The following is a 71,611-nucleotide window of genomic DNA, read 5'->3' on the forward strand; positions in this document are numbered from 1 at the left end:
AGGTGGATCAATGGGACCCAAAAATCAATCCCCCACTTCTCAAACAACTTTAGGGGGAGAATGGGTTGCAGTGGCATGGCACTTGTTTTGGTGGGTTCCCATTCATCACATCTCTTGCAGTAATCATAGGCATCCTTGTGGAGGGTCGGCCACCAGTATCCTGCTAACAGAGCCTTCCTGGCTATCGCTTCTCCTGTGAAGTGTCCACCACATGGTTCGTCATGGCATGCTTTTAGTACTATGCTGATTTCATCCCCTGCAACACATCTTTGCAGCACTTCATCTTTGCCTTTCTTGTACAGGGCTCCGCCTAGCAAGGTGTAGGGGGCCGATTCTAAGAGAAGTTTCTTCCTCTCACGACTTGAGATGCCAGGAGAATACTGTTGAGTTGCCAAGAGGTTGGCTATGTCTACATATCAGGGAGTAACTGTTTCAACTAGAAACAAGGAAGCATCAGGAAGGTCTAGATCATCCTGTTCCTCTTCTTCTATTTGAGGAATCCGCGACAGATGATTGACTAGGACATGGGAGCGGCCAGGTTTAGTGACTACTTCAAAGTCGAACTCCTGGAATAGGAGCAACCATCTCATCAATCATCCTTTAACATCTACTTTGTTCATCAAGAAGGACAGGGCTTCATGATCCACATAGAACTTGAAATGTGTGGACAATAGATAGTGTCGAAACTTCTCTAGTGCAAACACCATTGCCAAGCACTCAAGCTCTGTCACTGTATAGTTCCGTTCCCTATCAGTGACCTTTCGGCTTGCATAATATATTGGTTGATCTAATTTTGAGGGGCCCTTTTGACATAGGACAGCACCTAGCCCTTCAACAGATGCATCTGTGTGCACATGAAACTCCTTCGTCCAATCAGGAGGCTGCAAAATAGGTACTTGGATCAGGCATTGTTTTAGGGTATTAAAGGCCTCTTCACAGTCATCAGTCCAAAGGAAATCAGCTTCTTTCCTTAGGAGCTTGTGCAGAGGGGCTGATTTAGTTGCAAAATGTGCAATAAATCTTCTGTAATAGCCCACATGGCCAAGAAATCCTCTCAATTGCTTGAGTTTCGTCAGTGCTGTTAAGGCGGCAATCTTTTCAATCTTTGCCGGGTCTGTTGCAATTCCTTGTGCAAAGACAATATGGCCCAAAAGCACTCCTGAGGAGATGCCAAAGACACACTTTTCGGGCTTGAGAGAAATCCCATACTCTCGCCATCTGTCAAAACATTGCTCTAGGTGTCCCCAGTGCTCACAGATCAAACTATAGACACAGAAGTCATCAAGATACACCTCAATGAAATCATGCAGATGGTTCTGGAAGGCAGCCATCATTACTTGTTGGAAGGTGGCAGGAGCATTACAGAGTCTGAATGGCATCACTCTGTAGGCATAGGTCCCCCATTCTGTGGTGAAGGTTGTTTTGGATTGGTCCTCTTCTGCGATTTGGACTTGGTTATATCCACTGAATCCATCCAAGAGGGAATACAGCTCATGGCCTGCCACTGTGTCCAACAGTTGGTCTGTAAAAGGGATAGGGAAATGATCCTTCTTCATCTTCGAATTGAGCTTTCGAAAGTCGATACATATTCGAAGTTTCATGTTCTTCTTGGATACTACCACAATGGGCGAAACCCATTAACTGTTAGCCACGGGATAGATGAACTCTGCTTCAAGAAGTTTCAATAATTCGGCCTTCACCAGAGTAGAGTAATTAGGATTCATCCGTCTTTGTCTTTGCCTTACAAGTTTGGCATCGGGCTCTAGGTTAATGTGATGTTGGCATACTGCGGGATCAATCCCCTTTAGGTCTTTATAGGACCAAGCAAACACGTCTAAGTTCTCCTTTAATAGGTCTCGCAAGACCACCAGTTCTTCTTCTAGAAGATTGAGACCTACTTTCAGGTGACATTCAATACCCTCAGTATCCAGGAACGTTACTTGTCTTTCACCTTCCACTTCGCGGATAAATGTCCCACGGATTACTTCTGGGTAGAGGTTTGACTCTTTCAAGAGAGTCGTATCCTCGTCTGATGTTCCACTAGAACCAATGTCCTCCTTCTGAACAGATGACTCATTTGTCTGTCTAAGTTGCTGGAAGGGTATCAGAGCTTTGTTTGCTTTTGTTTGAGTGGTGACCTCTTCAGGACTCAAGGATTTATCTTCAAAGGATGCATCCAGGAATGTCACATAGCACAGATCTGCTAGAGGCCGTGGCTTTGAGGGCTTGGGCTTCTGTTGGCAGGGGGCATCATCATCATCTTCTCTTTGGACTGAACAATCAGGGTGACAGGACCCACTGGTGAACTTAATTTTTATGCTTTTAATCCATTGCTTATACAGATTCTGCATACTTTGTGGTCAATTGATCAACCCAAACGGAACCATGGTCATTCCATCCAGTACCCTGAGATATTCGGCCTCTGAGGTCTCTGTAGGAACACCAACCAGATCATCCTCTATCAGAGGGAATTCTTCATCTGCACTTTCATAGCTACTTCATTTTCTTCCTCATCATTTTCATCCTCATCCTCTGGAGGCTCTGTCTCTGCTTCTGTAGAGGCTTTGTAGAAGAAGAATAGATCTTTTGCCTCTACATGCGCTTCTGATTCTGTCACTAGTTCTGACTCTGCTTCTGCCTCTGGCTCTGGCTCTGTATCTGTTACTGTCTCTGTATCCGCTCTGTCTCTGTTCTGTAGATGCTTTGTATCTGCTCTGTCTCTGTACTAACTTTGCTCTATCTCTGCGACTGTCATGTAACAGGGAGAACAGTACATCCATGCTTCTATTTCACTGCTGTCAGATGTGATTTTAGAAGTTAATTCTAATTGAGGTAGGTGATATTCTCCCATGGACAAATATTTTACTTCCCTTGGCAGTTGGCTTACAGTGCCCACTGTTAGGGACTGTGCCTATGTTTTCTTAGGAAAGATTTTCTTAACAGCTACTTCATCTCCTGATGTACCATCTGTTGCCTTGTTAGAGGAGTCAGTTATAACTTCAATGGATGTGGATCCATTGCCTTTTTGCGATCCATACAACTTTAACACCGCTTTATTGGGTCCTCTGCCTAGGGTTAGGGTTCCTTTGAACCAGTCCATCCTGGCCCCAAGAGGAACACCAAGGAAAAGAAAATTATCTTGCAAGAAAATCTATCTTGTAACATCAACAAGCTTTTATTTCATTCTTTTGATCATCAAAACAAAAAAAACATCAAATCTTCACGCAGCATCATAGTAGATATCTCCCACGGATTTGATAGAATCAACCATATCCTTCAACATCTTCATAAAATTCTTCAATAGAAAAAAGAACACAAAGGAATACACCATCTTTGAATGGAAATCAATCACATATTATTCATCTTCAATGTCTTCATAGTTCTCTCTCTCAATCTCTCATATACAATTACACTGTTTTGATAGATTTTACTATCTCTGACTCTCTCTCTCTCTCTCTCTCTCTCTCTATCAATAGTACATCATATCCTCACTACAATGCTCTCATAATAACCCTCAATAATCCTTGTTAGGTCGTGGATGCACCTCCCAAGAGGTATGTCTGATATGAAGAGTCACCAGAGCCACTACAATGTCTTTTCACAGCTCACTACTATCACTGTCACTTAGTCTTCTCTTCAGTCTTCAACCTGTTTCTTCCACTTGTTTTAGCTCTTTTGAACTTAGATTCATCCTTTCCAAAGGTTAGAAAACTTTCCCAAAGTCACACATACATTCTACATAACACTTACAGAAGGTCTACAGAACAGTCATAGTACAGCACCAGCACAGCTACAGTACAGTTACAGTACAGAGACAGAGCAGAGATAGAGGCTCTACAAAGGGTCATCAAAAAGTCATCAGAACCTCATAACTCATACTCAAACCATTCCAAACTATCAAAAACTATTCAATAAGATTTCAAAAGATCTCAATCTTCATCAATCATCAATCCATGCTTCATACAAAAGACAATCAAAACAAAACAAAAGCTATACAGAAGGTATACAGAACCAATCAGAACCTATCAGAACATCACAGAACCTCATATCTCCACTGAGAATTATCATGAACTTCTAAAACATAATCAATATCATCCAAAACGCTCTCAAATACTTCCATTAACAATCATATATCACTCTAAATCCATAAAAAATCAATCATTCAATCCTCAAAAACAACAAAAATCAGTCAAAATTTCAGTATTTTTCCACTCTCAACAGTCCATCATCAATGTCTACACGTGTTGAGCTTGCGACCTCAACACTCCCCCTCAAGCTCAACTCTATCTCTGCAACTCCAAGTAAGCTTTGAAGCTTTCGAAGCTTTTCTGCACCCTATGCCTTTGTGAAAATGTCAGCTATCTGATCCTGTGTGCTGACATATACCAAGTCAATCTCTCCTGCAAGTACCTTCTCTCTCACAAAGTGGTAGTGCACCTCAATGTGTTTTGTCCTAGCATGGAACATTGGATTCCTAGCTAGCTGTATGCTGCTCATGTTGTCACAATGAATGATAACTAGACCATCTCCCTGCATATCCAAATCACCTAATAACTTTTGTAGCCATACCACCTCACATGTTATGATAGCAACACCTCTATACTCAACCTCCGTACTCGATAAACCAACTACAGGTTGCTTTTTGCTACTCCATGTAACTCATGCACTACCAAGGAAAAACATGAATCCACTAGTAGATCTTGTGTCTGACATGCTACCAGCCCAATCTGCATCTGTGTATCCAAAGACTTGTACATCCTAACCTCCCTCATAAAAAAATCCATAATGTAAAGTGGACTTCACATATTTCAATATACGTCTAATTGCATCCAAATGAGGCTTTCTAGGCATCTGCATAAACTGGCTGACAAGACCAACAACATAGCTCAAGTCTGCCCTTTTGATAGTCATATAAATCAAACTCCCTACTATCCTCCTAAACATAGTAGAGTCTTCTATCTCATCCCTTTTAGATATGATCAATGCCCCACCCTCATTAGGTGCTACCAATGATCCATGGTGCTCAAAGTTGTAAGGCCCCCATTATGAGGAGAAGCCAAATGTGAGCCCGGACATTGGTTAAGTCCTGACTTGTATATCAGATGAGGTCTATGTGACCGGATGGCAAAAAGGTGACTGTTGTGGGTCTAATCTTTGGGTTAGACGGAGTGGTTAAGCTCGTAGCAACTCGAGGCGCATTACATCGAGTTGGGGTGTAAGGGAGTTAAAAGGGGCCCCTATTGTGGGGTCCGGGGGCCGCGGAAGCGGCCCCTGGCTGGGGGGGTCCAAGGGGGCCAGCGGCCCCCCTGGTGGGGGTTCGGGGGCAGCGCCCCCGGCCCGATGATAAAGGGAATATTCCCTGGCCGACTAGTGGAGGCTCATATGGTAGGTCGGTCCGACCTAACGACCTTCGCGGCCTATGAAAGCTAAGCCCCTTCGCAGCCATCTTTCACTCATCTTTCACCCAGTCAGAGTTGTTATTCTAGCTAGCCTTAAGCTCTTCACCTATCTTCTATCTAGATCGCCATCTAAGCTTCACACAGTGGAAGCGCACGGGTGGACAGAGCCATCTTTGTATCAGTTGTTTGGAGTTAAAGAATTTACTTATTCTCCTCTTATCTGTTGTGTACTCTCTATCTCTTTCTCAGATTCTGTTCGCTGCGCTGTGTAATATTTTACATGGTATCAGAGCCCAGGGGGCTCTAGAGATCGGAGAGCGTGCAAGAGGCAAAGGCTTCAACAGCAAAGAGAAACTATGTCGACTCTGGGAAGCGGTTCTAGCGCATCAGGAAGCGGTGTAGGAGGTGGTGCTGCTGTACTGGCTATTCAAACACTTAGGATTCGTCCACCAACCTTCAGCGAAGGCAAGTTAGATGGTACAAACTACACCTTGTGGAAGTTCAAAATTACAACTATCCTTGATTCTTATGAGCTTCTGGAGACTGTGCTGGGGACTGACGCAGAACCACAGCCTACCCCCGACCCATCAAATCCTAGTGTGATGATTTCTCCGAATGCAGATCTTCTACGAGCTTGGAAATGAAGGAATGCAGATGCATTGTGTGCCTTAGTTACAAGCTGTTCTGATAGTGTTTTGACTCTGATTCAGCATACAACCAAAGCGTCAGATGCTTGGAATGTACTAAGGAGTCAGTATGAAACACGAAACCAAACAAGGATTCAAAACTTGGAGAATCAACTAGCAGCGGAGAAGTTTGTTGAAGGAGAGACGGTTGAAGCATTCATCACTCGGATTAAGAATCTGCGCGACCAGATGGCTAGCGCTGGGATACAAAAGACTAGTGAAGAGCTAGCTCGGAGGTGTCTTTGGATTTGTCCACAAAAGTTTGATGGACTAGTAACTGCCCTTAATACTCAGGTGAGACCTCAAGCTTTGACTTTTGAGGAGTTTTGTGCATTATTAATGGAGGAGGAGTTGAGGCTGAAAGCCCGAGAAGGAAGCAACAATGGAGATGCTGCATTCTCTGCCAATGCAAAATGCAAAGGTGTTTCCTCCACCAAAAATGATGGTGACAAAAAGAAGAAGGGCGGCAAGAAGAAGTTTCAAGGAGAGTGCTCTACTGTAAGAAGAAAGGACATGCAATTGCAGATTGTTGTGTCAAGAAGGCAGATGAAAAAAATGGTACCCTTAAAAGTAAAGGGAAAGAGACAGCCAATACGGCTGAAGCAGAGTTGGAATTATTCATGGTGACCATTGAGGAAGTGTGCTCCTCAGCGCAAGAAGAATTTACCACTGACTCATGGGTGTTGGATAGTGGGGCCTCTCGTCACATGACCAAGAAGAAAGGTCTATACAGTTCTATGCAACCTCTACAAGAATCCATCACTGTGACGGTTGGAAATGATGCTAAATGCCCTGCTGCGGGCACAGGTACTATTTCTTTTGTTGCTACAAATGGTGAAGTCAAAAAGCTTTCAAATGTGTTGTATGTTCCCGAAATCAGGAGAAATCTCTTATCAGTGCTGCCATAACTGATCTTGGTCATGAAGTGAGGTTCAAGAAGACAGGTGTAGAAATTATTGATAGTGCTGGCACAATTGTTGGCAAAGGAGAAAGAAGGAACAACCTGTATGAGCTAAGTGCTCTTACAGCCACCGCTGGAGTGGGCACAAGTAAGCTTTGGCATGAAAGGTTTGGACACATCGGATTTGCAGTATTGAAGGAGATGCAAAAGCAAGGTATGGTTGCTCACCTACCTACAATAACTGAATTGAAGGAACCATGTGAAGCTTGTACGATGGGCAAGCAACAGAGAAATGCATTTTCACAAGAAAGCAAGAATAGAGCACAGGCTCCTCTAGAGTTGGTGCATGCTGACTTGTGTGGTAAGATGCCTACACAGGCCTTGGGGGGATCTTCTTATTTTATGTTGATTGTGGACGACTACAGTAGGAAGATGTGGGTGTACTTCCTTCGTGATAAGGCTCAAGCTTTTGGTAAGTTTAAAGAATGGCTAATACTTGTTGAGAATGAAACATGGAAAAGTGTGAAGAAATTTAGAACAGATGGTGGTGGTGAGTTCAACTCAAAGGAGTTTGAAGGCTTTTGCAAGAGCAAAGGGATCAAGCGTCAATTGATGACGCCTCACACACCTCAGCAGAACAGTGTTGTAAAACACAGGAATCGCACCATTGTGGAGATGGCAAGATGCATGCTAAAGGGCAAGGGATTGCCTAACCATTTTTGGGCTGAAGCTGTTAATACTGCAGTCTACATTCTAAATTGGAGCTATACAAAGGCTCTGAAGGGAAACACACCTCATGAGGCTTACACTGGTAAGAAACCATCTGTCTCACATTTCAGAATTTTTGGATGTGAATGTTATGCACATGTTCCAGATGAGAAGAGAAACAAGTTACAACCAAAAAGCAGAAAATGTATCTTCTTGGGTTATAGTGATGAGCAAAAGGCTTATAAATTATATGACCAAGAGGCAAAGAAGATCGTCGCGAGCCGTGATGTGGTGTTCAAGGAGGAGTCGCATACAGTGGAGGAGGAGAAGGCAAGTTCTTCCACTTTATCATCAAGCGAAGAAGTAGTCCACTATGAACCTGTCCCGAGAGCTATCCCTATCCTTAAGGAGGAGGAAGCATCATCTTCAGATGATGAGGAAAAAGTTCACCAACCTGACATCACCCCACCGGAAAAGCCATTGCCGCTCTGGGTGAAGTAGCTCTATGACCACAATAATCCTATGCTTGCATCTGTTGAGGAGAAGGCAGATGAACCAAGGAGGTCTCAGAGAATAGAGGAGCAAAGGAGGGCTTCTGCTCACATAGTCAATATGGCCTTGATGGTTGAGATTATGAGAGAAGTAAAGGAGCCAACTGACTTAGAAGAAGCACTTGCAGATCCATCATGGAAGGTTGCTATGCAGGCGGAGTATGACAGCATAATGAAGAATGACACTTGGGAGCTAGTGGATCGACCAGCAAAGCGGAAGGTTATTGGCACCAAGTGGATCTGGAATGTAAAGTACAAGGCTGATGGTACCTTAGAAAAGTACAAAGCTAGACTGGTTGCCCAAGGATTTTCACAAGTTGAAGGGTTTGATTTTCAAGAGTCATTTGCCCCAACTGCCAGAATGACCACTATTCGCACGGTACTTGCAGTGGCTGCCCACAAGAAGTGGCCAGTGTACCAAATGGATGTTAAGTCAGCGTTCTTAAATGGTGACCTCAAGAAGGAGGTGTACGTGGCTCAGCCACCAGGGTTTGAGGTCCCCCCATTCTGAGAACAAAGTGTGTAAACTGAAGAAGGCATTGTATGGGCTGAAACAAGCCCCCAGAGAATGGTACCAGCGGATAGATAGGTTCTTTTTAAACCTAAACTTCAAAAGATGTGCCTCAGATGCTAACTTGTATGTTTACAGGGATGGTAAAAAGTCTGTAGTGATTGTCCTATATGTGGACGACCTTCTTATTACAGGTGACTATGAAGATATGATCAACCAAACTCGAAAGGCTTTGAGTTCTGAGTTTGAAATGATAGACTTGGGCTTGCTGCACTATTGTTTGGGGATTGAAGTCTGGCAAGAGCTAGGAAAGATCTTCATCTCTCAGAAGAAGTATGCATGGGATATCTTGAAGGCATTTGGCATGACCGAGTGCAAGGAGATAGCTACACCTATGGAGGTGAATGCAAAGTTATCCGTTGAGGATACATCAGCACTAGCAGACATTGGGAGGTATAGGAGGTTGGTCAGCAATCTGATCTACTTGTGTAACACCAGACCATATATCAGTTTTGTTGTTGGTGTTTTGAGCAGGTTCTCAAACAAACCTCATGAGTGTCATTAGAAGGCTGGGATGCGGGTGCTCAGATACTTGAAGAAAACTCTTGACTATGGTATCACATACAGTTTCGGAACCTCTCTTGTGGGGAACTATGACTCAGATTGGGCAGGAGACATTGATTCCAGGAAGTCAGTTTCTGGTTATTGTTTCTGTTTGGGTTCAGGAATTTTCTCTTGGATTAGTAAGAAGCAACCGACAGTGGCATTGTCTTCTACCGAAGCAAAGTACAAGGCAGCTTGTTTTGCTGCATGTGAGGCCGTATGGCTGAGAAGGATTCTATGGCATATGGGAGTGCAGGATGAAGAACCAACTATGTTGAGATGTGACAATTAGAGTTGCATTGCCATTGCCAAAAATCCAATGTTTCATGCACGCACCAAACATATAGAGATCCAGTATCACTATGTGCGTGATTTGATGGAGGATGGGATAGTGGAATTGGTCTACTGTCCAACAGAGGAGAATGGAGCAGATATCTTCACCAAAGCACTTACGAAGGATCTGCTTCAAGGTCATCTTCAGAGACTTGGCATTGGGACGAGGAGATAGTTCACCTATGGGTGGACATTGAGGGGGGGTGTTAGATATGATCAATGCCCCACCCTCATTAGGTGCTACCAATGATCCATGGTGCTCAAAGTTGTAAGGCCCCCATTATGAGGAGAAGCCAAATGTGAGCCCAGACATTGGTTAAGTCCTGACTTGTATATCAGATGAGGTCTATGTGACCGGATGGCAAAAAGGTGACTGTTGTGGGTCTAATCTTTGGGTTAGACGGAGTGGTTAAGTTGGTAGCAACTCGAGGCGCATTGCATCCCCGATGGTAAAGGGAATATTCCCTGAAATATTCCCTGGCCGACTAGTGGAGGCTCATATGGTAGGTCGGTCCGACCTAACAACCTTCGTGGGCTATAAAAGCTAAACCCCTTCGCAGCCATCTTTCACTCATATTTCACCCAGTCAGAGTTGTTATTCCAGCTAGCCTTAAGCTCTTTACCTATCTTCTATCTAGATCGCCATCTAAGCTTCACACAGTGGAAGCGCACGGGTGGACAGAGCCATCTTTGTATCAGTTGTTTGGAGTTAAAGAAATTACTGATTCTCCTCTTATCTATTGTGTACTCTCTATCTCTTTCTCAGATTCTGTTCGCTGCGCCATGTAATATTTTACAATCCCCAACGTTGACACTTAACTTCACATTTTGCTCCAATTTGCTCCAATGGTACTAAAAGAGGTTTACATGTCGTATCATACTTGGATAACATATCCAAGCCATACTGTCTTTGGAATAGCCATATACCATCATCACATCTGATCACCTCAATACCAAGAAAGTATCTCAGCTCACCCAAATCCTTCATCTAAAACTTCTGCTTCAAGAAGTCCTTAACTTCAACAATCCCATTGTCACTATCACCTATAATAATCAAGTCATCCACATAAATGACTAATGATGACCAAAATTGCATCTCCCCTTCTCACATAAAGTGAGTGATTAACATCAAAAATACAAAATCCAATATTGACAATATACTCTCCAATCTTGTCAGACCATGCTCTAGGTGCTTACTTCAGCCCATAGAGCGCCTTCTTTAACCTACACACATATGTGGGATCCTCTAAATCCTCATAACCTGTTGGCTGCTCCATATACACTTCTTCTTGCAATTCACCATGGAAGGAGGCATTCTTAACATCCACTTGCTACAAACTCCAACCTTTGGCTGCTGGCAAGGCAATCACACATCTAACAGTTGCAATCCTAGCAACTATATTGAATATCTATTCATAATCTATGCCACATGTTTGAGCATAGCCTTTTGCAACCAGCCTAGCCTTATACATGCTAACTAAACCATCTACATTATGCTTGACTTTGTAAACCTACTTACAGCCAATAGCTTTCTTACCCTTAGGCAAGGGTACAAAATCCCAAGTCTTATTGGCTTCTAATGCATCCATCTCCTCATCCATTGCTGCATCCCAATGAGCATGACCAACAACATCCTCAAAACAAGTGGGCTCAACATCCTCAACCAGTTTCACCATATAAGCATAATGGTGAGCTACATAACCTTCAAAGCCAAATCTTTTAATAGGTATCTGACCCTGCTAGACCTGCGTACCACTGGATCGCTCAATGGAGCCTTTACATTACTATGAGCTCTCTTTACACCTAGTGTCCTGACTGAAGGAATACCAAGCTCATCATCCAAACTCTCTAAACCTCTAGAATCTCCATCAAATCCCAAATGACTAGTAGATGCATCATTACCATCTAGCACTTTCTTCTTTTCTTTGTCTTTGCTACCTGCAACACTTATAGATACACCTGAAGATGTGGGGCTACTCCTTAGTCTCCCAAACCAAGGGCTCACTGTAGGTGTAGTACCAGATGATGCTTCTGGTCCACTAAGACTCTGTGAGTCTTGCTTTTCTTTCTACACATAGCTATCACGATCATTATCATAATCTAATACATCACCAGCAGGTACATACCAACTGCTCATCTCATAAAAAATAACGTCCGTGGTCACTTTGAACTCACCTGTGAGACAGAGTTATAACAATGATACCCTTTCTACTCTAAAGAGTATCCAATAAAAATACATTTTTAGCCGTTGGATCAAGCTTCTTCCATAGCTCATCTGGCACATGAACATATGCAACGCATTCAAATACCTTCAAGTGTGATACATCGAGCTTCTTGCCACTAAAATATTCTTCGGGAGTCATCCCATGAACTGCAGCTATGGGGGTTCTGTTCATAATATAGATGTAATTATGTACAACTTCAGACCAAAAATGTTTTGGCATATTCTTTTTAGCCATTAATGCTCGTGCAACTTCGGTAATATGCCTATTTTTTCTTTCTGCAACCCCATTTTGATGTGGAATATACTTTGAAGTAAATTGCCTCTTTATCCCATGAGTCCTCAAAAAGCCACTAAACTCATTAGAGAGGTACTCTCCCCCTCCATCTGATCTCAAGCACTTCACTTTCAAGCATGTTTCTGTTTCAACAACTACCTTGAAAGATTTGAAGTGCTCAAATGCATCACTCTTTTCCTTCATGAAATATACCCATAGCTTCCTTGAATAGTCATCAATAAATGTGACAAAGTATTTGCTACCACCAAGAGATACATTCTGTGTCGGCCCCCAAATATCTATATGCACTACATCAAGTATATTTCTGCTCACTTCTCTGTCATGCGAGAAGGGTTGTCTCGCCTACTTATCAAACTTACATGCTTCACAGACTTTATGAAATTCTACAACTCTAAAAGAAAGCAACCCTATAACCAATCCTTTGGACTGAATTAATTTCAACCTTTGCATATTTGCATGTCCAATACGTTTATGCCATATTTCAATGTCTGCAACCACTCCTTTTCCTTTAGCATACATAGCAACATCCATTGCAGAAATTCCAACATCTAAAGTGAACATGTGGCCAACTCTACTTCCTTTTGTGACCAACTTGCACTTATCATTAAATTATTTTACAAAAAAATATTTTACATTGAATCAAACCTGCAACCCTTGCTCTACCATTTGACTAACATACACTAGATTCTTTGTGATTGATGGCACATGTAATATATCTATCATACTCTTTGTCTGGCCATCATACAAGGACAAGGGAACCTTTTCAATGTGTGAAATCGGGTGGCATGAATCACACATAACCTAGATTTTGTAAGTCCTGCATCTCTCCAAACCATTCAAGATGACTAGTCATATGATTAGATGCACCTGAATCAACATACCATACATCATCATATGTCCCCTTTCCTGTAACTGCATTCATCATATACTGCATAACAAATAGATACTCATTTTTGTCTTCATCCTGTCATGAAGACGATGCATAGTTTCCTTGCTACAATTTACCACTACGAATATCATCCTTCTTAGAATAACAATGGGCTACAATATGATCTCTTTTGCCACAATAATGGAAAACAATAGTAGAATTTCCAAAACCTTTGTTTTGCCATCCATCTTTCCTCTAGAGCTCCCCCTGCCTCTAAAGTTTCCTCGGCCTTCTAAAACCTACATTTCACCAAATTGTTGATTGAACCTATTTTGCTGGTTATCACCAGCACGTCCCATACCACGGCCTCTCGAAGAGGATCTACCACATCCCCTTCCTAAACTTGAGTAAAATCCTTGGACATATTCACCATTTCTTTCAGATGATTCACCCTGCATATTGATCTCTTTGGTAATCATGAGAGAGATCAGCTCATCAAAATCTAGAAATGGCTTCCGTACGTATACTAAAGTAATAAATGATTTCCATGCCTTGTCATTATTAAGGCCACTCAAAGTGGGTGAAACCAAATCATCAACATTAGGCATTGCATCAATTGCTGCTAAAGCATCTACAATGTGTCTCACCTTCAAAGCATACTCATTGATAGACATTTTCCCTTTCTTCAAGGTATTGAACTCTTGCTTGAGTTGAATCTTCCATGCCTTTGTATTCACTAAAAACATGTTCTCAAAAATTATCCAAGCTGCATGTGAAGTTTGCATTGTTGATATATCCCAACATCGTATTATCAATGACTACAAATAGCCAATACATCACCTTTTTTGTCTTTTGCATTCTATTATTTCCATGCTTTTAATTCATTTGCAGTCGGAGGGATACCCAGCTCTGGCTCCTTTTCTTCACCTGAAAAAAACTCATAAAGACCCTTTCCAATGAGGAAGTTCATCACACAGAACTTTCATGAAGGGTAGTTGTTCTTGTCGAGCTTCTCAATGATGGGATTTCCATTGTTCTCTACCATTATCACAAAAAAGGATACAACACAACAAGCTAGTCTTCTGCAACCTTTCACAACAAGTGCACAGCAATACACCAAGTAAGTTTTCACTAATTGCTCAATAGTACATGTAATCTACAACCTATTTGCAAAAAAACCTTATGTTTTCTTCTTGGCAAACACCTCAAAAATTACAGATTCGAAATCTGTAACTTGTGCATCCACTTTCGGTCAATACAGTCGAAATCACAGTGTACCCTGAAACTGCTGTCCACAACCTCTTGCGGCTCTAAAACGGAGCCTAAAATGGCCTCAAATGCCCAAAAAAAACTGTAGAAAGGCCATAAAGGGCTTATTGGCAGAATAAACAATGCTCTGCTCACACACCAAATCTCACAACAATCTCAGATTTTCACTCTACCCTGCTTCTAGTGCCTCCACATGCACTATCCAAGAGAAAGAGTGGAAGAATGAGAGAGCTTCTTACCCATTGCTTGCTTGCTCGAACCATGCTTCTTTTCTTTCACTTTAGCCTTGAAAAACAACCTCTCTCAGTGGCATGGCTCTGATACCATGTCAAGAATCGTGTGGTGGGGGGACTTGCTTGAGCTGCTACGCCAAACACACACTGTATACACAAGAGAAAGCTCACTCAAGAACACAAGAAGAGAGATGGAGGCCAAAACGTTTTCTTGCTGATTTCTTCTTCTTCTTCCACACACTATAAAATGTACACAAAGTATAGATGAGATACAACATAAAGGAAAGTGGCCTACTAAGTCAAATAGTGCATAATAGACTACACTAATCGACTGGCACTATATCTTTGCCAGCTATAGGTAGGTGCAACAAACTAAATATAATAAGTGATAAGTCAGTGGCCATGTGAGTATCATAGTGACCGCCAATGTGCTAAGTGTAGATGTGCGGACCCATCTAGCCAAGCGGTTCATCATCAATGTTCGCATGTATTGAGCTTACCATCTCAACATGTCCTACTCAGTTATGGTCTATGTATTGATTGGCAAGGTCAATCAGTTGTGTTTTCTTCTTTTGAGATATAGTCTTGGACAATTCTCAGTTGTCCAATTCTCAAAATAATTGGATGAGCCAATTATCAGCCCGATTATCAGCTTTTCGACCGATTTTAGGTTCATCTGATTCTAGGTTTCTCCTTCCGATTCTCAGAATTGGACCGACCAAATTGGAGAAGCCGATTCTCTTGGGCCGATGGTTGATTTTTGGTGGGCCAATTTTTCCAATTGAATGGTCCAATTTCCTCGTCCGATTTTCAATCGTCCATATTGGACACACCGATTTGTCCCCAAGGAAATCGGTTAGGCCAATTGTCCAATTTTGGGAATCGGACTGGCCGATTTCGCGTGACGAGTTCCCAGGGATGACCAAAATCAACTCGATTCTAACAATTTTGGTTTTATGAGGAGTCACATAAACTTCCATAATGTAAAAATAAACCCTAATGAAGGATTGTATACACCTCGAATAGCAAATAAACTCCAAAATACAAATTGGTAAACAAATCAAACCCTCTTGCCCTATTATGACAGTAGAAACCCTAATGCTTGTTTTCCTTTTTTTTTCTTTGTTTTTCCTACCCTAATGAAACAAATCACAAAGCAAACACCTGCACTACTTCAACCTACTTTTCCAAATGCAAAAAACCAAAAACTTACTTGCTAAGGAGATCCAATACCTCTTCAAACGCCCTTTCTTCCTATCTATCTACCTCAAGTATCTGTTCACGGAAAACCCTACTGCAATACTCGATTCGGACCACACAAGTACTCAAGACTTAAATTTGCTAGTCTTGGCAATGGAACCAAAATGTAGAGGCAAGCTCAATTGCCAAGACCCACATACCACTTATTCTTTTAAGAATTTCATGACGAGCACTAATGGCTACCTTTCACATAGCCAACGTGCTATCTCTCTCTACAAGTGTATGAACTTGTCTCCATGCACCCGATCGAGTTGCCTCCTCTCTCGAGCACTCCGGTAGCTCCAAAATCCAAGTGCGAGCTTCAAGCGAGCTTGATCCTCAAGCTCCATGCTCCAAGCTCCATTGATGTGAGCAAGAGAAGAGAAAAGAAGAGAAGAGAAGAAGAGAGGAGAAGATGGAAAGCTTCTCCACCATGGTCCCTCACCCTCACACACTCATTCCCTCACACTCTCACACTCCCTCTCTCAAGCACAAGCTCAAGGAAGCAAGAACAAGAAGAAGAAAAAAAATAAGAGGAGAGCTACTTTTGGCCACACACAAGAATGAGCTTCTTCATTCACTTTTTGCCTTTTATACAAAACCCTAACCCTAATTTCCTTTGGGTGGTCATCCCCTTATGCCCTTTTTTACATGCCCGATGGGGCTCCCATTGTCCTCCTATCTTCCTAGCTTCCTTACTACCGCCCAACTACCTTTACGATTTGCACAGGAGGGAGCTTGGAGCTCTTTTACAAATAGTTTTAGGGGTGCCTTGCATTTAAAAATGTGTTTTTTTGTTTGACTTAGCTTTTGAGGCCGCCCTTACGCTTTTCGCCATTTCCCTTCATACTTCTTTCGTTGTGTCCGATTTCCTTATGGGCCACCTCTTTTAGGTCCCGACTTGCGCTTTTCCACTTTTTCTGCTTTCTTCTTGTGCTAAGGTTAACATCTCCATTTCAATAGCCAAGCAAGACCATAGAGTGGAATCTGTGGTTATAGGCTAGGCTCCGCATGGATACTCGCGATGTGAGAGATTTTAGGTCCAATAAGTCCAATAGGTGTAGTCAAAATCATCCATCTTGGATCCATTTCCAGGACCCCACGGAATCTTGACTAATGGACTATCCTTGTCATCTACAAGCGGAATAGCATTGTGCATTAATGAGCATGAGACATATGTGCTAACGAAAACCTTACATGATATAGAGTAGGAAAGCAGATTGGAAAGAAATTAATATGTGCTTCATTGTTAATTAGATTATATTAGGTGGATAGCTTGAATTCTAAATCAAATTAATAATTTTTTCTTCTTATATGAAAATACAAAAAACCCCTAAAAATAACATTCTCGCTTTGTTGTGTGTTGATTGGATATGCACCTAGATAGGCTAGAAAGAGATATTATACTCTTGTTTCTAATCATAGAGTTGAAACATCAGTAAATAGACTAGTTGTTTTTTATATCTGTTGATTTTGTCGTTATATATGCATGGGAAAGTGAGAGTAAAATATTGACCCACAACTAACTACTAGTGACCATCATGACAAGGTAGTTGAAGACCATTGTGGTTGTATGCAAAAAAAAAGGTCCCTCTAATGATAAAATTGGGCTTGAAAATTATTGAAGATACTTAATTATATGCACAAATTGATGAGGTATGTGTGAGCACGTGTAAGATTGAAAAGCTCTACTTGAGTAGCTAGTTGAGGATTGCAATGATTTATTATATTTATAAAGAGCTTATATGATTTGATTGACATCAACAAATTATTGAGAATTTTTTGATTATTTTTCTACATGCCTTGAACTATCTAATTGAAGCTATATTCATGTGATCATAATTGTTGGATAGGGTTTAGCCTACTAAACTATCTAGTCAGATTGTGTTGTAATTAGGTGTAGCAAGAAAATTTTGTGATTCAATTGTTGCTTTACTCATAGTAGGTGTTACACCTTTGGAAGTCCAAGACGAAATTGAAAATCCCCAAAAAGGTGGAAATGGAAGGTAGTCCAAGGCAAGAAAAAAATGGAAGAGAAAGACAAGCTCAAAAAAATGCAAGAAAATCCTCAATGTAAAAGGAAGCACACAATAACAAGTGCACCAAATATTCTAGCAAGGAAAGCACTGGGCACATTGTAATTCATTTTGTAAAAAGGCAGCAGGCTCCCTCCTTTGCAATTTGTAAATGTAGACGAGTATGGGTAAAGGAACCACAAAAATAGAAAGGAATAAGAAAGAGGGCTTGGGCCAAAATGGCCAGTCATGTAAGAGGGATGGGAATCCAAAGAGGAGGAGGGCATATATAAAAGGGAAAAAGTGAATGAAGAGGATCATTCTTGTATGTGACCAAAACTAGCTTGCTTCTTCTCTTCTTCTTCTTGTTTTTGCTTGCTTGAGCTTGTGCAGAGGGAATGTGAGGAACTAAGGGAATGAGTGTGTGAGGGTAAGGGATTGTGGTGGAGAAGCTCCCCATCTTCTCCTCTCTTCTTCTCTCTTCTCTTGTCTCACATGCGTGACAATGGAGAATGGAGCTTAGAGCATGAGGATTGAGCTTGCATCTTGGATCATGGAGCTACCGAAGATCTTGGGGGAGGAGGCAACTTGATTGAATATGAAGGTAAGCTCACTACACTCATAGGTGTGAGAGCACATATTGTTATGTGACATGCATCCATTATGGTTGTTGATTATTGTATTGATCTAGACGCGTAGATTAATTGAATAATAACATTAAATCATTGAATGGAATGATTATGCCATTTGGGAGGTTTTCAAGCGTTGCTTGGATAGTGACCACGAGCCTTGTATGGCTGAGTTGTAACATTGGCTCAGATGTCCAAGCCACTTGAGTGACCCTCTCGAATGTCAAAACCACTTGGTCTCAAACGGCTAGGCCTCCGACAGCGGCCAACCTCAGACATTCAGCCTTCGATGGCCACTTGGACACTCAAATGGGCACCCCTCATCTGATTCCGAGCTTGACCGCTCGGACTCCGAGCTTGGGACTTGGACCAATTATCCAGAACCCTGTTTATTAGGTTTTTAACCCTTTAAAGGCTTGCTAGGGCATGCTCCCAACTCTAACCAATGACTAGGGGAACCCATAAACAAAACCATAGGATTGTTTGTACCCAAAGAAAGAAGGAACCTCAACCTAGTAGTTCTTTGTGGGGGACTAAAAGATCCAACCTTTGGCCACTAACTAGCTAGAGACCCAAGTGAACTCATTAGGCTGGATGGACACTCGATATACCACCTATTACAACCCATAAGAGAACCTACTTTAAACTATTCGGGAGTAATTAAAACCCCTTCTAAAAGAATCAAGATCAAGAACTGATTGAAGTAGTTGACTCCATCAAAGGTCACACTCGACAACATAGGCATTTAAGCATGTGTGGAAACTGGAAAGCTTGATTTTGCATAGTGCAAATTAAGATGCACTACTGGTATATAAGTGTTGCACATTTGTGAACTGTTGGATTAACAAGGAACACACTAAGGGGAGTTAACCAAAAAATGAACTCACCAACAGGAGTACAACCCCAAGAATTTGAAGGGGACCCATTAAAAAAGGAACAAAGACATAGAGGGGAACAAACCATCACATTGCCAAGTGAAGGAAAGGCTCACCAATATTAGGGATATGTCTCTACCCAAATTAATTGACCTCATAGATACACGAGTGGGTCAGGAGACAACTATTATGGCAAGCACCAGCTCGAATGAGAATAGTCTAGACCTCAACCTTTACCTTAGCATGGCTAAGCACCTTGACGACATCTAGTGACTTATCACATAATATGACTAGCATACAAGGATAGCGCACCATGGAAGATCAGTGGGTAGATGTCATAGCCGACCTTCAAGAAGAGAGGAGATTGGCAAGGATGGCAGTGCAACACATGGTGAGTTATAGTCATGAGCAAAGGGCTCAAAGGCTACATCATGAGAGAGAGCTCAATGAAGTTCATAGGATCCTAGCCATATCGAATAGGAATACAATGGGAGGCAATGCTGATAAGGAGTGAGTTCTAGAAGCCGATCTCACACTAAGGAAGCTACTCACCAAAATATTGCTAGATAATACTAGCACTGAGTAGAGTGGGGCAGTCTTGGTGGCATCATTGCTAGCCGCCTAGGAGTTACTCCAAATGCCAGGGGCCAAATGAAAATACCCATAGTTGCAAAGCAACTAGATAAATACTAGGCAAGCAATGATCCCTATAGCTTCATTGAGCAGTTTGAGTAGGTATATGAGGCGAACCCCACTCAATGAGCATAGGCATTTGGTCTTTACTTGGGAGACAAGGTGTTAACCGTTAGAGAACAAGGTGAAAAATCTGAAAAAGCTAAAGCAGAAGACAAAGGCCAAGGCAAAAGTGAAACGGAAGACGAAGGCGCGCCAAGAAAAATATGGAAGCACAAGAAATGCAAAAAAGTCCTAAATAAAGGAAAAGGGCGCACAAGAAAAAGCATGAATCAATACTTTTGTGAAAGAGCACAAGCGCATCATGGTTTAATTTAAAGAGCGACGGGCTCTCACCCGTGCAATTTGTAAAGGTAGATGGGAGGTAGGAAGGAAGTTAGGAAGATAGAAGGGCAATGGGAAAAAGGGCCTAGGCCACGGTCGGCCATTTAAAAAAGGGGATAAGGGAATGACCACCCAAAAGGGATTTAGGGTTTTGTATATAAAGTTGAAAAGTGAATGAGAAGCTCATTCTTGTGTGTGGCCAAAAGTGGCTCTCCTCTTCTTCTTCTTCTTCTTCTTGCTTGCTTGAGCTTGTGCTTGAGAGAGGGAGTGTGAGAGTGTGAGGGAGTGTGTGTGTGAGGGTGAGGGACCGAGGAGGAGAAGCTCTCCATCTTCTCCTCTCTTCTTCTCTTCTCTTCTCTTCTCTCGTCTTGCTTGCGGCAATGGAGCTTGGAGCGTGGAGCTTGAGGATGGAGCTTGCTTGAATCTTGCACTTGGATCGTGGAGCTACAGGAGTGCGCGGGAGAGGAAGTAACTCGATCGGCATGGAGGTAAGCTCACTACACCCGTAGATATGGATGGCACGTCAGCTATGTGAGAGGTAGCCATTAGTGCTCGGCTTGGAACGCTTGAAGCAATAAGCGGTCCGTGGGTCTTGGCGGTTGAGCGAAAGCTCCCACATTTTGGTTCTGTTGCCGGGACCAACGGATTCAAGCCTTGAGCGCTTGCATGCTTCGAATCGAGTATCGAAGTAAGGGTTTTTCCCCCGAACCGATGCTTGAAGTAGATAGGTAGGGAACGAGGGAGTTTGAAGAGGTATTGGATCTCCTTAGCAAGTAGGTTTTTGGTTTTTTGGATTTGGAAAAGCATGTTGGAGTAGGGTAGTTATTTGCTTTGTGATTTGAGTACATTAGGGTAGGAAAAAACAAAGAAAAAGAAGAAAAACAAGCATCAGGGTTTATGCTGTCATAACAGGGCATGAGGGTTTAATTCGTTTACCGATTTGCTTTTTGGAGTTTATTGGCTATTCCAGGTATATACAACTCTTCCTCTCCATCCATAGCTTTGATCTGGAGGTGTGTATGACAGGTTGTGACCTAAACCGTGTGATTAGGGCGATTTATCATTACGCCGGTAAAAAACGTGCTGTGCTTGGCGTGTTCGAGTGACGGCGATTCTGGGCCGAGTCCCAGAATCGGCCCTCAGCCCACTACCACTCGGACCACTTGACTTGGCCCACCTGACTCGGCCCTTGGCCCACTCGGCCCACTCGACTCGGCCCTCGAACAACGAGACTCGGATTGGCCGAATTTGACATTTAGACTAGTCACATTCGGTCCTTCCTACTCGGCCCTCGGATGGGCTGAATCGGGAACTTGGCCCTTGCAATTAAGACCTGTTGGGCCGAATTTAGATTTTTTCAAATTTTAGCTTGAAGGCAGTGAAACTGACCGAGAGACCATATAGAGCCGAAACCATATTGTAGATTGATCACACTAGGCTGAAACTTAGAGTAAATAGTCTAAAATTTGGCTATAAACAGTCTTTCAAATCACGTATGGCATTTATCATAACGGCCCTATGGGCCAGGGGGACTGCCCCCCCCCCCCTCGGACCCCCGCAGAGGGGGCTCTGTCCCCTCCACACCTCCCCCGAGTAGGTTGGGGAGAAAACCTGCACCATGACAGGTGCTCCAAAACAGACCCTAGTGTAGCAATGGCTCTATAGGAGCATGGATTCTCACTTGCAAAATAGCAACCAAAAGCCCATACCCGAATAGAGACAAACAGAGACCCTAGAACCTCAATGGGCCCATCTAGCCAACAAGGGCAAAAAGGCCACACTGCAAAAACACATACATGTTGCATTCGAACTGCATCTAGTCAAAGCGGAAAGCAACAACATCAAGCTATAATAACGAGAATGACTAGATATGACAGTCCTGACGATAGATGCTCCTTGAATAGCACTACACTAATGATCCAAGGCACCAGTGGAGAATCCACATTTGGTCGTGCAGTTGGGGACTCAAGGGCATTTGTCAGAAGGCTTAAATTTACAAGCCAAGACCCGGAAGATAAAGACATTGTACCACCTGCTTATCTTAGGGTCAAACTCACCGTGAAAAGAGAGAATACTATCAATGCTCTGATTGATAAAGGAGCAGATTTTAATATCTTGACCTATGAATCATGGACCCTACTAGGCCAACCAGAGCTCACACCGACTAATGCAACTCTTAGCCCTTACGGGGGACACCCACAAGCACTCATAGGGAAGTGCAAAATCCTTGTGATAATTGAAACTGAAAGCTTGCCTATCATATTTCATGTTCCTCCAAATAGTGCTAATTGTGAAAAGGGAACCCTCCTTGGAAGACCCTTCAAAAGGGTGACCAAGTGTGAGGCCGACTATGTAGCACAAAGGATACACCTGACACTACCGGGTGTAAAGATAGTCACGACCTTTAGCAAGGGTGACCTCATCGAACCTCGAGGGAAAGGCAAGCAAGGTGCTGACATAATAGTCAAGCCTGCTGACAAGAGCAAAGATTTGTTGGAAGAGTTAATACAAGCACAAGTCGAACAACAAGAACCAGTGAGTGAGGCCATGCCTGAAACAAGAAGGTCAGGAGACAATGCCAAGGACAGCCTTTGGACTTACAAATATCGTAGAAGACCCCAAAAGAAGCCCAAGCCTTATAGACAAAGGCATCAATGGAGAGTCAATACAACGCCGCGATGGATATCCAAAGCGTTGCTACGTGCTCAAGGGTATTATGCAGGTAACCAATGGATTTGGGTACCAAAACCCCCTGTTAAACCTCATTTGTCGACTGAAGGCCAGATCGTATCAAGAGTAAAGAAGTGTAGGAGGAGATCTAAACGAAAAACCAAGTCTCAAGTCAAAAACAGTGGAGTGACCGAGCCCCTCATGGTCAAAATCAAGAAACCCAACAAGACCAATTGGAGGATAGATCCTCAGCCTAGCGTGCTTGACAAGCAGACATTAGATGTAATCATTGAGGATACGCAAAAGCCACTAGTGCCCAAGGAGCCTTTGATTCCCCAAGAGAATAGCAAGCATCATAGGCACAACATTTCTCATGGCAAGGTTAAATGCTCAATAAAGCAAATAGCAAAATCATCTAACACCCATGAGCAAATCTCCCAGCCAGTGTCAAAGCCACTTAGGAGTCCCAAGTCTCCTACACCCTCTTCCCCTAAACAGACACAGGAAGCACAACACTCGTCAAGTGTGGCTACTCAATCCCAATCTCTACCTACATCAGAGCTTCCAAATGTCCAAGAGGCAGGACACGACACCGCCCTTAGCTCTCAACCTAAGGATATGCCTGTGCAATCCACCGTGGCTAGCTCAACTGATACTCGATCTACGCAAGTGAATGCTCTAAGGGCAACAAAAGACACGACCACTTTCAATTTCCCTAAGGACTTGACACCGCAATCCACCAATAGTAGCAAGTCCACTGAACTAGTTGCTACTACTTCAAATCAAGGATCACAGCAGTCACAGTCCTTGGCCGTGACAATGGCCCTTGCGGAATGTATCCTTAATAGTTTACCTATGGAGGAGGTGTCGCAACCAACTTCATTAACAACTCCAGCACTTCCAAAGCGCCTAAAGCCTAGACTAGAGGAGTTAAACAGAAGGGAAGAGCTAGACTCTCCAAAAAGGGAGGTAGTTGTACCCTCACAACCTAGCAAGGCTATTCAACAGGCCACGGCACGGCTATGTCCCATGAGGATATACCAGAGCAAGGGAAAGTTGAGGCCCAACCAAGCACATCAACGGGGCTGACCTAGTTCAAGGTCTTGAGTCATTAAGTTATGCACCTTCACTGACCAAGAAAAAGAGGAGAAAACAGCGAAAACAAGAGCACCTACAGGTGGTTGTGGACCCCAAGAGCATTGAGACCAAGAGCGCTAGAGAGCTGGGGAATAAAGCATCAAGTCCATCCACCAATGAACCCATTGATGTCTCTCCTAATAGTGATGAAACCTCAGACACATCCGTGTGCTCTGAAAAATCAAAGCAGTCGTTGCCATCAACAGTTGCTTTCAACACTCAATCCACCGACAATAGAACTCGCATCGACCAATCAAGAGTGGATACAACACTGTCACAATAGGGTGACAAATCTATACCAGTCACATCCGAGGAGAACCATGACAAAATAGCAGCAACACCTCAGGAAAAATGCACAATCCCCGAGAGCATAAGCAATCCTAGCATTGACCAATCTTGATCATCTAGGCCTGAGCCCCTAACTATGCTAAAGCCTAGGCAAACTCCTAGAACCTTGCACGAGATAGCAACCGAGCAATCCCTCGTTGAACATAGAAGTGTCGCAGAATGCTTAACTGAGTTGGATGCTAAGCTCAAGGTGTTCGCACGTATCTACATCCTTGCAGACATGGGCGCATTCCCTAAGGAGCAGCTTGGAGAATACTTGCCATTTTTCCTATCCTGGGAAGAGCAAGAACATCTTAACGAGCACTATGATAAGCTCTTGCATGAACACATGCGACTCATCTCTGATGAGGAAGCCGACGAACTACGCTTAACTGTAACATTCAATGATGTGCTCTACCAACCAAATCTCTTAGAGATAGAACAACTAAAGTGACAATCGAAGGGTCAAAGTCAATTTGAGAAATGTTGGTTTGAAAACCGTGTTGCAATGGCCGAACTAGGAACCCAAATCAGGACAGTCTCAGAAGAGCGATTGGCCAAATGGCGGTCTCAAAGAGACCCAACCTATGTGGCGCCAACTTCCTTTCAAGTACTAACTACCATTCGGGGTACGAACTTAGCTGGAACTAGGCAAGAGAACTCTTTGGTTGATAAGGTTCTCACTGAGGAGGAGCTACATGTTGCCAGTAGACTCGGACAAGGTTCAATGCTACTCGATGTTGCAAAATATCTATCGACATTGAGTAAGCTGCCACGAGTACTAGATGCGTGTGCCACACTTCAGTACAATCCAGAGTTCTACAATAGGCTTTTATCCTCGTGAAGTGACATGGATTCGTAAATATGTATATAAATAAACAATGATTTTTGTGTGACCCTATATAGACAATATCAACACACACAAGCAATGATAGTCAAGCATGCAGGAAGAAGACTTGGGTTTGACACGCTAAGCTCCTCAGGTCCTCCTCTCATCACACAATTAAAAGTCATGTGACCATTTCCACCTCCAAGTGAAGGGCATGCAACCCTCATTACCGCCATAGGAAGCCTTGACCAACAACTCTGATGGTGTAGACGGGGTACCGTCCCTTTCTATACACCTTTTCCCCTTTCCGGTCTATCCTTCCAAGGATGAGCCCTACCCCACTCCATGACAACCAGTCCACACAACTTAGCATAAGCCAATATCTGCTAATGGCTGGAGGCAAAACGAACATCATCATGGGGGCCATCCCTCTACAACAAACACTGCATGCCTCACCTCTCCCCTCCTCATCATATGCGCATGATAACCCACTATATAATCCCTTCCATGCAAATAGTTTTATCCTGCCTCGAGGCCTAATCCTTGGTTCGCATTTTGTAAGTCCCCCTACAATAGCTTACATGGAGCACCCAATGCAATTGGCTTGCAAGGATGCTATCCGCCGTCAAAGGGAGCATGTAGCAAAAGCGCCTCCGCCAGAACACTACGTACCTACCCTTAAAAGGTATGCAAAGAAACGAAGCGACACCGGCCCAGAACTAGACCAAAAGATCCCCAGACCAGGGGAATAGAAGCTCAAGGGAGCACACTGGGCATGGCAACACCAGCCCTGCAGGCTCCTACCAAATGCTCGAGCACCAGGTGCTCAAAAGAGGAGAGGATAGCTCGAGACAAGCAAGAATTTGACGCATTGTTTAAAAGCATTCTGGAAACAATTGCGGCCAGGGACTACACCATCCGAGTCCTAGCCAACATTTTTCCCTCCCTGCCTCACAGGACCCCCTCACCAACACAACCTCAATCGCCTGACCACCCAGACTCGCCCCGCCTCGTATAGATAGAGTAGCCCCATGTTGTATAAAAGGCTTATCAAATGCTACCTGGCCATGACTTTTTGTCTTTAAATGGTTAAGTGTTGACATGTTTTCCAATTGTACAAAATTTTTATACCTGCATTTAATATATTTCACATCTTTAGCAAAAGAAAAAGCTAATCAAGCGCCGCAGGTGATAAGTATCTAAGTCAACACTATGGAATTCAGATAAGTGATGTCTCCTTGCATTGCACTGGTTTATTATAGTTGCGGCATATACCATGCATGTACTCTCATGAAGTGACAAGTGGATGCAAGATGATATAGGTCTTTGTACGAAAGTATTCAATGCCCGATCACCGCAAGACCATCGACCCCACAAAGAGCCGTGACAAAGCCACGCTGCCGAAAGCAAAAATCACGCTTGCCAACCGTCCACATCACATGGCCCAAAGCATATTCATGGGCTACGCTCTCTTTCTGGGTCAAGCTCTATAGTTGGCTCACGGCAGTTGTTAGCTCAATTGTACCAACATCGCGTGTCGCAAAGAGGTTTGCAATACCTTAAGTGTATCTCCCCATCTCAACAACTGCTTCTCTAACAACGAGGCTAGGGCACAATCATCACTGTAATATCCATTTCCTGAGCCTTCAAAGCTTGACATTTTCCAACCCATTGAAAGGCTGATAGCCTCAACATATTGCAATGGTTGTACTCAGGCAAGTCCAAAAAAAAAAGGAGGAGAAAAGAGAAGAGAAAGAAAGAAAGAAAGAAAAAAGAACAAGAAAAAGGAACAAAAAAGAAAACAGAAAAAAAAACGAACGAAAAGATAAGAAGCACCCATGATCACAGCACAGCACCTAAGGGTCCTCAAATTAGGTACGTCCATTAATCTTGGTCGATTGGCTCCGTCCCTAGTCCCCTAGCCCTTTAGCATCACCCACAATTGTTAAGGGCACATCAAGGGCAGGACATACCTAGGGAGCTTGTCTTGCCTATGGTTAGACCTGTCACCCTGACCCACTTGCACAATTCCCTCTTGCACTCTACCTTAATACCATTGCAATCAATTGTGGTAAGCACCGCACGATTGGCCATGAAAAATACACCGCCCTCATCAACCAAGTCCAATAGCTTCCAGCTACCGAAAGCGCGGTGTCCCTATTTTCAATTATGCTACGTCGTGCAGTCACAATGCAAAGGATGTCTCATATACCTTCATGTGTACTTCTTCTCAACATGAATAACTTTGCTTCATCCACACATTGTTACAAGAAACTAGCCCGTGATCTTCTAACTACGTAATATCTAAGTATGCATGATCACTCACATAATATCTGCACCGAAGTATATACACAGTTTGGATCCTCAAGTGCAGGACAATACTCTCAGCTTGCTTAGAGTTCGACCTGTCTCCCAAACTAATTGCATTATGTCTTGTGCACAATAGAGAAGACTAGCACTACCCCTAGGGAGAGACCACCTATGAGAGGTTTTCAATTGCAGGTATTGAAGACTCCAACAACAATGTCATTCGCTCTTCATCGATCCAACTCTGAATTCTTATCCTTTATCGTCTTGCAGGCCCGCCAAGAATCGTCATGTGCTGAATCCCTAACAAAGAACAGCCCTACCACCAACTCCAACAACCCTACCACCATCCACCTAGACCACCAACATGCCCCCAATGACCTTCCTCCACACCACCACCAACACTCCTCCACGGCAGCCACCAATGTCCCTGCCACCCACGTTTTCAGTGCATGCTAAAGCCTGCTACCTACGACGGTGAGTGCCATGGGCCTGGCACTCGTCTAGGAGGGGGGTAATGTTAACCGTTGGATGAACAAGGTGAAAAATCTGAAAAAGCTAAAGCAGAAGACAAAGGCCAAGGCAAAAGTAAAACGGAAGACGAAGGCGCGCCAAGAAAAATATAAAAGCATAAGAAATGCGAAAAAGTCCTAAATAAAGGAAAAGGCCGCACAAGAAAAAGCGTGAATCAATACTTTTGTAAAAGAGCACAAGCGCATCATGGTTTAATTTAAAGAGCACCGCCGTGCAATTTGTAAAGGTAGATGGGCGGTAGGAAGAAAGTTAGGAAGATAGAAGGGTAATGGGAAAAATGGCCTAGGCCATGGTCGGCCATGTAAAAAAGGGGATAAGGGGATGACCGCCCAAAAGGGATTTAGGGTTTTGTATATAAAGTTGAAAAGTGAATGAGAAGCTCATTCTTATGTGTGGCCAAAAGTGGCTCTCCTCTTCTTCTTCTTATTCTTCTTCTTCTTCTTCTTCTTCTTCTTGCTTGCTTGAGCTTGTGCTTGAGAGAGGGAGTGTGAGAGTGTGAGGGAGTGAGTGTGTGAGTGTGTGAGGGTGAGGGACTGAGGAGGAGAAGCTCTCCATCTTCTCCTCTCTTCTTCTCTCTCTCATCTTGCTTGCGGCAATGGAGCTTGGAGCGTGGAGCTTGAGGATGGAGCTTGCTTGAAGCTTGCACTTGGATCGTGGAGCTACCGGAGTGCGCAGGAGAGGAGGTAACTTGATCAGCATGGAGGTAAGCTCACTACACCCGTAGATATGGATGGCGCATCGGCTATGTGAGAGGTAGCCATTAGTGCTTGGCTTGGAATGCTTGAAGCAATAAGCGGTCCATGGGCCTTGGCAGTTGAGCGAAAGCTCCCACACAAGGGATTCACTAGTCTAGACAATGTTGAATGCAATGACTTCACCTAGTTAAAGGACCTCTTCATTAAGAGATTCTCAGAGGCACAATACTCTGAAAACCTCATTGTTAAGTTTATGAATATCAGCCAGAAAGACAAAGAGGACATACGAGACTATGTCACACATGTGAGGAGTCTCTATAAGAGGATACCTGCAGCCAAGTGGCCCAATGAGAGAGCTGTCTCTACCATATTCATTAACGAGATTCGCAAAGAGAATAACTATATAAGGTCCTTGCAAGCAACTCAAACATACAAAGGGATGTTCTTATGAGAGTCTTTGAGGAAGCCATACGAGTAGACGACTTGCTTAAGGAGAGAAGAACTCGAATGGCACAGGAGAATAACAATGCAATTAGGAACGCCAAGAGAGCTTCAACAACTACTAAACGAGCAGTCTCTAGTGAATAGGGAAAAGGGAAGAGCATTGACATCCAAGTTATAGCCAACCTAAAAGCAAAGCTGGCTAGACTGCAAGGGTCAATATGAAGACCAATGCGACCCCACGTGTAGTGTGTGCACTATGGAGGGAATCGCCTAACCTTTGAATGCCCCAAGCCCAGATCACGGTCTTGTGCCAATTGTGGAAGATTCAAGCACGACACCTTCAAGATGCCAAACCTACAGTTGAGGAAGAGATTAACAAACTCTCAACCATGAGCCCACCAATCCCTCCCACATATCTGAGAGCAAGAGAGACAATGCCACCATGTGAACAACTACATGGATAGAATGAGAGGGCCAGGAATACACAAATAGTTCAAGAACATTTGCTAGGAGCCCATGAAGCTGAGGAGGAAAAGAGGGATGGAAACTTGCTAACCACACTCATAACAACTCCTATGACATTGTTATTGGGAGAACTGCTTAGACAAAACTCTTCACTTTGACAAGAATTGAAGTAATGGGTAGAACACAGTAATGACCATAATCTGCAAAACTTTCTAGACCACGATGCCCTAATACACATACCAAGGCTAATGTTGAATCCAATGTCTAAGTCCCCACATGTAAATGCCTTTTGGGAGGGCACTGAGACGCATGTAGTCTTACATGTCATTGCCTTAGGAGACATTACACGGCAAGGGATAGTGGACATGGGACCAAGGGTTAGCGCACTTAGTCACTCAGTCTTGCAACCTTGACCAATGGAAACTACAAGGTTCAATGTCACCTTAGCGAATGGGATGAAGGTTAGACCCTTCGGAGTCCTGAAGGACTGGCCTCTAAAGATAGCAAGGACCCAATTCTTCGTGAACTTCATAGTTATGAAGGGAGTGGATTATGATATCCTGCCAGGTAGGCCTTGGATAGAGAAATGCCAGAGTAATAGAGGATTGGGGTAATGGCCTAATATTCTTGGGCAATAGATTAGAAGTAGTTCGAATAGAGATGGACACTTGGAAAACCTCCCCAATGGATTTTGATACCATCTCTACCCTGTTGAAGGGTGATTCAAAATCTAGAAGCAATTATGGGCCTCTAACAATGTACATTCCTTGCCTTGAGGATGAGCAGGATTGGATGCACAAATTGGGAACCATTGATCTCCCATTCTTGAAGGATGAGAACGAACTCAGGAAGCTGTAGAATCCGCTAGCAAACCTAAGAGTGCCATCACTTGTAACTTGCCCAGAGTACCCTTGTGCATGATGGCCGATAGCTCCATGGGCCAACCAACACCAATCACCTGTCATGTCCTAGCAAACAAACTTAAAAAGTCCTCGAGTACTTATCAAGCTAGCTCTGGGTAACCTAGTTGCCAGCTTGAAGCCTCTCAAGGATCTTATGGAAAGTAGAGAGTGGTAATGGACCAAGGTGCACAACCTAAATTTATCATATAACTTGGCTCTCATGATAGGTGAGGCAGTGCTCGGAAGTGGGAATCTTGCAAGCAACCTACAGTCCAAGTTTGAGAATTCCAATGGTGAGTACGAAGACTGTTGTTCCACCAATAAGGAGAATAACGTGGAAGTAGAGACCATAGAATATGATATGGAGGGAAGAGTAATTGAGCAAAACAGAGCAGACATTAAATCCCGAGAGGTAAACATGTTTCTAGTAAGCAAAGGAGTTGCCAAGGTCGATTGTGATCAAGCTTGGCTAGAATGCCTCGAGGTGGTAGATTATGAGCAAGCAGGACTATTTCGTCCTTGCATCCCACCACTATTTGGAGTTGAGTCAACTTTAGAGTTTCTAGCACTAGGGGAGACAACATCTTCCAAAGAGGATGGCGAGTACAATCCTGAGTTAGAGGCAAGTTATGATAGTGACCGCAAGATACCTTGACCACCAGGGACTTGATGCACCATGGGGGATCTTCCAATCCACTTGAGGCACAAGAGGTTGAGAGAGGAGAAAATAAAACGGTCTTCAAAAGAAAGGCAAAAGAAACCCCAGTACTTACCCAAGCATTTCACAAAGTACAAAAAGGGTGATAGAATGGTGGTGTTACTGGGGCCAAACAGAAAGGGCAAGCAAGTGAACCCATCGAAGGACCAGCCAAGGTTAAGGAGGTGAACTTGGCAAGGGAGAAGGACAAGCCTCAACCTATGAACATAGTGGATGACCTAATTGAGAAGGAGGAGCATGATCTTATAAATATGCTTAAGGAGTTTGACAATGTATTTGCATGGTCCTTAGATGAGATGAAGGAAATAAGTTCAAGATCACAACATTCCCATGATCCCCAATGCAACACCAGTCAAGCAGTGACCATACACAATGAATCCTAAGCATGCACATGCCATAAAGGAGGAGATTGATAAGCATGCACTCATAAGGACAAAATGGAGTTAACCCCAGTGATCGCATGACAAACATTCGAGAAGTGGGGAATTGATTTCATTGGCCCAATCAACCCTGCAACTCAATACTCCCAAGCCAAATACATCATGGTTGCCACCAACTATCTCAGCAAGTGGAAAAAGGCCAAATAACTCGCAAAAATGATGTAAGGACCACGGTCAAAGTTTCCCTGGGAGCAAGTAATCTCATGGTTCAGTTGCCCCATAGAGTTGGTTAGTGACCAAGGCACACACTTCATCAACAAAGTGATTGCTCACTTGTTATCCACCTTAATAATACACAAAAATTCCTCTCCATATTATCTGCAAGCCAATGGTCAAGCCAAATCCACAAACAAGATCTTAGTGGTGGGTATTCTAATAAAATTCGTCTCTCATGCAACGATTAGGACAACTAGCTTATGGCAACCTTATGGGCGTATAGAATGGCCTACAAAATAGCCATATGACTAACCCCATTTAGGTTGACCTACAAAACCAAAGCTATTTTGATAGTAGATTTTTTTATTCCCAGCTTGAGATGAGCAGCCTAAGAGAGGTGGGAGGGCTAAGAAGCATGGACAAACTGTTTAGTGGAGCTAGAACAACACCTATATGAGACCCGTCTCATTGCAACCCATGCTCTAATATGTGAAAAGGCACACTACTGCAAGAGTTGGTTTGACAAACATGTCAAGCAATGAGACTTTGGGCAAGGAGATTTAGTCTTGTTATACACTGTCAAAGGACATAAGCAAAAAATGAAGTTTAGGGGATTGAGACCCTTCAAGGTTCGCAATGTTAGTAGAACGGGGAATGTGGAACTTGAAACCCTAAAAGGACAGGGCATAGGTCTCTTCAACGGAAGTTGCATCAAAAAGTACTACCCTTCATCACATCCACTTTGTGAACCTCCGATGATCAAACGTAAGGGTTGCAACCATCACATAACTTGAGGAGGCGGATGAGGAAGTAGCAGCACCAGCCTGCCTCTTGCAGATCACTATAGCCTCCCTAGGGACATACACCCTTGATGCACTAATTGACGAGGGAGCGGATGCCAACATCTTAACACACAAACACTAGACTGCTATGGGTCAACCTCAATTGCAACCAACCAATGCAAAACAGAGCCCATTTGTTGGGGGGCAATCCTACCCACTCTTGGGGAAATGCAAGGGGAAAGGGTAAGAAGCAAGTTTTTTGAGCGAGTTTTTTTTAGCAACCCCTCTATTCTTATTCCACATAGTTCACTTATTCCAATCTTAGATGTATCCATCTCCACCACTTCCACCACCGCCGCCAGCTCTACAACCAACACTACTATCATTGCCTTTACCACCACCTTCACACACACACACACACACACACACACACACACACACACACGCACGCACGCACGCACGCACGCACGCACTCTCTCTCTCTCTCAACCCAAAAATAATTTGTGGCAGCACTCTGGATTGATAGAATCTGTATTATATTGTATTATGAAAGGTGTTTCAACAAATAGTTCTCTCTCTCTCTCTCTCTCTCTCTCTCTCTCTCTCTCTCTCTCTCTCTTTTACAATACAAAATAATTTCTTCAAGCAATTCGGATGTAGATTTGTATTACATTGACCTCTAGCAAGTGTACTATTGTTTCACAAATTGATAGACAATGATAATAAAATATTATTATAAATTTGATCTTAGCTAACCAAGCAAGGCATGCCTGTATTTTCTCAACAAAAGAAAATGCATTTTCTTCAAGAATTAGCAAAGTCTTTACTTTGCCGGTCACAATATGGGCGAGATTGGAAAAGTTCTTCTCTTTCCAAATATGAGATGTAAGTCCTCTATGGTAAGTATGGGTTGGTGTATAAATATATCTACATTTCCATCATTTCCAAATACTCACTAAACATTTTTCTTTATACATGGCTCTAGCAACCTCATTAAATATTGATTAAAAATAAAAACTTGTTATTAAAGTTTGCACATTTGTGTTGGATTATTTGTTGTGGTGGCAAGAAGGGATATTGATTGGTGAAAATGGGTATAAATTCTATGCTCAATCAATATGCTTAATGAGAGAGAGAGAGAGAGAGAGAGAGAGAGAGAGAGAGAGAGAGAGAGAGGGAGAGAGAGAGACCATCATCTTGATCTCTCATTGTGCATGTCTTTGCCAACTTGACATCATGTTGTTGTAATATTAATATTCTTAGGCTATAAAATATAGTTATACTTATTTGAAATAATCATACGTGTGTACATGTGTGTGTGCACGTGTTAGGACTTCCAATATACACACATAAATACATGCACACATACATATGTATATATAGTTATACTTCTTTAAACTAAGCATATGTGTGTACATGTGTGTGTGCATGTTAGGACTTTCAATATGCACACATAAATACACACACACACACACACATATTAATGAGAGAGAGTGAGAGAAAAAGAGTTTTTTAGTGACAATAGTTTTTGAATAAGAGAGAGATATAGAAACAAGTTTTTAATGAGACACACACGTGTGCATGCATGCACACACATATACACATAGAGAGACGAATCACGATAGGTTTGTCTAGTCTTACTACTATATTATTTTCACTATAGGTTTGGAAAGTGGACCTCTAGAGGGCTTCTCGAACCTACCCCCTTTTCCAAACCTCTCTTCTTCAATCAAAACCCCCTCCCCTCCCTCTTTTTCACTTGTAATATCTCATTTTCTCTTCCCTCTCCCTTTTTTCATTAAAGCTTCCCCCTCCCTCCCCCCCCCACCTCCCTTTTTTAAATTAAAACCCCCTCCCCTCTCTCTCTCTTATAGTCTCTCTCTTTCTTTTCCCCCTCCCCTTTTTAATTAAATTCCTCCCCCCTCTCCCTCTTATGTGCAGGGCCTAGGTTCTCTCTCTCTCTCTCTTTCTCTCTCTCTCTCTCTCTCTCTCTCTCAATTAGATTAAACTTTTTAATTTAAACTTTTCTTTAATTAAATATTTTAAAAGTTTTTTTTAATTTAAAGTTTTTCAAACATGTTTTTTTATACACTTTGAGAGGGAGATAGAAGAAAAGAGAGAGAGAGAGAGAGAGAGAGGAAGAAGAAGAATGATAAAAAGAAGAATATGGAGAGAGAAGGGGAAGAAAGAGGAAAGAGAATAGTTTTTTATTAAACATTTTTATTATCCCCCTTCCCCTCTCTCTCATGTGTAGGGCCTAGGTTCTCTCTCTCTCTCTCTCTCTCTCTCTCTCTCTCTCTCTCTCTCTCTCTCTCTCTCTGTGTGTGTGCTAAATTAAACTTTTTAATGTAAACTTTTTGTTTAATTAAAATAAGGAGACATATATATATATATACAAAGAGCAAAAAGAAAGAAGAGGAGAGGGAGGGAGAGAGAACAAAGAAAGAGAATTATAGAGAGAGAAAATATAAAATTAAGAGAGAGAGAAAGAAAAAGAAAAAAGGAAAAGAGATGAGAGAGTGGGGAGAGAGATAAAGATAAGAAAATTAGAGAAAGAAAATAAGAATAAGAGAGAGAATTTAAACACAGAGAGAATTATAGAGAGAGGAAAGATAAATTTTAAAAGAACGAGAAAAGAAAAAAAATTATAGAGAGAAGAAAAAGAAAAGAAAAAAGAGTATTTTTTAAATTAAAATAAGGAGAGAGAGATAGAGAGAGAGAGAGGAATATACAAAGAGCAAAAAAGAAAGAAGATGAGAGGGAGGGAGAGAGGGGGAACAAAGAGAGAGAATTATAGAGAGAGAAAATATAAAATTTAAGAGAGAGAGAGAGAGAGAAAACAAAAAGAGAGGAGAGAGAGGGAAGAGAGACAAAGAGAAAAAAATGAGAGAGAGAAAATAAGCAAAAGAAGAGAGAATTTGAACACAAAGAGAGAATTATAGAGAGAGAAAATATAAAATTTAAAAGAAAGAAAAAATAACAAAATTTATAGAAAGAAAAAAAGAAAAAAAGATGAGAGAGAAGGAAAAAAGAGGAAAGAGAGAGAGAGAAAAGAAGAAGAAAAAGAAGAAAGAGGAAAAGAGGAAGAGAGATGAGAAAAAAGTGAAAAGAGAAAAGTCTTTTTTAAATTTAAATATTTTTGTGAGAGAGAGGAAGGGAGAGAGAAGAAGGAGAGAGAGGGGGAAAGAGAGAGAGAAAAAAGAAAAGAAAGAAAGAAAGTTATATTAACGTCTTCTAAAGACCAAAACTGCCCTATGAGACAAACTGTGATACAACTGATGAGGTCCAATTATCCAAAATAAAAGTGCTGAATGAAAAGCTAAAAACTGGAAACTGAAGATACGGTGCTGTGAGTGTGATAAGTGTTGTGTATGTGTATGTGCGTATGTAGCTCTGGTACTCTAGATAATGGCTACAAAAGGGAAACAAATGTCGGCTGTGATAGGGGAACAACTATCGGCTGTGATAAAGTGGTGCGATGTGTATATGTAACAGATGCAGGGAGATATACTATCCTGGGATGTAGTAGCAGTCGTCGAAGTCGCTAATAGCAGGTGATCCCTCCTAGATGCAGGATGTGGTACATCGGCGGTGGAGAAAGAGCAAACTGGAGATCTGAGATCCAATGTGTCGAGTGTCGTCAGATCTCAGTCTGCTATTGATGTAGATCAAGAATCCTCCGGATCTCCTGTCGGTGTGGCTGTGGGGTCCGAAACCCACGGATCCTCGTGCGACGTCGGGTATGCTGGTCCTCAGCCTGCTGTAGTGTGAGCCCGGAGGTCTGGCTGGAGGCTAGTACAGTAGCTCTCACTCTGTCTATCTGAAAGAACTGTGTAATAGTCGTCTGGGTGGGCCCCTCTCTGACTGGGACCGCTGTGTGCTCTGCTCTCTGATGTGCCATGCCTCTCCCAAAAAAAGGCCAAATGATCTCTGATCCATATCAGTCATACATCCTTGAAGTGAGCTAGCTCAATGTGTATCTAGATCTCAACTCTGAGTATGCCGAGCATCTGAGAACAAAATTCTCCTCACTCTCCACCTCTGATCTGCAAAGGGGGCATATCCTCTCCTCCCGTGGGATGCCACTGGCTCTGCCACTCTCAATCATAAGCTGATGTGATGATACCCTGAGTTGTCCAATAAGAACTCTCAATCGATGTGGCATATAGATCTGCATATATCTCGGAATCTCTATGAATCCCTGCTCTGATATGCTCAAGAACTGTGTATAATAATGTGCCATCTTCGATGGCAGTGGCTGTGCAGGGCTGACCCATGTCCTCTGTATATAAATATGCCATATCTCCTGTCTGATGACTCTGTTCCTCTCAGAGAGAGAGAGGGTGTAAGTGGGAGCCTGAGTATCATATAGAAGAGGTGGGAGTCTATCAATGTCCTATCAAACCAAGCTCTAGTCTGTGCATACCATGATGTGGTATCCCCCGCTCGAGCCATCTCCTGAGATGCCATGTATGCTCTGTATGCAATGCGATCTCTGTCCATATCTTGAAATCTGTGTAGGAAGCAGACTGTCTGAAATAATGCCTCGACTAGCATGGGCAGTGTGGCGAGCTCTGCTCGAACAATGTCATGTGGGACTGAGGCCTTGCTACGAATCAATCTAGATATCATGATCACTTGAGGTCTCTCCATCAATGTCCATACATAATCGGCAAGGCCTAGCCCCCATATAGCTGCTCCATACATCAGTGCTGGAGTGACTAGAGTATCAAAGAGCCACCCCTTGGTGCGGGGCTCCTGGAAATGTGCCTAATGACACTGTCGCTCCATAAGAGCCAATGCTGAGTATCCTCTAGTGAGGCGGTCACGAGCTGCCTATGTCATCGAGAAAATCCCTGAAGCTGCTGTAAAGGTGACTCCCAAATATACATATGATCCAGTGACCTCAATACTCCCTCCTACTGCCATGAAAATACTATGTCTGCGTATCTGAGCTGATGTATGGAATATAAGAACCTTGGTTTTACCAAGGTTCACTGTCATGCCTCTCTGTATGCAAAAATCATCCAATGCTAATAAATGCTGTTGTAATCCCTGAGCTGAATCTAAGACCAACACAATGTCATCTGCATATAGTAAGATATGAAATGTGGCTCCACTGAGATCTACACCTCCACCGGCTCACTATTGAATAAACTCTGCTATCTCATCAACGTATAGCCCAAATAGAGTCGGCGAGAGTGGGCATCCTTGTTTCACACCAATGGTACTCACAAGGGGATCTGATATACTTCCCGGACATCTGACTCTACCAGTAACCCACTCATATAGTGCATAGATACCCCACATCATGTCATTGTCCACCCCCAGATCAAGTAGGCATCTGAAAAGCCTCTCTCTCGGAACCATGTCAAAGGCTTTGCGAAAATCCACAAAGCAACAATACAATCTCTGTTTCTTCACTCGTGTCTGGTCGATCAGACAACGGAGAGTGAAGATGTGGTCTATGGTAGAAAATGCCCGTCTGAACCCTGCCTGTCCGGGTGTGTGCATGCACTCTCTCTCTGCCAGCGTGCTGAGCTCCTCCTCCATCACCGTGCCATAAAGTTTGGCCAAAACTGGCCCAATCATGATTGTCCTATATGTGTTAGGATCCATAAGATCCCCTGACTTGTGAATAGGTACAATGGTGTGCTCTGTCCCCCACGAGTCAGGGAACCCCTCAGACAATACACGGTTGAAGAGGTGAGCAATGAGTGGAGCCAATGTGTCCCTTCCATATATAATATGCTCTGCCTGAAGATCAAACTGGTCTCGAGCGCGGCCATGCTGTAACCGTGAGATAGCATGTTTCACCATACTAGTGGTGAAAAATGATGAAATACCCGGTCTCGATGTACATGGTGTGGGTATCAGCGGCTGTGCGGGTACATGACATAAGCTCTGTGCATACCCATGCCATACTGCAAGGTCATGTATCGATGTGGGTGAGCGTGGTTCTCTGATCTGCCTCCATGCCTCTACACAATCTCTGCTCATAAGAAGGTGGTATATATCCCAATATCTCTCCTCCTCCCATTCTCGCTTTTTACAGCGGGTCAAGCGGTGCATGCGTCTCTGCGCCTGTCTGTGTGTGATCTCTCCTTTGGCCTCCAAATCGCGTAGTTGTCGACGTAGATCTCTGCACTCATCATCATACCACCTGTTATGTGGCATGATACCGGTCTGAGGGGGGTGCGTATATGTGTGATGTGGAAAACTGATATCACTGGTCAGTGTATCAAGGGGTGCATATGGATCAAGTGACGTGATGTGCTCCTCCAGATGCTGTGAGTAAACATGTGAGAGCTTATGAGTGAAGTGTATGGCAGTATGCATGTGGGGTATGATATCTGCAAGTGGTGATGGTAATGAGGTGAGGAGTGAGAAACTGAGAAAGGTGTGATCGGCACCGAGTGGAAGTCTCCCAAGGCCGAAGGACTCGATAGTATGCATCCCATCGATCAGTCTGAGTACATAATCTACAGTACTCTCGCCCCCCCCCATGTGGGAAGCATGTAAGACCTCCTGAATATGGCCATCGTGCCATCCCGTTATAAAAAACGAGATGATGTCTACTACCAAGCTCAAGTAAATGCCCTCCATACCCTGCGAGGTCTGGCCCAGTATCTGCTGACTCCCGACTGATCCCCAACTCCTCAAGGTCTAATGCTCTCATGATCTCTGCCTGCTCCATATCAAAACTCTCACACTGTCGGCTTTGTGTGCGCCCGTTGAAGTCCCCCATAAGGAAGACCTCACCCAAACTAGAATACAGAATAATGTCCTCTGAGAGCTGTGAATAAGGGGAGGGGGAATCTCTGGCCTGAATATCACCCTGCGTAGTAGCATATCTAGACCCTCGTGGTGAAAAGTAGCATACTGCCATATAGATCCATCTCTCATCTGATATCTGACACTCTGATCCATATGTAACTGGCCTCCTCATCTTGTCTCACTAACTGGATATGTCTCTGTATCCCCTGACGGAATAGAACTGCCACCCCTCCTGAGCCCCTAGATGTACTCTGCCTAGTAGTAGCCCGGTATGCAGATACCCACTCAAATCCTGTAATGCATGGAAGCCCTCTCTCTGGGCTCTCATGTATCTCTGTGAGGCATATAACATCATGGTCGGGTAAAATCTCCTCAAATCTGTCCGGTCGTGACCATAGGGAGTCATTGCAGTTCCAAACTGCCACACATATCGGGGTCTCATGTACAGTCCTCTGCCCCGTCTCATAGGCCATGCCCCCCTATTTGGTGGGGCGTCCATCTATAAAAATCCAGCCATCTCAATAGAAGGCCTTACGGCCTTCTCTACTTGCTTGGAGTATCTGTGGCATGCATGCTCATCTGTGTGCAATCTGCATCTGAGTCAGGTCCTCATCCATGAAGATGGGAGCCCCAGTCATCCCTCGGAGTGAAATCCGCTTCCGAAAGAAAGTGGATCTGTCCTCCGGTGTGCTCATATGTAATATCAGAGCTCTGACCCTGGTAGTATCTCGTCCTGCACGCCATGCCTGAGTAAAGGGCATGCTCGTGTACCCTAGTCGGGTGCATAGCCCGCGTGCGTCCTCCTCCGGAGAGGCCCCTTCAGGGAGCTCGGTAATACGCACGTTCAATCTACGCGCGTTCCTGAGCCTCTCCTCCTCTAAGGTCTCCTGAACCCGGACTACCTCCTCCTTTTTATTTTCTTCCTAGACCTCCTTCTTAATGTTCTTCTTCACTACCTCAATCCACCCCTCCTTATTCCCTTCTAATTCTTCCTTCATGTTTGCTTTGATTTTTCCTCCCATCTCTCTCTCGAAGCCTCAACTTCGGTTTTAATGCATACCTGGAGGTCCTCTTGGCATTCCTTCGTGATAGCCTCTCGGAGGTCCACTTTGAAATCTGCGTTCTCTCTTGCCTCCCGTAGATGTGACACTTCCGTTTGTAGCTTGTCCAGGTCGGTTTTGAGATCCCTCTTCTCTTCCGTGAGTGTCTTCACCATCTCCTCTAGTCGCCGGATCCTCTCATGGAGCCGGTGGGTTTCTTGGTTCAAGGCATTATCCGCATCCTTCTTGAAATCTTTCTTCGCCTCCTTGATAGCATGGCTGATTAGAAGCTCCACGTTATGGAGCTCGAGCGGCATGTCGCCTCACGGGGAAAAAAGCCCCCTCCTGGTTTGAGGATCGTGGGGATTTTGCGAGATTGGGGGGACTGCGGCAGCAGGTCTGTGGGGGGTTGCGAGCAAAGCAGGCGCAGGGGGGGCAAGGGTCACAGGCAGAGAGAGAGAGAGAGAGAGAGAGAGAGAGATTCAAAATTTCAAAATTCTGTTTAAGGTAGATACCTTAGCTTTTGTTTGTTCGCAGGGCACCTCTACGAACCGGAGGCTCATCTGCGAGTAGCGGTCCTGTATGTCCCGCAGCTCCTCCTCCAGCTCGATGCTTCTCGCCCTCAGCCACGCCAACTCTCCCACCACATCTGTCCAAAATTCAGCTAGCTGCTAGCTTGGTTGATGAGCTACGGCCGTCTTAGAGCAGGTCACGCCCTGCGGCATTTATCCCGTGTGCTTCGGCATTTTTGAAGAACGATGATGCTCCAGCCTCGGCATTTCTGAAGATCCGAAGAGACTGCCCACAACACAGGAGTACTGCAACAATATCAGCTTATGGCGCACAGTACCATGGAAAAACCAGAGAGAGAGAGAGAGAGAGAGAGAGAGAGAGCGAGAGAAAAGATAAAATTTAAAAGAGAGAGAGAGTAAAAAAAAGGAAAATTAGGAGAAAGGGGAGGAGAAGAAAAGGGGGCAGAGAGAGAGAGAATAAAAGGAGAGAGAGGAGAAAAAGAGAGAGAATTATATATAGGGAAAAGATAAAATTTACATACTTTAAGAGAGGCTGAGGGGGAGGAAAGAGAGAGAGAGAGAGAGAGAGAGAGGAACATGTAGAGAGAATTATAGAGAGAAAAAAGATAAAATTTAAAAAGAGAGAGAATAAAAATTAGAGGAGAAAGAGAGGAGAGAGGGAGAGAGAAAAGAAAAGCGCAAAGAGAAGAAAATGAGAGTGAGAAAAGAATTTTTAAAAAAAGAGAATGAAGAGAGAGAGAGAGAGAGAGAGAGAGAGAGAGAGAGAGAGAAGAAGAAGAAGAAAAAAGGAAAAAAGAGGAGAGGGAGAGATACTTTGTCATGTAAGGAATTTCAATTAGAAGAGTATTAGGATTCAATGGAGAAGAGAGAGAGGAGAGAGAGATAAAAATAATTTTTGGATGAGAGAGAGAGAGAGAAATGAGATAAAAACAATTATTGATGAGAGACCAGAAACATGTGTCTTTTTAAAAATCATTGATAAGAGAGAAGAGAAAGAAATATGAAAAGTACTTTGGATAGAGAGATACCTTTTTCAAATTAATATAGGAGAGATCCAAGAGTAGTATTGTAGTATTATAAGAGAGAGTGCTAGAAAATCTTGAAGCCAAAGAAAGAGGCACTAGCGCCAACCTTCAAAATTTTCCAGCACTCTCTCCTATAATACTACCTTAGACCCCCTCCTACATTAATAGCCTTGGATCTTTACATACATACTCTCTCTCTCTCTCTCTCTCTCTCTCTCTCTCTCTCTCTCTCTCTCTCTCTCCTTGTGGCTTTCAAAAATTCTAGCAATTCTCTTCTATAATACCACAATACTACCTTTGGATTTCTCCTATATTAATAGCTTTGGACCTTTATCAAAATACACATACATACATGCTCTCTCTCTCTCTCTCTCTCTCTCTCTCTCTCTCTCTCTCTCTCTCTCTCTCTCTCTCTCTCTCTCTCTCTCTCTCTATGGCTTTAAAATATCCTTTTTAGCTTTCTCTTACAATACTACACTTGAGGCTTTCTTACACATTAATAGCTTTGGATCTTTATCAACACACATATACATACATACACACACTCTCTCTCTTTCTCTCTCTATGGCTTAAAACAATTATAGCAACTCTCTCCTATAATACTACAATACTACCTTTCAACTTCTTTTACATTAATAACTTTGGATCTTTATCAAAATATACACACTCATTCTCTCTCTCTCTCTCTAACTTGAGATTAACTTCCTCTATTTAAACATTTTTTGCCCAAGTACAATTAGACTAAAAAGTCACATTTTGATTATAATTTCAATAGTTTCATCCATTTGCCATCAACACAAGCCCTGGAATATTTATCCAAATCACAATGCAACAATCAATTGATTGAAAGAAAAAAATTTAGAGTGTTGTTCAATCAACCAATAAAACTAATTGTACTTTTTCCAAACAATACAAGAATAGATGCGATAATAATTCCATCACATTTTCAATCTCTCTCTTGGGATCAAAGAGTGATTCTATGCAAAATTTACTTAATACTTGCATGTACAATCTTTAATGTTATGATTATACCATTTATAACCCTTGACCGATTCCTCCTTGTAATTGCTCTATCAACGAACAAGCCATATGCAACTAGGTGCAATTAACTTCCCTTGATACATGCACTTTGCAAGCTTGATCTTTTGAATATGGGAGATGAAATGTATCCCTTCCAATGACCTATACTCGTGCATCATAGTATGGGGCCTAATGTATCTCATACAAGAATCAAAACAAGCATCTATTCATTTAGAAATACATTACTTACGATCGAAATCATAGTTGGATTGATAGTAATGCCTTTGCCCGAAGCTTCAATGCTGGTTGTAGGATTGCCATCTACATGCAACATTCTTCGCTTGGAGGCCATTGTCCGCAAGTAGACTCAAGAGATTAAGAAGGTAAAATAGATTCGAGATGGGAGAGTGTAAGAGAAGATGGTTAGGTTAAGTCAAGGATCAAGATAGAGGGAATTGTGCAGCCTCTCAAGGTAACTCTTCTCTCTCTCTCTCTCTCTCTCTCTCTCTCTCTCTCTCTCTCTCTCTCTCTCTCTCTCTCTCTCTCTCTCTCTCTCTCTCTCAAGCTCTCAAGCTCTCTCTCACAATCTCTTGGAGAGGTATACTTCTCTCTACCTCTCTCTCGCAACCTCTCAAGGTCTCCTTATGCTCCCTTGTGCCTCCCCATTCCTCATATTTATAATGAATTAGAGAGGAGGGGATAAGGCTAAGAATAAGAGTGGAGGGGCTCTTGGAAGAATCTATGATTTGATGCTCATATCATAAATCTCATGGTTCCATTGGCTCCAAAAGGGGGGTAAAACCCCAAGACTCTGCCAAGACATTTGGTTAGAAAGCTCTCAGTTCACTCTTTCTTCTTTTCTCTGTTCGAAGTGCTATTTACTACCTTTAGTCTATGATCGCAGCGCACGCGATTTTGCCAATCACTTTTCTTTAATTTTTTTATTTTTATAAAATCTCCAAAACTAACTAAAACATCACTTGTCTTTTCTTTTAAATGACATACAGTTCTATCTTTTTAGAATAATATCTAAAATATGTTTTTTTTTTCAAAAAAATTTGATACTTTTTTAACCATCCATACTATACATATTAACAATAGTGATTAATATGGCTCATAACTCTCGTTCACATTGTAACTTCCGTGAAGGGTAGCTACAGTCCTTGTCAATCCGAGAAAAATATCAAATTTACAACTCTCGGTTTTTTAAACATATATATTTTTTAAATAAAAATCATTAATTATTAACATTAGTTAGTTTTTACCTTAGTCTTTAGTTGATAAACTTACTAACTTATTAATTGACTAACTAACTTTCGAACTAACCAACTAACTTTTATTGCATGGAAATATTACAAATAGCTATTATATGTTATGTTAATTATTAGTTTTCTATGTTAAGAGAAAAAAAGTCTGAAAAGAGAGAATTGTTTTTTGTTTATAAGGTCCAAACATTTCAATAAAGTTCATTCAAAAAGTCTCAATCTATTATGTCTCATATTAAAACATATCATAAATATATACATAATTTGATCTTCTTAACTAGTAATTATTTTTTATCTCTTCTCTCTCATCAAATATTATTTTACATTTTTTCTCTCATCAAAAAATTATTTAGATATGTGTGTCTTTCTTCTCTCTTTCTCTATTGACTCTATTGAGTCGTAATGACTCTAAAGAGAGAGAGAGAGAGAGAGAGTTGCAAGAGACACACATAGTGAGACATGAAGATAAGGGCCATGCACAAATACATACATATATACACATAAAGAGAAAGGTGCATACACACATGCACTTAGTTAATAATTTAATTACTAATTATTTTTAATTAATTACTAAATAAAAATATAAAGAGAGGAGAGAGACAAAAATGAATGAGAGGAGAAATCGAGATAAAAGAGAGAGAGAGAGAGAGAGAGAGAGAGAAGAGAGAGAGAGATTATGTGACTTGCTTTAACTTTTTTTTGGTCGAGAAGGGATTTGCTAGCAACTCGTCAAGAAGAGGGTTGCTTGCAACCCCTTCTCTAGATGACATTTTTTTTCACAAGTCTTCTCCATCATTTCTTTGAGGGGACTTGTGAAATTTTTTTCGTTGAACAATAGGGGTTCGTCGGAAATCTCTTCTCAATGAAAATGTTTTTCACAAGTCCTCTCTAAAGTTTTTTTCACTGAATATGGAGCTATTAACAATCCCTTCCTAACAAAAAAAAAAATCATAGGTCCGCTTAGAGAGATAGAGGCAACTTCTCAATTTTTTTCATCGAGAAGGGGTTGCTGGCAACCCTTGTCTGGAGACAAAAAAATTCACGTCCCCTCAGAGAGATGATGGAGGGGAGTTGTGATTCAAAGCTCTCTCTCTCTCTCTCTCTCTCTCTCTCTCTCTCTCGTTGAGAAGGGGTTGCTGAAAACTCCTGTTTGGCAAAAAAAAATCACGCCCCCTTAGAGAGATGATTATAAAGGCATATAATCTCTCTCTCTCTCTCTCTCTCTCTCTCTCTCTCTCTCTCTCTCTCTCTCTCTCTCTCTCTCTCTCTCTCTCTCTCTCTCTCTCTCTCTCTCTCTCTCTCTCTCTCTCTCTCTCTCTCTCCAAGAAGAGGTTGTCGGCAACCCTTGTTCAATAAAATTTTTTTTACATCCCCTTAGAGAGAAGATTATAAAGTCATATAATCTCTCTCTCTCTCTCTGTCTCTCTCTCTCTCAATGAGAAAACTACTACAACATTCAAGTGAACAAAGATTTATTATTCTAGTTCCTATAGGAGATAAAGAGAATTTCAAACCAAATGATGATATTGAGTCTCAAAAGTCATGCAAGTTAGCAGCATGGAGACTTCTCTCTAGGCATAATTTGGTATCCTTCTATGGAAATATATTTGCAATGATATCTTGTCGATGTGTTCTCTATATGTAATATAACTATGAATGGTAGGTTCATGTGTGGAAAATGGGAGAAGGGGATGCTACAAAATTTGCCATGGAAATGCACAGATTAGGTGCACTTAAAGGAGGAGTAGCTTATATATAAGGATCACCAAATTGAGCAATAGTGGAATGAGGAGATGTACTAGAGATGTTTTATCTTCCTTGACTACCTAAAGGTGAATTCCCCTCCAACAAGAATGCATTACACAAAAAATATTCGAAGAATACAAGGTGCAAGAGACATAAGGATCTAGATTCTTGGTAAGTAATTCCATATGTACTCTTTAGAATATGTCATGCTTTTATGTCTTCTTCTAAAGAGAATATGGATGATTTTAGGAAAGTGATACCTCCAGTGCATTTGTTCTCATAACTCATTCTTCGGTAAGATGTCAAGATAAAGCCACAATTTCTAAAGTGTTTCGATGATAGTGATTGGCCACACGTTAACCCTACAATTGTGGATGAAAGGCTCCACTAAGTGATCCAATGATATGCAGGTCTAGTAGGGTCAGATACTCTATTGAAAGATTTGGTTTTGAAGGTTATACAGCTCACCATTATGCTTATATGGTAAAGGTGGTTGAGGATGTTGAGCCAACTTGTTTTGAGGATGTTATTGGTCGTGCTCATTGGGATGCAACAATGGATAAGGAGATGGCTACATTATAAGCCAATAAGACTTGGGATCAAGTACCATTTCCTAAGGGCAAGAAAGCTATTGGTTGCAAGTGTGGATTTACAAAATCAAGCATAATGCATATGGTTCAGTTAGTAGGTCTAAGGCTAGGCTAGCTAGAAAAAGGCTTTGCTAAAACATATAGCATTGATATGGTATGATAGCATGTAAGCCTCTTTCAGTGCCATTGGAGCAAAATATGAAGTTGAATGTTACTATTGTGGATGAGATAGCAGACCCTACTATGTTCACGAGGATAGAAGGGAGTCTAATTTACATAACTATCACAAGGCAATGCTTGAGTTATGATGTTCGCCTTATCAGTCAATTTATGAAAATGCCTAGAAAGTCTCATTTGGATGCAAGTAGACGCATATTGAGGTATGTGAAGTCCACTTTGCACTATGGAATTTTTTATGAGGCAAGTAAGGATATGTAAGTGTTTGGATACACAGATGCAAATTGGACTGGTAGTATTTCTCTGACATAAGATCTACTAGCGAATTTATATTTTCCCTTGGTAGTGCAATAGTTACATGGAGCAGCAAAAGCAACATACAGTTACTTTATCAAGTATAGAGGTTGAGTATAGAGGTGCCACTACTATGGCAGCATGTGAAGTGGTGTGGCTGCAAAAGTTATTGGGTTATTTGGATGTGTAGGGAGATGGTCTCAAAGTTGTCATTCACTGTGAACGACATAAGCAGCATATAACTAACTAGGAACCTAGTATTCCATGCTAAGACAAAATACATTGAGGTGCATTACCACTTTGTGATGAGAGAGAAGGTACTTGCAAGAGATATTGACTTGCTGTATATTAGCACACAAGATCAGATAGTTGACATTTTTACAAAGGCATTGGGTGTAGAGAAGCTTCGAAAATTTTGAAGCTTACTTGGAGTTACAGAGGTACAATTGGGCTTGAGGAGGAGTGTTGATATGGCAAGCTCAACACATGTGGACATTGATGATGGACCGCCTGGCTAGATATGTTTGCATGTCTACAGTTAGCACGCCAGTGGTCATTATGATCCTCACTGTAAAATATTACACGGCGTAGCGAACAGAATCTGAGAAAGAGATAGAGAGTACACAACAGATAAGAGGAGAATCAGTAAATTCTTTAACTCCAAACAACTGATACAAAGATGGCTCTGTCCACCCGTGCGCTTCCACTGTGTGAAGCTTAGATGGCGATCTAGACAGAAGATAGGTGAAGAGCTTAAGGCTAGCTGGAACAACAACTCTAACTGGGTGAAAGATGAGTGTGAGATGGCTGCGAAGGGGTTTAGCTTTTATAGCGTGCGAAGGTCGTTAGGTCGGCCTGCTGACCGACCTACCATATGAGCCTCCACTAGTCGGCAACGGAATATTCCAGGGAATATTCCCTTTACCATCGAGCCGAGGGCGCTGCCCCCGGACCCCCGCCAAGGGGGCCGCTAGCCCCCCTGGGACCCCCCAGCTAGGGGCCGCTTCCGCGGCCCCCAAACCCCACAATAGGGGCCCTTTTAACTCCCTTACACCGTAACTCGATGCAATGCACCTTGAGTTGCTACCAGCTTAACCACTCCGTCTAACCCAAAGATTAGACCCACAATGGTCACCTTTTTGCCATCCGGTCACATAGACCTCATCTGATATACAAGTCAGGACTCTACCAATATCTGGGCTCACACTTGGCTTCTCCTCATAATGGGGGCCTTACAACTTTGAGCACCATGGATCATTGGTAGCACCTAATGAGGGTGGGGCATTGATCATATCTAACACTCACATGGTCACTAACTTATCACTTATTATATTTAGTTTGTTACACCTACCTACAACTGGCATAATTATAGTGTTAGTCAATTGGTATAGTTAGTTATGCACTGTTTGACTTAGTAGGCCACTTTTCTTTATGTTGTATCTTATCTATACTGTGTGTACATTGAAAAGTGTATGAAAGAAGAAGAAGAAACTAGAAAGAAAAATTTTCAGCCTCCATCTCTCTTCTTATGTCCTTGAGTGAGCATCCTCTTGTGTGTCTGGTGTCTGTTTAGCACAACAGCTCAAGCAAGTCCCCCCACCACACAATTCTTGACAACTTTCATAGGTGGTGCAATCTCTTAGATCTTTGAACTATACAGTCATATACAACTTTATCTACCACTGAGGCAAATACATTGCAACCATTGAGGCTTATAAGGAAGCTATATGGCTTACTCATCTAATGGGAGACTTGGGTATTGAAGGAGAGGTGCCTACATTGCACTATGATAGTCAGAGTGCTATTCAGTTGGCACGGAACCTTGTCTTTGATACAAATGCAAAGCACATTGAGAAGATGAAGTATCACTTCATTAGGGAGGTTCTTGAGGACAAGCGCATTGAGCTTGTTAAGATCCATAGAATGATAACCTTGTAGATATTCTTATGAAGAGTTTACCTTCTGAGCGCTTTGCATACTATAGAGTGATATCAACTGGGTATTGGATAGTATATTCACTTTCTTCTTATACTCCCATAAAGCAAAGCCTTTAAATGGGAGGTTGTTAGGGTAAAGGCCAATGGCCTATAGCTAGGTGGGTGCCCCTTGTATGCGTATACACTGTACAACCATATATAGTATATATGTGTATGTATACACACACACACACACACACACACACGTGTGTGTGTGTGTGTGTGTGTGTGTGTGTGTGTGTGTGTGTGTGTGTGTGTGTGTGTGTGTGTGTAAAAATAACAAAGAATAAGGGCACCATTCATTTTGCACCCACATAACTCTCTTGTGTTATTCTCCCTCTCAATCATCTTGCACTCCACAGCATTCATTCTAAACCCTATTGCCCCATCTCCACCCATAAGCACATCTATCCCCACACTGACACCTCACTCCAATTGAAGTCATCCATCAAGCCTTCCTCGAACCCAACAACCTTGTCATCCCCCACCTAATCAAACTCTCCATGCACCAAGTCTTCCTCAAACCTAGTGGCATTGTCACCCTCCAATTGATCAAACTCCCCATGCATCAAGCAACCTCCCTCTACAAGTGATCCCATGGTTGGCTTTGCATCTCCAACCTTAAAGAGCATAGAAGAAGAGACAATCGCAAAGTCATACAACAAGAAGGAATAATGAATGTGTAGCCAAGACAAAAAAATAACCAAGAAGTAAGCTAAGAAAACATCAGTATGACTATACAACTAGGATTTTAGAAGCACACTCATGTTGCATCAATACAAAAAAAGGTATGATGAGAAGGCATGTCTGGATATATGTGTGAGAAAATTAAAAAAAGTGGGGAGTAATGGATAGATATCATCAATCTTTGCATTGAAAGCAACTTGAAAGTCGATTTGGAACTGTCGCGTCTAATGCGCATACCAAGTATGTGAGCGGCCTATCCCAGATCTTTCATCTCAAAGCTCTTCTTGAGCTAAGCCTTAAGAGCATCTAGCTCATCATGAGCTTTCCTTGCTATCAGCATATCATCCACATAGAGGACCAAAATCAATAAAGAACCATCACGGGCTTTCTTCGTGTAAAGACACGGATCCGTAGCACTCTTGTTGTAGCCCTGTGTGACTGCATAAAGGCATCAAACTTATGATACCACTCCCTAGGTGTCTATTTCAAGCCATAAAGACTTTTCTTCAATTTGCACACTAGGTGTTCCCTGCTAGGTTTTGCAAAGCCCTTAGGCTGCTCCATATAAATCTCATCATGCAAGTCCCCATGTAAGAAAGCCATCTTGAGATCCATCTGGTATAAATCCAAGTCAAGCTGAGTAACCAAAGCCAAGACTAAGCGCAAGGTGGTCATCTTAACCACAGGAGAAAAGACCTCATCAAAGTCCACATCATGCTCCTGCTTAAAACCCTTTGCTACCAATCTAGCCTTGTATGTTGGCTTAGGGTGTCCAAGGGTACTTTTCAGCATGTACACCCACTTGCATGGCAAAACCTTCTTGCCCATAGGCAAGGAAACCAAATCCCAAGTGTCATTCTTATACAAGGAGTCTATCTCAGACTGCATAGCCCTCTCCCAGGAGTGACTATCACCCCTGTGCATAGCCTCATCATAATTGGAAGGCTCTCCTGATCTGTAACTAAGACATAATGCATCAAGGGCTGAAATCTATCAAGTGGACGTCTGTCTCTAGTAGACCGTCTCATGGTAAGCTTTGCTGCCTGCCCAGCTACTTGCACAACACCCTAACCATGAGCATCTCCTGCAGCTGTAGGCTGTCCAACTGGCTGTGCAGGAGCTCTCAGCTCCTTCGAAAATATGACCATGCGGATCTCAACAACTCTCTCAAACGGCCGATGCATCTTGTCTTCATGGAAGACTACATCATGACTGCTGATGACTTTCCGCACCTGTGGATCCCATAACCAAGGAAAATGCATTTGACACTTTGAGGATCCAGCTTACTTCTCTTGTCCTTGGGCACATGGCAAAATGCCTCACATCCAAAGACACGGAGATGCGCATAAGAGGGAGGTTTTCTAGTCCATACCTCCTCTACAACCTGGAAATCCAAACCACTAGAAGGTGATATGTTTATGACATGCACAGCTGTACTAACTGCCTTAACCCAAAAGCTCTATGGTAGGCCTGCATGGCTAAGTATACTGCATACACACTCTTGGATGGTTCTATTCATCCACTCAGCCAAACCATTCTGGGGGGGGTATAGGGGGCGGTCAACTGACGCTTAATACCCCTCTCATCACATAACTGCTCAAAAGCACGTGAGACATACTCACCCCCATTATCTGTCCTTAGGCATTTTAGCCTATACCCAGACTGGTTCTCAACTAATGCAAGCCATCTCTACAACACAGCCAAGACATTGGATTTCAGCTTAATGGGATAAGCCCAAACTTTTCGTGAAAAATCATCTATGAAAGTAACAAAATACTTGGCACCACCCATAGATTGACAAGGCATGGGCCCACAGACATACGAATGTACCAATGCCAAGGGCTCACTCATGCATGGCCTACTAGACTTCTTATGCGTAGACCTAGTCTGCCCTGCCATAATGACAATGCTCACATGAATCAAAACATGCATAATAAAGGGGCAGTAAGTACTGCAAACCAGAAAGCATTTTCATTTCCTTCAAAGACATATGGCCCAAATAGGGATGCCAAAGAGATACATGTGGGATAGAACCCATAGACAAAACATGATCAAGGGAAGAAGCTGATACAACAATCAAGGGATAGAGGTTGCCAGCCTTAGCACCTCTCGCAATCACAAGTCTACCACGAGTGATCTTCCCTGCAGAGTCTCCAAAACATACATGATATCCTACGTCATCAAGCTGTCCAGCTGACATGAGACTGCATGTCAAAGTAGGTACATGACGTACATCCTACATAACAAAACTATTGCCATAAGGAAACTGCAGCCTAACAGCACCAATGTCCACAATATCAAGAGAGCTATCATCACCCAAGTGCACAGAGCCTGAAACAGTACGGTATGAATGAAACCACTCTCGGCAAGGTGTCACATGAAAGAACGCACCTGATTCCAAGAGATAACACTATGCATACATAGAGTGTATCTCTGTCATCTGCGAAGCACTAGAAGAAGCTGTAATGATATAATCATCATCATCAATCCTCAGGCTGCATAACATTGACCTCTTCAATTTTAACACTGGACTTTGCAGGCACTATGCTGCGATCAGAAGACTTATCCTGCACTTTGTCTTTCCCCTTATCTTTGCGCCTTTCATTGCGCAGTTCATGGCATTGTGGCCTAATATGGCCCTTTTTCCCACAATGGTGATAAGTAACATCCGCATTCCTGCCACAGGATTTGCTATGTGACTTCCCATGAGACTTGGACCGAGATTTCTGAGAATCCCATCCACGACCACTGCCACTGCCATGCTTTCCATATCCATCATTCCTGCCTCTAACTGCCATAGCATGCGATATACGAGAGGTATCCAAATTCTTACGGTTAACCTCTTCCTACAGAAGAGCACTCTCAACATCAAATAATTTCAAGGTAGTAGTAGAGGCACATAATGCAGTGCGAAATACATCCCATGACTCATTAAGAGTACCAAGCAAGAAAAGAGGAGTGATATCCTCTACAAAAGTGATGTCCTGCGAAGTCAAGTTCTTGAGTTTAGCATGGAATTGGCTCAAGTGAGTAGACATGGTCACATTTCTCCTTCATGCGCAGATCCATAAGCTGCTTCAGCCAATACATCTGACTCGCTGGACTTTTCTTGTCATAGAGATTCTTGATTTTATCCCACAACTGCCATGCACTCTGTTCTTTCTCAAATACATTGTAATGAACCTGTTTTGTGAGAGATAATACAATAGTGGACTTGCATAACTCATCAAGCTCAAGCCATTCCTCATCTGGCATAGTTGCAGGCGGATGCCCGCTCAACCTCAAAGGTTTGATCTACGATTTCTGCACCAACACCTGCCAAATCTGGCTCTTTCAATAAGAGTAATTCATACCATCAAGCTTAGTGATGTTGAAAATAGCATGTTCAATGGACGAACTCACCATAATGCAGGCTGGAAGACTGTAGATAGTTCAAAATTGCTTGCTGTTTACTGAAGAAAATGACCAAAAAATCACCAAAATCGAGAGAAAATGGCGAGAAAAGTGTAACCAAAGCTGCTGCCCACCAAGTACTAGTGAAAGTACATCATTTCAGAATATTTCAGCATGAAAAATCCATGTCAGTCCATACATATATGCTTGCTGTAATAAATTACAAATTTCAATAAATGAGAGCTAATAGTGCCAAAATCGGATCCCAAGTCAATCAGATATACTGCCAAGACCAAAGCCGGCATCATGCAGGCATAACATAGGCATGTGACAGTTGATAAGCATGAATCCAACACCCAAACATGTCATACAAACATCTGCCAGTGAGTAGGCACACCCCCTGTCAACGAGTCAAAGTGTTCCTGCCACTACTAAGACTTGACACAAGTAGGTGTCAGCTCACAAAGAGAGGGACCCAAAGCAAAGAGTCAGCTCATAAGCATCAAAGGAACCAAGACATATGAACCATGCATCATCCTGAAGGGTAAAAGATCCCAAATAGTCTCAAAAGCTCAAAGAGCATAGACCGCCTGCTCAATGGTTGTCAAGCATCCAAAGACACTCCCACTAGCACAAAAGCCATAAATATCAAGCAACAAAGCTCGAACAAAGCATGTACAGGCACCAATGACCAGTGTCCAAGATCAAGCATCAATGGTACATCTCGGACATGTAGGCGGTAGAGCATCCGTATATGTAGCATCCATAAGCATGTAAGACATCAAGTATATCCCAAGATACAACTCTGGCAAGCCAATAAATAGCTCAAGTAAGCTTCGGGAATCCAAGGTCAAGCCAAGACCGAGCTCTAGTAGCAATAGGCTCCAAACAATGTAACTAGCATGTAGTAATGGCATAGGCTAAGCATGTCAAGACCGGTCTGACATAAGCAACATACATGCCATAAGTACATCCAAGACGGATCATCCAAATGCTTTGCAAAGCGAGCTCAAGCTCAACCAACGATCCCGAATCAAAACCAAGCTCTATGTCAAGCCCCAAGTGTCAATACATCACCATTGTAGCCGAAAAAGCATAGGCATAAGAATACATGAGTAAAATGATTTCAGCCCAACTGTGTATAGCAGTGATTTACTATTCAAAACTGAGAATTTTAGCACCAAAATCAGCTCCAAATGGTTGCCAAACAAAAGGCATACATTCCCCTAACATCCGAGCATCAAACGGGACCAACCGGGCATCAAATGACAATGCCAAACAAGCTGTAGCATCAAATGTCAGTGTAACACTATCATAAACTGCCTGTGGACTGTTATGATAGTCCCAAAACAGTGTTAAATCAGTCCAAATGCTATGTCAACACATCAACCATCAAAACCAAGCATCAAAGCATGTTCATATGCCTGAAATGGAGCCTTTCCAAGTGCCAATGGCTACCCAAGAAGTGGTAGATTATTGGAGTGTGTGTGCAGTCCAAAACATGCCAAAAAATGGCGCAAATTTGTTGATGTTAAAAGGACTTCATGCTGATCAACATTTTGTAGATTGAGGCCAAAGAGAGCTCAAGGAGAGCCTATGGAAGGCACACAATAAGCCTTAAGTAGCCACAAGAGGTCTATGCCAATATATGAAGCAAAGAAGCTTCAAGGGTTTTGGGCTATGGCTGCCCTTATTTCAAGAGACCTGAAAACTGAGGTAAACCCTGTAAAGAGCGAAGCAATACCTCTGTGTGAATGCCTTGAGGGTGCCCAAAGGGGCTGAAAGGTGCTTGGGAAGTCGGGGAGTGACAGGAGCTCGAAGGAGTCGGATATGGCTACCAGGAAGGAGACCCAATGTGAGTGGGGAGTCGATAGGAAGTTGAGAATGCCACGAGCCAAGCTCAAGAGTCGGAAAGCTGAGCTCTAATACCAGTTGAAAGGTGAGAAGGATCGAAGCTTGCACTCGAGAGTTATGGCGGGAGAGCAAGAGCAAGAAAGAGAGAGACAAGAAATGGGAACTCCAACGGTCACAATGTGTGACCGGGCCTTCCTTTATTCAAACTATCACTAAAAGAATAAAGAATAAAGTGATGGTGACGGGTGCCCGCCACCTGCAGTGTGCAGTGGTAGTGACTGTCAATGTAGTAATACATGGGCAGCTAGGCGGAGGCGCCTTTACCCCCAACAGCATGAAATGCATCAAAATGGAAGACCATAAGTACTATCTAGAATATGGAAAGGGATGAAAGTGTGGAACTTAGTCCTTATAATCCTCTCATGTATATGTATTGTACTATACCACCATGGATGTAGCTACCTATTATGGCATTGAAAGAGTCATGATTTTCCAGTTGACAAATGGGTTACCCAATAGTGGATTATTGATATTAATATCCATAACATTTGGCTTAGGTGACTCATCAACCAAATCTATGAGAAGGTTGTGTAGCAAACAACATGCAAAGGAAGAGAATTGACATTGAGAGAGTACATTCTTCCTTCCAACATTTTCTAGGTGCCCTTAAGTCTTCCCAAAGGCTCGCTTAGCAACGATATGAGTGGATGATCAGATAAAGTTATAACACACAATATGTAGATCAGACAACATGGCATGAGGAAAAGGCATCATGAGCCAAGGAAGATGCAAAAAACCACTATCCCCACACCAATATACTCAAGGATGGTAAGACCCACATACTCAAAATCAATTCCCATGAATCTTTGTTGGCCTTATGCTAGTTGATAAAACTGAAAGCCCTTCAAAACTCTCTCATCATCGGCAGTCCAACTAGCCCATCCAATATTCATATCCATAAATTTCACCCTGATATTTGTGATCCCCTATATGATCATGCTATAATTTGAGTATTGATCAAACTGAGCTATGGGGTTCTGATTTGGAGGCAAAGTTATGTTAATATGGGTGTAGTCAATTGCAACACAAAAATTGGGAAGTCCCCTATGTGCTTTAAAACTATCCTTGACCTCCTACAACTCAGATTTGGTCAAAGTCCACTTAATCAAGTGAGCTACATGCTACAATAAGGCATCCATGAACTCATGGAGGAACTATGTCAAACATTGAGTACCCATGTGGAAAGTGTTTGTCACATGGGCATGATTATTACCTAAAGCAAGCAACATCACTACAATTGCAATATTTTCCTCAACAAAGAAGGTATGAAAGTGAGGCAATATGTTTCTTTGCTATAAGTCAACTCATAAAAGGTCACACAATGATGCAAGCAATGGATATGTCAATCTAAACAACTCCCTCCAACACTCATCTATTGCAACATAGAAAACAAAGTGATTCCACTATTGGATTGAGAAACTTGCCTTAATGTACCATCATGGAATACCACCCCCATAGCTACTACTAGAGCAAGGACGCTTGTGGTGGATAAAAGCAATTGAAACCTAAAGGTGGAAGAATAGGAACAATGAGATGATCCAATAGATCTTCTTCTTGAAGTAAGTGGAAGGCAATGGATATAGAATGAGTGCTCTAAAGGGACTCCCAAGTAATCATAATCTCAATGATTGTCACTTGGATCAAGGGGACTAGATGTCTAATACCCTTACTTGCTCACAATCAACAAGTTGCTATAACAACATGCCTAATGTTCACAATATAGAGGTTAAATGTAACATGAATTACAAAAATTTTAAAAAGACCTTCAAAATTTACAAAAGAATGTTTAGAACCTTGAAGTTTACAACATATTTAGCTTTAAAAATGGCAAATATATGCAATCTAAATCAAAAACCCCTCCAAAATTTCGAGTTAAAGGTTTTTGTATATGCTACCAAAAATCATTTTTCTTACCACAAGCATACCTTCTTTCTCTTTCTCTCTCTTTTTTTTAAAATGTGATCATTTGATATTAAGAATAGATAAAGTATAGTTGATATGCACAAATGCATCAAGCCTCAAATAATCACTAAAGATTTAGAGAGAATTTTATACATAATCTTGAAATCATGAGTATTAGGTTTCATCTTCTTGGATAACACTATAGCACCACTCTTTATCTTAGGAATGGCATATGTAGGGTCACAAAATCTCTTCATTTGAAAACCCAAGGCATTCATATACTACCATATAAACTTCAAAATCAAAGCTCTAAAGACTTGAATCAACTTGATAGTTTCCTCTTCAGAAGATCCTATACTGCAAAAAAGAGCTAGTTTGGCATTAATGACATTGTTCAACTTAGCCTTAGCAAGCCACCACTACCCAAACTAGTTGGACTCTAGGACATTCCTAGAACATATGGTTTAAACCTCTTGCTTCATAGCACACATTAGGAACATTGGCGAAAACGAGAGAACTCTAGAGAGTTTATCCATGCTGGTAGGCAACTTGCAACTCAACACATGCCATAGTATCAAACTGAGATGTGTGGACTTCGTGACCTTCCACACTCCCTTAAGTCTAGTATTCCACATCATAAACTATGTGAGTAGGAACAAAATCTTCCATTTTTGAGCTATAAAAAGAGCAATCCTTGTTGTTGAGTTTTTAAAGTTGTGCACTAGTGTTTTCCTACCAACTATTATACCTTTGTCATCAGCTAAAAAAGGGAAAATATGCTTGTTGTTAATCGTAATACTAGATGACCAAGTATCCTTCTTTTTCAACAATTTGTAGCCAAGGTACCTCTTTCACAATCAAAATGTACCTCCATTTAAGGTTATCAATACTAAAAAATTATTGTTGATAGAATCACGAGCATTAGCACATTATAGCCACATGTTTCGTATGAATGCTTTTTGACATTCTTGGCTCTTATAGTACCAAAACAAAAGGCTAGTTGTAGGAACACAAGAAAAAAAAAGATATGTGATAGAGAGGTGTCCCCTTATCTCCCTTTTGCTCCATTGAAATTATTGGATGATGGCCCTCCAATCCCTTACGAGCACTTGGCCCATTCATAATGATTGAGGAATCAAGAGGGGTAGTTGAGAGCAATAGAGAATATCCACCCAAGAAATTCCTTCCCATGTCCCCCCTCAAACATGAGATTTGGTGATCCAATACATGACAATCACCATCCAAGGTTGATTACCATGGAGTCTTTCCAAGAGTGTGAAACTAAGAGCAACAATCTTATCAACCAAACTAGCTACACCAAGACCATCACCTTGAACGGGGGTAGTAACCATATACCATGGTATAGAGTGTCACCCCCTATAGTCCATTGAATTCCAAAGGAAAACCTTGAGAAGCTTCTCAATTTTCTCCAATTAACATTTGTGGAAATGTAGAACCCTCCCAATATAAATGGTGGAGACTGCCAAGATGCTCTTGAGAATTAGTAATCTTCCTATAATAGTAGTCCAATCTTCTTCCATTTGTCCATCTTGCCCTTGACCTTGTCATAAAACCACTTAAATCTCTACTACATTGAGATTCCTATGCCCATCAGGCAAACCAAGTAACAAAAGACATGTCCTAGTTGAATAGTTTGAAATCCAAATTGAGATACGCATCCAAGTGGGTCATTCCAACCCAAGAAGAGAAACTTGTTTTAATAATGAACAAATATGCTCTAAAGGGTGTGATTCTTTGTTTGGGGAGGGGGGGGGGGGGGGGATGCCACTTATACTTAGATCTTCTTACTAACCTTTCCTATTAGGGGATTCATGATCATGACAAAGAGAAGGGGAGCCAAAGGGCACCCCTACCTCATGGATCTTCTTAACTTAAAGGTAGTAGAAACCTAACCATTAATGGATATGCATGCACTTGCATTGATAAACAAAGAAGTCACTATCTTCTTGGAAATAGGACTAAATCCAAGAGCATCCAAATTAGAGAGAATACATGCCTAGATTGTTCGATCATAAGATTTTTCTAAATCCATGTTCATAAGAGAAGTCAAAACCAAATGATAATGCATAATCAATTGAGGAGGAAATATTGAGCACAACATCTTGGATTTGTTATGAGTGGAAAAGACCATACTTCTTGGGATGTAAGACTTGAGGGAGTAAGAACTTTAACCTTGATTGCCAATAATTTATCCATAATTTTATATGCATAATGAAGCATGATTTATTGGTGCCACTACCTTGACTTTCTTCTTTCTATAGTCTTGGAAATAAGTTTAGTTAGTCCAACATTAAACTTGGGAAGGAGCTTTCTCTAAATCCATGTTCAACAAAATAAAGCTAGAACTAGATTATAATGCATAATAAATTGAGAAGGCAAGTTTGAGCATAACACTTTGGGTTTTTCATGAGTGGACAAAATGACAACACATAGACACATGCTAAAAATTGCCCAAAAATTTCAATAAAATTGTATACATCTGATACGCTATTACCATCTTTTTATATTAATTTAATGCAGATGCAGTTTTTGTAACTATTGTCTTTGTTTTGGAAGACAGTCCATCTGTCCAACAAGAGGGAAAAGAAGGATGTTACATTGAGCATAGTGTTCTAGGGCTTGTAGTAGAGAAAAAGGGGTTATTGCTAATTTTAGTAGAAGTGATAAGTTGTAAGGCAAGTTAGAGGTGGAGAGAGAGATTAAATGCTCCGCTAGGTATGGTAAGATCAAGACATTCAAAGGTCTTGGTTTAGATAGCTAGGGGTGTAGCTAGTTTTGCAAGATGCGAGCCCAAAGTAGTACAATGGCATGGGAAAGTATTGACAATTAGTTGGCACATAAAGATTTCTCTTTGTCGTCTTGCTCAGTATGGAGTAAAATGCCAAAAGACAAGATTGTCTGTTGGAAGCAATTTTATTTTACAGTCCTGTTGAGCTCGTTGCTCACAATCTTATGGGCAAAGCTACCAGTGCTCAACAACAAGGAAGACATGGAGTTGGGTACAGTTGGGAAGAGCTTATGCATGACTTGGAATGCTTACCACTTCAATTCCAAATAGCATTCCACTCTAAAGGATGCACATGATTTTGATATTGCCAAAGGAATCTCTTCATTTCATATGCAAGGAAGTACGTGTACCATCATTGGATTACTATATGCTTCCTCATAACTTTGGGTCTAATCATAGGAAGAGTTTAACCTTAAATGGTTTAAAGGGAATAAAATGAAATGAATTTTGAAAAAAATGAAAAAAATGAGAAAAAAAAAATGATTGCAACCGTGATAGAGAGGGTGTGCCTTTTGGCAAGGGATTTGTAGGGGAAGGAGAGAGACAATGATGATGATCATATAGCAAAAACAATCTACTTATGCCTGAGATCACTCAATGCCATCATTTTGCTCATTAATATTGTGATCGTTGCCTTCGTGATCATCATCATGACCTTGATTTGGATCTACTTGAGGAGAAAATGTCAAATTGGATTATTATCGCATGAAAGAAAGCGCTTGATCATTGCATCAAGAAGGGGGTGCCTTGCAAAACATTGTCAAAGAGCAAGGGAGAGAGGGCGCCTTCAAGAAATCAACAATTTGCTCAAAAGAATGCAAAATTAAGTCTCATATATCCTAGGCAAGACATACAGACAATGCCCGACATGGATTTGATCTCAATTTTTCTTCTTCTCCTCCATCGCTCTGTCTTTCTTATAATCATCAATATGGAGCTTCAATGTATTGGGTAAATTAAAGCTGCAGGCTTGTAGAAGAATTTCCCGGCTTTCAATTGCCCTACCTTGCGTGCAATTTGGTGCACAGATGGCCAAGATTTTCAATTTGTCTTCCCCCCTTCATGAGTCATCACTTTCATTTTGAGAAGAAGTCATGGTCTATTATTAAGCTTTTAATTAAAGCTTAATCTTTAACTCATAAAGATAATTCATATTGCAATAAAGCAATTGGCAAGTTGGGAGTTTCGGGAAAGGGGAAAGTGGAGAGCTTGCTATTCCAAACGGCTAGGTGGACTAAATTTCCTGGCTAGACTACGAGACGTGCTGCTTCCAAAGACATGATTACGACCCGTGTATTCGAAGCAAGTGCTTGTTTCCTTTAAAAATATAAATAAATAGTGTGATGTTGCAATTTTCTTAGTTTATAATTTTTATGAAATGTCTTAGAACCTGATTTCTCAATCTGAATGGTTGCTAATTTTTAAAAATAAAAAATGTTAAAAATGCTTGAAAATTGCTCTAAAACTACATATTAAAGTTTTCTTAATAACAGACCATGACTGATATTTTTCTTAAAACTACAAATTTGTTAAGTCTGATATTTTTCTAATAAATTTTATACCATGGAAAGTCTGTAAAATTTCTAAAAAATTCAAAAATAGTTTAGTCCATTTTAGAATTCAAAAAGTGACTATTTTGAGTAAAATAAGAGTTTTTGTTTATGAAAATTATGTTTCTATATCAAAGAATTATGATATTTCATAAAAAATCAAAACCACCATTTTTTATTTTTTGTAAATTTTTATAAAATCTTAGAGGAAGAAAAATCAATTCAATGAAATTTTCTAAGAAAACACTTACATGAAACATTATGTTTATGAATTTATACAAAACAAGAATATATGCATTATATTGATTTATGTCAACATGGGGGCAAGGGAAGTGTACTGGTATTCTTGGTCAACATTACTATTGGTAAATTTGCTATGATTTATGAAAAATAATTAATATGAAATAAGTTGCTATGGAAAGATTGAATATAAACATTCTTAAACAACACTAAAATTCACAATTGGTTAACTTGATGGCATGAGGAGAAGTCTCAACATCTATGCTAGAATGTTGTATGTTATTCATATAAACATTGCTTAGGTGATCAAGAAAGTAAAGAGTGGAGGGCCACTAGAGTACTTTATTAATTAAGAGGAGACATTGGGTTTAAAATGAACTGTGTATGTGGACGCATAAGCATGGGGAAAGAACTTGCTTTTATCTAGACTGATGTTTAGTTTAAAGAGAGGAGAGAGTGATGTTTTTATCAAAAAATGAGAATGAATTAATTATTTAAACATTAAAGAGCAACGGCATATTGCACAATATGGAGAGGGTTTGCGCTTTAAAAAGGGGAATTAAAGTTTATGGTTTGTGGAACGTTGTTGATTTTGTTTGAATGTTTGTTTATTAAATAAATAAAAAGAAATTAATTGTATAAAAGGTGGAGAAGAAAACGATTAAAAGGAACTTAAATGGAGATGTACTGATAGATCCATTGGATCTATATTTTAAAACCAATCTTCCTAAAGTTCAACAAATTTACTGGATAAACTGCCACAAGTATGGTAGAAGAAAATTATGAGGAGTTGCCCCTGAAAAATGGGGAGGAAACCATAGCTATCCTAGGCTTAGCATTCTAATGCCCAATCTAGAGACTTACCCATGAGTGATTATTAAAAAGGGAAACAAAAGAACTAAGTAGACTTGCTTAGTTATTAGGCATTGAGTGATATTAGTTGGACTACTATGGCAAAATAGTGTCATAAATACCTGGAGGGCTAGACAGAATTATAGAAATTAGTAATAACAAATATCACCTATCTAGTGTAACAACTCTTAGGAGTTGGCTTGGCAACCCACTTAAAAGTGGCTTGGTCATCACAAAACCATAATATCTAGGATCCAAAACTTGAGGGAGCAAGAACTTAACCCTAATTTCCATTGATTTAGCCATAATTTTTTATGCAAAATTAAGCATGGCTACTAGGACTTGCTAACAATGTGGCTTTCTTCTTTTTATACACTTGGAAATAATTTTAATTAGGCCAACATTAAACTTAAGAAGGAGCAGGCCAGTCTTCACATAGTAATTCACCATCTTGATTAGGTCATTGTCATAGACCCCCCACGTGGAAAGGAAGACTTTAGGGAGGATCAATGCTTCGTGGCTTGCCCCACTTCATGACCTTCAAGGCAATGGTTTTTCAATAGCAATGGTTTTTCATTATAAACAAGTTGCCCACATTATCTTTGACAATAGTAATGGTTTTTCATTTCTGCTTCACCTTTAGGCATTCCATGCATTTCTTTCTACCATGATCATACATCCACCTCTATGTGATCTATCACCCATCCCAAGCATCATATTGCAATCTCTAGTTAATATAGTCATTCCTTGTCCAAGCTTGTTGTTCATCGGAAGTTAACGTTGATCAACATGTATTGAACAGACATTAGATGCACATATAGAGACAAGAGTGACCTCATCACCATCCATCACAAACCAAGATAGCCAATGCAAATTGTTCTCCAAATTTCAATTTTAGTTTAGGTCTTGATTCTTCTTCCACTACAAGTAAGGTACCCCCACAAACCCTATGGTATGTGTCAACAAAGATGACAAATCCTTGGAAGAAAAGTTTGCACACATCTTTATCATTTAATTTGATCTATTACAAAGCAATTACATCATGTCTCCTTTTTGGAGCTATGCCATAGCAAATCTCCTTATGGACATCCATACCCAACCCTCTAGCATTCTAAGAGACAACTTTGATTCTCCTAGACTACTTATCTACATTGCAAAGTGGCATTGATGTCCTATAGAAGCTCATCTCCATCTAGAATAGTAATTTTCTTAGATCAAAGTGTTGGGGGTAAAGGCGCCTCTGCCTAGCCACCCGTGTATTACTACATTGACAATACTCGTGCTTGAACACTACTGTAGGCAGAGCGCACCCATCACCGTCACTTTATTATTCATTCTTGTAGTGACAAATGAATAAAGGGAAGGTCGATCACACATTGTGACTCTTGGAGTTCCCATATTGTGACTCTCTCTCTCTCTCTCTCTCTCTCTCTCTCTCTCTCTCTCTCTCTCTCTCTCTCTCTCTCTCTCTCTCTCTCTCTCTCTCTTGCCATAGCTCTCCTGTGTGCAAGCTTCGATCCTTCTCACCTTTCAATTAGTATTAGAGCATGGTTGCTTGAGCATTCAAGCTTGGTCTATGACTCCTTCAGCATTTATTCGAATCCCTACACCATTGGTTCTCACTCTTAGCAGCCATATTCGACTCCTTCGAGCTCCACTGGCTTCCTGGCCCATTTGGGCACCCTCATGGCATTCCCTCAGAGGTATTGGAGCTCTCTTTTGTTATTTCACTTTAGTCAGGTTTTGTGAAGCAGGGCAGCCATGTCCTCTTGCTTCTTGTGATGCCTACACTCTACCAGTGACTTTGCCCTTCAAGAGGGAGCTCTTGGGGGTCCTTGACTACCCCCCCATCCTTGCCTTGACCTTGCCTAGCCTTTCCACAAGTCCCAAATCAATTTGCACCATCACTAACCTGCAAGAGTATCTTCCTCAGCTTGACATTGATCTTCTCCATCTACTCCAACCATTGGGCACTTGGGTAGGTCTCATTTGATGCCTAGAAGCATACTTGGAGCTTGACATTGAAGCATTGAGCATTGGTATTGATTTGGGTCTAATTCAACACTGTTTTGGGACTATCATAATAGTCCATTGGCTATTATAAATAGTGTTACATTGACATTTGATACTATAGCTTGGTTGGCATTGACATTTGATGCCCGGATGGTCCCAAATGGTCCCTGAATGTTAGGAGAATGTATGCCTATTGATTGGCCATCATTTGGAGCTGATTTGTTGGCCTGAAATACTTAGTTTTACACAGTAAATCACTACTATACACTCCAGGGCTGAAGCTTATTTAGTCACTTTATGCTTTGCCTATTGGTCATCATAGGTGCTTCCCGGGTGTTTCATATGAGTATTGGGATGCAAATGAAGGTTGGCAAATGCTTTGGATGGTTTTTGAATGTATTTTGAGCCACACGCTAGTTACATTGTTTTGACTTGAATGCTACTGAAGCTTCAATTGGGCTTGACTTTGGATATTCTAGAGCTTATTTTGGTCTTGCTTTGGCTCGTTAGCAAAGATTGATTGGGATTGTCTTCATGACATTGGATGCTATCATTGGATACTTGACCACTCATATGCTCTGGATGTCTTACTAATGTATGATCTTGGATACTTCGTCATCGGTGCTCTTACATGCTTTGTTTGAGATAATTTTTTTGACACTTATTACGGCTTTTGTGCCATTGGGAGCGTCTTTGTATGCTTATCAGACATTGAGCAGTGTGGGTTATGCATATTGAGCTTTTGGATCTTTGAGACTGGGATCTCCTCATGGATGATGTATGATTGATATACCTTGGTCTGTGTAGATGTACTTGGATTGATTCGACTTTGTATTCACTGAGTAGACACATACTTGTGTCAGGTCTTGGCAGTGGTATGTACATTTTGCCTTATTGATTGGGGGGTGTACCGACTTTACTGATGACAGACTTTGTCTGACATGTTTGGGTGTTGGCTCATGTCAATTTTACTGTTACATGCTTTTTTATCCCCGCTTGATGTTGGTTTTGCATTGACAATCAGTGATTGACTTTGAATATTTGGGTTTTGCCTATTGTCAGCTCTCATTGTACACTACTATCATAAATTACAAGTATATATCTCCGAACTATCATGTATTTTTCATGCTAAATCATCCTGGTTTGATGTATTTTTTATGGTACTTAGTGGGCAGCATCATTAAATACTCGTTTCTCACCATTTTGCCTTGTTTTTGTGGTTTTTTTGTCATTTTTTGCAGTTTACAGTAAGCAGTTTTGAACTATTTGCACTGTTTCAACTTGCAGTATGGCATCTTCTTCCATTGACAGTGCTATCTTCAACATCACTAAGCTTGATGGTACAAATTATGCCTATTGGAAGAGCCAACTTTGGCAGGTATCAGTGCAAAAATAACAGATAAAGCTACTAAGGTTGAGTAGGCAGCAACCTGAAACTATGACTAATGATGAATGGATGGAGCTTGATGAGTTATGCAAGTCCACCCCCATCTTGTCTCTCACTGAACAAGTGCATTACAATGTGGTTGAGGAAGCACAGAGTGCTTGACAGCTTTGGGATAAGATCAAGAACCTCTATGACAAGCAAAGTCATGCAAGTCAAATGTATTGGCTAAAACAACTTATGGATCTCCGCATGAAAGAGAATGTGACCATGTCAGCTCATCTAAGCTAGATTCGTGCTATTCTTAAGAACCTGGTTTCGTAGGGAATTGATTTCAAAGAGGATGTCACTCCGTTGTTCTTGCTTGGAAATCTTAATGAGTCTTGGGATGTATTCCGCACTGCCTTATGTGCTTCTACCACTACTCTAAAGTTATTTGATGTTGAGAGCTCTCTTCTGTAGAAAGAGATAAACTGTAAGAATTTGAATTGCCTCTCATGTGTCTCATCCTTTTATAGTTAGAGACTGACATGATGGAAATATAAAGAATGACTATGGTAATGGCTATGGATGGGATTCATAGAAATCTTGGTCCAAGTCGTGTGGCAAGTCACGTAGTAAGTCTCGTGGGAGAAATGCCAATCTGACTTGTCATCATTGTGGGAAGAAAGGCCACAAAGTCATGAATTGTGCAATGAAAGGCGCAAAACAAGGGGAAAGAGAAAGTGCAGGAAAAGTCTTATGATCAAACAGCATAGTACTTGCTAAGTCGTGTTAAAATTGAAGAGATCAATGTTATGCGGCCCGAGGATAGTGATGGGGATTATATCCTTGCAGTAGCTTCATCTAGTGCTTTGCATATGGATGATAGAGATACACTCTATGCATGCACAGTGTTGGCTCTTGGGCTCAGGTGTGTCATTTCATGTGACGCCTTGTCGAGAGGTTCCATTCATACTATTCTGGGTGATGACAACAGGTCTCTTGAGATTGTCGATATTGGTGATTTTAGGCTGCAGTTTCCTTCTGGCAGCATTTTTTAAAATGCATGATGTACGCCATGTATCTGCATTGACATGCAGTCTCATGTCTGTTGGATAGCTTGATGATGCAGGATATTATGTATCTTTTGGAGACTCTACATGGAAGATTACTCGTGGTAGGCTTGTGCTTGCGAGAGGTGCCAAGGCTTCTGGATCTACAGTTGATCATGCTTTGTATGTGGGGTCTTTACCTCATGTATCTCTTTGGCATGCCCGTTTGGGGCACATGTCCATTAAGGGAATGAAAATTCTTTCTGGTTTGCAATACTTACTGCCCCTTGACTATTCTCATTTTGATTCTTATGATCAGTGTCTTTATGGCAGGTAGAGGAGGCCTATGCATAAGAAGTCTAGTATGCCATGCATGAGTGAGCCCTCGGCTTTGGTTCATTCTGATGTCTGTGGGCCCATGCCCTATCAGTCTATGGGTGGTGCAAAGTATTTTGTTACTTTCATAGATGATTTTTCACGTAAATTATGGGCTTATCCCATAAAGTAGAGGTCCGATGTATTGGCAGTTTTTTAGAGATGGCTTGCTTTGGTAGAAAACTAGTCTGGGCATAGGCTAAAATGCCTAAGGATAGATAATGGGGGTGAGTATGTCTCACGTGTTGTTGAGCAATTATGTGATAAGAGGGATATCAAGCATCAGTTGATCGTCCCCTACACCTCTCCCTAGAATGTAGGCTGAGTGGATGAATATGACCATCCAAGGGAGGGTTTGTACTATGCTTAGCCATGCAGGACTAACCTAGCACTTTTGGGCTGAGGCAGTTACGCTATCATTCATATCATTAATAGATTGCCCTATAGTGGCATTGATTTCAAGAAATCCTCCCTTTTATGCACATTTACATGTCTTTGGATGTGAGGCATTTTGCCATGTGCCCAAGGACAAGTGTAACAAGCTGGATCCTAAGAGTGTTAAATGCATATTCCTTGGCTATGGAGATGCACAAGAGATGGGTTATCATCTATGGGATCCACAGGCGCAGAAAGTCATCCACAGGCATGATGTAGTCTTCCATGAAGACAAGATGCATAGGCAGCTTGAGAAGATAGTGGAGATATGCAAGGTTATATTTCAGGAGAAGCCAAGAGCTCTCATACAGCCAGCTGGACAGCTTGTAGCACTAGCAGGTACTCATGGCCAGGGTGTTGAACAAAATGTTGGGCAGATAGAAAAGCCTGCAGTGTGGCGTTCTACTAGAGATAGATGCCCCCCTAACAAATTTTAGCCCTCGATGCATTATGTCTTGGTTATAGATGCAAGAGAGCCTTTCACTTATGATGAGGCTACATGCAGGGGTGACAATCACTCCTAGGAGAGGGCTATGCAGTTTGAGATAGATTCCTTACATAAGAATGAGACTTGGAATTTGGTTTCCTTGCCTAGTGGCAAGAAGGCTCTCCCATGAAAATGGGTGTACAAGTTGAAGAGTACCCCTGGACACCCCAAGCCAGCTTATAAGGCATGACTTGTTGCTGAGGGTTTTAAACAGGAGCATGGAGTGACTTTGATTAAGTATTTTCTCCTATGGTTAAGATGAACACCCTCCACTTCATTTTGGCCTTAGTCGCGTAGCTTGACTTGGACTTGTATCATATGGATGTCAAGACAACATTTTTACATGGAGATTTGCATAATGAGATTTACATGGAGCGGCCTAAGGGCTTTGCAGAGCCTGGCAAGGAACACCTAGTGTGCAGGTTGAAGAAAAGTCTTTATGGCTTGAAGCAGGCACCTAGGGAATGGTACCATAAGCTCAATGCTTTTACGCAGTCATAGGGCTATAGCCGTAGTGCTATGGATCCATGCTTGTACATGAAGAAAGCACAGGATAGATCTTTGCTGGTTTTGGTACTCTATGTGGATGACATGCTGTTAGCAGGGAAAGCTCATGATGAGCTAGATGCTCTTAAGGCTTAGCTCAAGAAGAGCTTTGAGATGAAGCATCTGAGATAGGCCTCTCACATACTTGGTATGCGCATTAGACGCGACAAGCATCAGGGACTCCTCTACTTGTCACAGAGGGAGTACATTCATAAAGTCATTGAGCGCTTTTGCATGCAGGACGTGAAACCTATTGGCTGTCCATTGTCTTCTTATGTGAAGGTATCACAAGCCAATTGTCCGCAAATAGATGAAAAGAGAGTTGAGATGGCCAAGATTCCCTATGCATCCATAGTGGGCAGTCTTATGTATGCCATGATAGCCACTCGTCCAGATATTGGCTTTGCAATTGGTGTTGTGCCATGCTATATGGCTACACTTGACAAGAAGCATTGGGATGCCGTGAAGGGTATCATGAGGTACTTAAAGGGCACTGCAGATATGTGCATATGCTACAATAGCCAGGAGACAGGAGTCGTCGGGTACACTTGACTCTGATTATGCAGGACATGCAGATAGTAGGAAGTCCACTTCTGGCTATGTGTTCACCTATGTTGCTGGAGGTGCTATCTCTTGGATGTCAAGGGTACAGAAGTGTATGGCTCTTTCTACCACTAAGGCCGAGTATGTTGCAGCCATTGAGGCTTCCAAGGAGGCCATATGGTTAGGCTGTTTGGTTCATGACCTTGGTATTGATGCTATCCCTACATTGCATTCGGATTCTATGAGTGCTATTCAATTAGCCAAGAATTCGGTCTTCCATCCGAAGACGAGACACATTGAGGTGAGGTATCACTTCATACGTGGGGTCATCGAGGACAAGTCTATTGACCTTGTCAAGATCTTGACTGACAAGAATATTGCAGATCTGCTCACCAAAGCCTCTCTTCGGAGCACTTTGCCTTCCTCAGAAGATTGATGGGCGTGGGATGAGATGATGTCTTTTCTCATCTTGTTGTACATGTGTACATGTTATACTATCTTTTCTTTTTCTTTTTCACTCCTCAATGGGGCAGATTCACCTTTAAGAAGGAGGTTGATGTGTTGTTGGGGGTAAAGGCACCTCCGCCTAGCCGCCCGTGTATTACTACACTAACAGTACCCATGCCTACACATTGTAGGTGGTGGGCGTCATCACCATTGTCACTTTATTCTTTATTCTTTTAATGATAGATGAATAAAGGGAAGGCCGGTCACACATTGTGACTGTTGGAGTCCCCGCATGTGAGTCTCTCTCTCTCTTGCTCTTGCTCTTACTCTCCCGCCATAGCTCTCCCGTGTAAGCTTCGATCCTTCTCACCTTTCACTCTAGTGGGGGCTTTGTTCTCTCTCTTCCCCACATGGGACTTAATGGTTTCTCTCTCTCTCTCTCTCTCTCTCTCTCTCTCTCTCTCTCTCTCTCTCTTTCTCTCTAAGAAACGCATGTAGAGAGCCATGGGACAAAGTGGTTTTATAAGAGGATACACAAAGTGGTTCATATATACTCACACTTAGGGCTTTCATAAAGGAGGGACACACACATGGAAAGAAGATATATTGTTGCTTTGTAGAATTTCATGTCTTCAACATGCTCCCATGAGCTAGGATTATGAGGAATCTACAAGACATTGAGTGCTAGAGGAGTTACAATGGGTGGTTTGTGCCTAGTATGAGTTAATGAATAGATAGACTATATATGGAAAGGGGATTGCTAAATAGAGGTACCAACACTAGTGGGATAAAGAAGAAATGCCCATTGTCACCTACTCTATTGGTACTCATATTGATGAGAGAGTAGAGGTGCACACCTACTAGAGGTGATGATACCTATCCTATTGTATGCAAATGATATCATGTAGATCTCTAACTCCCCTAAAAGGGAATAAAGTAGCATTTTGATACACTATATCTTTTGCAAAGATAAAGACCTCTTAGTGTACCTTGGGAAAACCGAGGTTATACCACACTAGCTTGGGTGATTTGTTTAGAATATCAAATCACTTTTGTGAGAGCTTGTTGAGATTGTCATAGCTTATGTATAATTGGTTGTTGATAGAGAAGCCTTGGTGGATGCTAGAAAGGCGCATGCACATCATTGTGTGATAAATACTACAATTGTGAGGCTTCCATCGATGAGGAGAGGACTATAGTGCAAGTGGTGGAGGGTATCTAGCTATCTAGCACCACTTCATTATTTTGGTAATCCTAATTCAAGTCCATCAAACTATGTTATAAGTGGGTGGCTTGAATGGTGGTGGTCTTGAGAGTGTGAAGTGCAATTGGGGGAACCTATCTTATTCTTTCTAGACATCCTAAATTTAGCATGTCAGGGTACACACAAGGGCAGACCTCAAATTCTACAAAGCACCACATTATAAGTTGAATAATGATTAAGGAAGTTATGTCCTTTCACTCGGAATATTACGCGTAGTTGTAAAGGATTCTCAGCTTCTCATATACCTACCTCTCTTGCATGATGTACCTAGTGGCGTATCCAAGGCTTGTGCCTTTACATTCATATGATCTTCCAGAGATTATCCAGTTGAGCTATATACGCATGCCATGCAATGGTACAAAAGCAAAGAGAAAAAGAATGCTTTTCTTTCTCAAATGAAAGAGATCGACAAGGATAAACTCGTAGGGTAAGGACCACCTTGTCTCCACACCATTGTAGTAATATATGTCCTACTAACAAACAACTAGTGCAAAGAGAAAACTATGCAAAATAACAACGAAAATTCAATGA

At 41.8% G+C, this 71,611-nt stretch overlaps 1 pseudogene; it reads right to left on the reverse strand.

Annotated features, from left to right (window-relative positions):
* Positions 1–30,608: 30,608 nt before the first annotated feature.
* On the reverse strand, positions 30,609–40,012 carry LOC148039160 (uncharacterized; annotated as a pseudogene).
* Positions 40,013–71,611: the final 31,599 nt, after the last annotated feature.

Source organism: Lygodium microphyllum, chromosome 3, assembly GCF_053477565.2.
Source record: "Lygodium microphyllum isolate KBCC chromosome 3, Lygodium_microphyllum_v1.1.10, whole genome shotgun sequence".
NCBI classification, from domain to species: Eukaryota; Viridiplantae; Streptophyta; class Polypodiopsida; order Schizaeales; family Lygodiaceae; genus Lygodium; species Lygodium microphyllum.